The sequence below is a fragment of the Cygnus atratus genome, chromosome Z, assembly GCF_013377495.2.
Source record: "Cygnus atratus isolate AKBS03 ecotype Queensland, Australia chromosome Z, CAtr_DNAZoo_HiC_assembly, whole genome shotgun sequence".
Classification (NCBI taxonomy): domain Eukaryota; kingdom Metazoa; phylum Chordata; class Aves; order Anseriformes; family Anatidae; genus Cygnus; species Cygnus atratus.
In genome coordinates this window covers 30,895,263-30,967,351 of record NC_066396.1, presented here as the reverse complement: position 1 = coordinate 30,967,351, position 72,089 = coordinate 30,895,263, and the positions used below count along the sequence as shown (strand labels likewise).

General features: G+C 40.0%; 2 long non-coding RNA genes across 2 annotated transcripts; one reads left to right on the top strand and one right to left on the bottom strand.

The window, feature by feature from the left end:
- Positions 1-20,116: 20,116 nt before the first annotated feature.
- LOC118258721 (uncharacterized) lies at positions 20,117-55,652 on the bottom strand. The gene is made up of 5 exons (XR_004781876.2): positions 55,536-55,652; positions 44,309-44,402; positions 27,107-27,202; positions 20,839-20,964; positions 20,117-20,221 (listed from the first exon to the last, which is right to left on the bottom strand). It is a non-coding gene; the product is annotated as an uncharacterized LOC118258721 (long non-coding RNA).
- Positions 36,587-46,793, top strand: LOC118258722 (uncharacterized). Its single transcript, XR_004781877.2, has 4 exons — positions 36,587-36,769; positions 38,937-39,009; positions 43,676-43,760; positions 46,072-46,793. It is a non-coding gene; the product is annotated as an uncharacterized LOC118258722 (long non-coding RNA).
- Positions 55,653-72,089: the final 16,437 nt, after the last annotated feature.

Below are 72,089 nucleotides of genomic sequence, written 5' to 3'. Positions count from 1 at the left end.
TTTATAACATTTGTTTCTTTTTCACCAAGAAGGAATTAAAGTACTATATAATTATCAGAAACCAATGGTCTGAAGTCATAAAATCCCTTTCAGGGTTTTTATCCTGTACTTTTGTGTCTTGAGTCTTATGAATTATGCCTTTCTGCAAAAATAATGAAAGAACATTTAACTAGATTCCGTTAGTTTATCTTGTATGAGCTTTTTTAGTTAATTAAGAAGGCTTCATAACAGCAGAGGTTTCTGTACAAGCTGTACATCCCAGGATCCTGAGTAAATATTCAGACATTTAGTCCACTCTAAGTATCATGAAGTATCAGTGTACAGCAATAATTTGTTATATTAAGCACTATAAATTAGTTTACGTAGTTTAATAAAATGGGGGAAGGTGTTTTTAGCTTGCTTTTAGTTTGGCACTGCTCTAGTGTGTTATCAATAGGCAATAAATTACATTAATCTCCTTATGCTGACTCTGTTCTTCCTGTGGCAGTAACTGGTGAGTGATTTCCCTGTACTTATCTCAGTCTGTGAGCTTTTTTTTCATGAATGAGATCACATCTTAACCTTCTTTTCTCCAGACTGGACAACCCAAGTGTCCTCAGCCTCTCCTTATAGCACGTCTTCCATTCCTTTTACCAGCTTTTTTGCCCTCCTTAACAACCTTTTTATAGTGTGGAACCTGGAACTTCACAAAATATTCAAGGTAAGGTCACACCAATGCCAAATATAGTGAAAGAATCACCTCTTATGACAGGCTGGCTATGTTGTTTTTAATGCATCCTATAATGCAGTTCGCCCTCTTGGCTGCCAGGGAACACTGTTGGCTCATGTTGAGCCTGTTGTCAACCAGCATCCCCAAATCCCTCTCTGCTGAGCTGCTCTCCAGCCACTAGTGTCCCAGTCTTCACCTGTGTCCAACATTACTCCTTCCCAGGTGCAGAAACTGGCATTTTCCTTAGTTGAACTTTATGTTGTTGCTAATTGACCAGTGCTCCCATCTATCTAGATCTCTCTGCAAGGCCTCTCATCCATCCAGGGTGAAAAGAGCGTCTCCTGGTTTAGTATCATCAGCAAACTTGTTTGAGGATGCACTCTACTCCTGCATCTGGATCATTGATAAAAATGTCGAACAGTCCTGGCGCTAGAATTGAGCCCTGGGGAACTCTGCTGCTGACCATCTGCCAGCCAGATGTAGCCCCATTCATGGCAACACTTTGAGTGCTACCATCAGCACAGTTCATCACCCAGTGTCATGTGAATCTGTTCATCTCAGTGTTGGACAACTTGTCGAGAACAATGCCACGAGCTAGGATATAAAAGCCCATACTGAAATCTAGAAAGATTACATCCACTGCCTTCCCTTCATCCACCAAGTGGGCAGCTTTAATGTAGAAGAAGATTCAAATGACTAAGGTAGGACTTTTCCGTGGTGAACTCATGCTGACTATAACTGATAAAAGCTGTGTTCATTACATGCCTTTCAATATCCTCCAGAACAATCCTCTGTAATTTTTACAGGGACTGAGGTTAGAGTAATAGGTTCGTAGTTTCCTGGGTCTTCTTGGGGCCTTTTTTTGTAGGTGACTATAACACTGGCTAGCTTCTGTGCTGGTTTTACTCAGCTGAGCAGCTGAGCTCCACCACAACTGCTCTCTCACTTCTCCTCCTCAAAGAGAAAAGGGGAGATAATAAGATGAGAAGGGATCAAGGGTTGAGATAAGGACAGGGAAATCACTCAACAACTATTGTCATGGGCAAAACAGACTCAAGTGAAAAAAAAAAAACACAAAACTTCCCGCAAAACTTCCTCCCCCCAAGCAGCACAAGGGAAGAAGGAATGGGGACTGCGGTTAGTACCTAATGTTTCATCTCTGCCATTCCTTCATGGTCACTCTCTGCCCCTGCTCCAGCATGGGGTCCCTCCCACAGGATACAGTCCTTCCCGAACAGATCCTGTAGGGGCTGCCCACAGGCAGCAGCTCTTCAAGAACTGTGCCAACATGGGTCCGTTCCATGGGGTCTATCCGTCAGGGGCAAACACAGGTCCCGCACATGCAGCAGCTCCCAGTAGATCCCCTGCTCCTGCGCAGGCTCCTCTGCATAGGCTGCAGGCCTGACCCAGAGTCTGGTCCTGGGAGGTCTCCTCCACAAGCTGGAGCATGGAGATCTGCTCCATGTGGGACCCATGGGCTGCAGGGGGACAGCCTGCTCCACCAGGGGCCTCTCCACAGGCCGCAGAGGGACTTCTGCTGCGTGCCTGGAACACCTCATGCCCTCCTTCTGTGCTGACCTTGGGGTCTGCAGGGTTGGTTCTTACTCCTCACTCTCCCAGCTGCTGTTGTGCTGCAGGTTTTGTTTGTTTGTTTGTTTGTTTGTTTGTTTTCCCCTTTCTTAAATAGGCTCTCACAGAGGCACAAACAACATCGTTTATTTTCTCAGCTCTGGCCCGTGGCAGGACCTTTAGGAGTCATCTGAAACTGGCTCTTATCTGATATTGGGCAGCTTCGGGCTCTTCTCACAGAAGCCACCCCTGCAGCACCTCATGACCAAACCCTCACCACTTAAACTAAATACAGCTTCCAGTCAGCAGGGACTTCCCCAGCATCACATGACCTTTGGTAAACTGTTGAAAGGGTTCAAGCTGTAATATCTGCTAACTCCTTCAGCACTCTGGCATGAATCCTGTCTGACCACATAGACTTATGAATGTTGAACATATACAGCTGTTCCCTTAAAATTTCAGTGACTACGCATGAAAAGTAACTGCTCCCTCAGTCATGGTCCTCCAATTCCTAGGTCTGGGCAGTCTAAATCATAGAAACATAGATTCATATAATGGGTGGGGTTGGAAGGCCCTATCCAGCCTGGTCCTGAACACTTCCAGGGATGGGGCATCCACAACTTTTCTGGGCAACCTCTACAGGGCCTCTATGGGAGTGTGGCCATGGGGGTCAACAAGCCCCATGGTTGGTGATAACATCGGGCTCTTAATGATGAGGCCATGAGGAATGTAAAGAGTTTAGAAAGAACAAAGAAGGGTGATTCAGGAGACGCCTTGCTGTCTCAGACTGCTTGTTCTCCAGCAGTTAAGACACGGAAGTTGCTGGGTGTTTGCTGTTGCTGGGCAAAGTTGTTTGACCGATGAATAATTAGTGGAAAAGTACTGCTGTAGAGCAAATGGTATAAGAAGGGAGCTTGTCCTTGAGTAAGGGGTGTGGAAGTTATGTCATAAATAATGCAGTAGCAGTTACTGATCCTAAAAGAACCCTAATGTCCATGTAGTCATTATGCCACAGGCCTCACCACCCTCATAGTAATAATTTCCTCCTAGCATCTAATCTACATCTCCCCTCTTTTATTTCAAAATCATTCCCCCTTGTCCTATCACTATCTGCCTGTGTAAAAAGTTATCTATCTTTTCCATGTGCCCCCTTTAAGTATAGAAATGCTACACTGAGTTTTATGACTGGAGCCTTCTCTTTTCCATGCTGAACATCCCCAGCTCTCTCAGCCTTTTTTCATAGGAGAGGTGCTCCAGCCCCCTGATCACCTTTGTGTCCCTTCCCTGTACCCACTCGAACAGGTCCATGTCTTTCTTTTGCCGGTGGCCTTAGAGCTGGATGCAGCACTCCAAGTGGGGCCTCACAAGATTGTCCTGGGGGATATTGAAAGGCATGTAAAGAACACAGCCTTTATCATGTATGGTCAGCATGAGTTCATCAGGGAGAAGTCGCATTAGTCATTTGAATCTTCTTCTACATTAAAGTTGCCCACTTGGGGAATGAAGGGAAGGCAGTGGATGTAGACCAGTTGTTCTCTAGATACCCAGTACCCTGAGCTGGTGGAAGGGGATGGGGAGCAGGATGTGGCCCTCACTATCCACGAGGAAATGGTTGGCGACCTGCTACAACACTTAGATGTATGCAAGTCGATGGGGCTGGAAGGGATCCATCTGAGGATACTGAGAGAACTGGCAGAGGACCTGGCCAAGCTGCTTTTCATCATTTATCGGCAGTCCTGGCTATCAGGGGAGGTCCCAGTCGACTGGCGGCTACCAAACGTGACACCCATTTACAAGAAGGGCCGGAGGGTAGACCCAGGGAACTATAGGCCTGTTAGTTTGACCTCAGTGCCAGGGAAGCTCATGGAGCAGATAATCTTGAGTGTCAACACGTGGCACTAGCAGGGCAATCAGGAGATCAGGCCCCATCAGCATGGGTTTGTGAAAAGCAGGTCCTGCTTGACGAACCTGATCTCCTTCTGTGACAAAGTGACGTCCTTAGTGGATGAGGGAAAGACTGTGGATGTGGTCTACCTTGACTTCTGTGAGGCTTTTGACACCGTTTCCCACAGCATTCTCCTCAAGAAACTGGCTGCTCGTGGCTTGGACTGCTGTATGCTTCGTTGGATTAAAAACTGGCTGGATAGCCGGGCCCAAAGAGTTGTGGTGAATGGAGTCAAATCCAGTTGGAGGCCGGTCACTAGTGGAGTCCCCCAGGGCTCAGTACTAGGGCCAGTTCTCTTTAGTATCTTTATTGATGATCTGGATGAGGGGATCAAGTGCACCTTCCGTAAGTTTGCAGACGACACCAAGTTACATGCATGTGTCAATCTGCTCAAGAGTAGGAAGGCTCTGCAGGAGGATCTGGATAGGCTGGACCGATGGGCTGAGGTCAACTGGATGAAGTTGAACAAGGCCAAGTGCCGGGTCCTGCACCTGGGGCACAACAACCCCAAGCAGAACTACAGACTGGGAGATGAGTGGTTAGAAAGCTGCCTGGCGGAGAAGGACCTGTGAGTATTGGTTTACAGGTGGCTGAACATGAGGCAGCAGTGTGCTCAGGTGGCCAAGAAGGCCAACAGCACCCTGGCTTGTATAAGAAACAGTGTGGCCAGCAGGGCTAGGGAAGTGATTGTCCCCCTGTACTCGGCTCTGGTGAGGCCGCACCTCGAGTACCGTGTTCAGTTTTGGGCCCCTCACTACAAGAAGGACATCGAGGTGCTCGGGCGAGTCCAGAGAAGGGCAACGAAGCTGGTGAGGGGTCTGGAGAACAAGTCTTATGAGGAACGGCTGAGGGAGCTGGGATTGTTCAGTCTGGAGAAGAGGAGGCTCAGGGGTAACCTTATCGCACTCTATGGATACCTTAAAGGAGGCTGTAGCGAGGTGGGGGTTGGTCTATTCTCCCACGTACCTGGTGACAGGATGAGGGGGAATGGGCTAAAGTTGTGCCAGGGGAGGTTTAGGTTGGATATTAGGAAGAACTTCTTTACCGAAAGGGTTGTTAGGCATTGGAATGGGCTGCTCAGGGAAGTGGTCGAGTCACCATCCCTGGAGGTCTTTAAAAGACATTTAGATGTAGAGCTTAGTGATATGGTTTAGTGGAGGACTTGTTAGTGTTAGGTCAGAGGTTGGACTAGGTGATCTTGGACATCTCTTCCAACCTAGATGGTTCTGTGATTCTGTTATTCTGTGATTCTGTAATCTTTCTAGATTTCAGTACGGCCTTTGATATCCTCACTCATGGCATTCTTCCGGACAAATATGTGAGCTTCCTCGAAGAAAACTAACTCTGTTCCAGCCAAAAAAAAAAAAAAAAGACAGCTGCTCTGGCAGGCCGGTCTTCTGCCTAGCTTGCTTGACTTGCAGCACAGTGGGATTGCATGCTCTTGGGCTTTAGTTCTTGAAAAGCGACCAGCTATTATGGACCCCTAAACCTCCTAGAACAGATTCCCAGGGGATGCTACTAACTAGCTCCCTGAGAAGCTTCAGGTTTGCTCTCTTAAAATTCATGGTGGCAATTCTGCTGACCTTTTTTCTCCTTATATTAAAATTTTGAACTCAACTAATTCCTGATCTCTGTGACCAAGACAGTCACCTACCATCACCTCTTCAGCAAGGCTTTCCCTATTGTCAAATAAAAGATCCAGGAGGGCTCCTATCCTAGTTGGCTCACAGTACCCATGACAGGAAGTCATCTTCAACATGCTTTAGGCCTTTCACAGCCTTACAGCAGCACACAATTCCCAATTTAGTCTGGGAAGTTGAAGTCTCCCATAAGGATGAGGGCAACTGATCCTGCAATTTCCCCCAGTTGCCTATAGAATAGCTCATACATGCCATCATCCTAGGTGGGCAGTCAATAGTACACACCCACAACAACATCTGCATTGCTTATTCCTCTTCCAGAGGCTCTCTAACATATCATCCCTAATTGCAAGGACTGTACAGTCTAATTTCTCCCTTATGTACAGCTGTCCATCCCTCCTGAACTGCAGATATCCCCCCATCCCAGCACTCCAGTCATGGGACTCATCCCACTGAGTCTCACTAATACCAATGATATCATAGTCTGGGGAAGAGCCAAAGCTTACAGTTTGTCCCAATTTTTTGTCATACTGCGTGCGTTGGTATACTTACATTTCAGACGTGCTCCTGAACCTGCAGTGCTCCCTGGAGTGACATAGATCCTCCAATTAGCCTTCCTACTCTCAGGCATTGCTGCACCATCCCTTGGCATAACTTCAGTGCTCCAAATAGTATCCTCCTCCCTGACTGATCTTAGTTTAAAGCCCTCTCAATCAGTCTTGCCAGGACAAGAAACATTTCTTCCATCAAGACAGGTGGGTCTTGTCAGGCTCCAGCAGACCTCTTGTCTTGCATAACCTTCCATGGTTTTAAAATGCAAAATTCTGGCTGGGACACCAGTCTTGGAGCCAGGCATTGATGTCCTGGGCTCACCTGTTTCTGCCCCTGTCTCTTCCCGCTACTGGATTTGAATTGAGGAAAACACTATCCGTGATTCTGAGTCCTTTATTTGTCTCCCCAGTGCCCTGAAACCTCTTTTGGTAGACCTCAGACCTCCTGCAACAATGCCGTTGCTATCCACTTGAAAGAAAAGTAGTGGGCAATAGTCCAAAGGTTGTATTATGCTTGAAAGTTTCCTGTTAACATCCATGATCCTACCGCTGGGGAGGCAGCAAACATCCCTGTCAAGAGGTTCTGCTCTGCAGATGGGAGCCATTCCCTTGAGAAGGTGACTACAACCCACCTCCATTTCTTCATTCTGCTGGTCTTGATGCTGTGCTTGCTATGAGGCCTTGGTTGATCTGACCTTGGAGGGATAACTTGCAAGGAAGCCTATTCACTCCTTTCACATCCCTCATGTACCACACCCAGAACCTTGTACCTATTCAGTAGTGGAAGTTGAGCAGGCTGACAGGGACTTCTCTTGAGGCTCCATGCAGTAACTCACTTCCACTCCTTGGTGTCCCTCTAATTTCTGTGTTTATCCTGATGCAGATCAGAGGCCAGGCCTGTCTCAGTAGTGGCCATGCCAGGTTGGTATGTGCATTCCGGGGAAGGCAGAGCATTGTTCCATTGATCTATCAACTTTTTGGACTCCCAGATGTTTTTCAGTCCCCCCACCTCTTCCTGAAGCTAGGCCATCAGGCAGAACAGTTCATCTACCTGGCAACATCTTGCACAGGTATGTTTGCTCTCGCCCTCCACCTTAGGGAACAGTGCCAGGCCCACTGCAGAGCTTGAGAGCTGGGTGGTTACACAAACTGCATGGAGCTCCTTCTGGGTGGTTGCATTAGTTCTACAGGGTGCTGGACGAATGGAAGACAAGTGCAAGGCTTTCTGTCTAGCAGTCAAAATGTCTGTGCCTCCTTGCTGCCACACACCTGACAGAATATTTTTTAATGTGTTGCAGTTGGTTGGGGAGGCAATCAGAAAAGCAGCCCACACCTGACGGTGAGCAGAGTAGGCAGGCAAAGTGCTGACAGAGTAGCAGAGTGAGCAACGCTTCTCAAGGGCCCTTCTGCATGAACTGCTGTGCAAACTGGAGAGATACAGAAGTTGAAAGATATTGTTGATATCTTATATCCCATCATATACCTTTCTAATTCTTGTAAGACTTTCACAGGGGGTGATTGGTACTGCCTTGACTACAACCACAAAGTTTGTTTCACCTGTGTCTGTACTGGACTACATTCAGATATCAAAATCATCTGTTACAAACAAATATTTCTAAATAAGTTTTCAAATGCCTCTGGCTTTATTTCTGGTGATATAAGATGAAAATAGGCATGCTATGAGGAAAACTATGCATACATTATTTTTATCTAATTTTAGTTTAAATAAGATGGAGATTTTATGGATTTGGGTCAATAGAGATCATATTAAAAATGTTCACTGCTTCATTCTAATTAGTTTAAAGGAGGACTGCTATATTTTTCCTTCAATTTACTTTAGTATCATTAGTATATAAGTGCAGTACATTACCATGGAATAAAACAAACTCCTTCCTGAAAACACACAAATGTAGGAAATGCCCCTGAGGTTTTGTTCTGGTCTAAAGTTTTCTCCAAGGATTAATACCTGAAAACTGAGGCAATGACTTTTCTGAAAGTATTCCTCATATTAGGTAAGATGTGGCCAAATCTTTTGCCAGCAGAGATTTTGGATTTTTTTGCACATTAAAAAAAAAAAAAAAAACTGTTCCTGTGGGGAGACATGTTTGAATGCTTGAACCTCGTCAGACACTAAAGAGAATTTTATCTATTTTGCATTGGGAATTTTTGCAATAAAAGTTGGAAGAAAATATATCAAGATCAACTAAAAAGATCAATCCTATGCTCTGCATGTGCTTATGTCTGTGAAATTAATAGGGACAATTCTCCTAGTATCTGCTCTTAATATTTGTTCACAGACAGAGTTACACCTGCCTCTTGACTGGTCCATTTCAACTACAATGAGTTTGTGTTAGTGGGAAAAAGAGAAAAGAGACATCTGGAGAGCATGAGCAATGTGACTGACCCACATACAGTAGCAGAGACAGAAAAGGAGAGTGATTGCTTGGTCAAGTAATTTTCTTTATTCAGAAAGACAGAGGGATGATCTGAAAGCTACCTTCACAGACAGTTGGGGATAAAATCTAAAGAAAGCAGAACTCTGTCCCAGCACATCTTTACATGCCTTAGTGTTCACAATTTAGATTGTGGTCTGCACTTCAGTGGATACCATAATGAACCTAATGGTTTGGATGTCCTTTCTTCATTCCAGTTTACTGAAGAACCAGGTTTATGTCTACGTGACCAAGCTGTTTTGACAGTTACACTGGAACCTGGTTGCTGAATTCTTTTTAACAATGGGCAGAACAGAGGCCTCAAAAATCTTAAGCATTAAGAGTTTAAGAGGTCTCAGAAGTCTTAAGCATTTCATAATCATATACAGAAAGTAAGAGAGATATGAGTTTTTTTTTCCTTGGTGTCTTTAGAATAGCTGCACCATCAATCCTAAGTGTATTAGCCACCAGGAAAATTACAAAAGAGAATTTATGAATGATTTAGCTTGATGGGGAGTTTCCAGATGTGTAGACAGAAGAAAATCTGTGCATGTAAAACTATGCACAAACCCACAGAAAATAAGATTTCGGTAGACCTGCTCCTGAGAGAGGTTTTAGGATCTCGGATGCTCAACTGACTGTGCTGGCTGGCCATGGAATCAAGACATCCACATTTAAATTTACCCTTGCTAGGGACAGGCAACTAAAATTTAAGTGTAAAAGTCCTTTACAGGCTTCATCTCCTAATTATATTTCTGCAGGGTTTATAGAAGCATGTCTTGTATTTCAGTTACAGTACAAGCGTTTTCTTATTTTACCAGATATGGAAATCTTGCTGACAAATATTTTCTTAGATTTATATAGTTTAATTAAAAAAACTCCCTGAAAATAAAACTCAGCCCAGATTTGCCACTAAATCTCTTTATTTGGCGTCTGTAGTAAGCAACTGAATGTAGATGATGATGATGATGATGATGATGATGATGATGATGATGATGATAATTCTCTACAAAGAAAAATAACCCTAAACAACACCCCAAAATTCTAGCACTACTATTATTTGGCAAGATTTATATTAACAAGAAAGAGAGCAATCTTTAAGAATACGTGATTTGTCAGCGGGGTTCATACTATGCTTTTCATATTGTTTTTTTGCATGAAGAATTTACCAAAGTGCATTTACATTTGTACTTAGTATGGACAGTACCTGCACTTTGAAAATATAATTTGATTTAAATGACACTAATTATAACAAATTAATTTTATTTTTAAGTTATTAAAAATCCAGTTTGGTGGTCTCCAAAAGGTCCATTCAAAAATAGAGTCTATAAAATCAAAACATGTCCTGTGTGTGAACTTCAGCTAGCTGCCAACAGCTTTGCACCAGGTTAGCCTATGGGTTAGTTGCCTTTCACAAAAGGAGTGCCTGGAATAGATCAAACTTGAAACTAAAATCTTTTTTTTTTTTCTTTGCTTTGCTTTTGTTAAAAGCAGGGCTATTTCTGTATTCAGGCCAAATTTAATCAGGAGAAGTAACACTCTGGCTCCTTCACTGCTTGTTTTCCTTTTACTGGCTAACAGTTTCTTTAGTCTTTGTACAGGTTTTATGTCTGTTGGTGCTAGGAACCATTCCTGGAGGAGTCTTTCATTTGTGTATGTTGTTCAGCTGGCTTAGGATACTTTTTGGTGTGCCTAGCACAATGTAAGCATAAAAATATTCTCATTTGATTTACATAAATAATAACAATTATAACAACGTAGGGTGTCAAAAGAATAATTTTATTAAAAGGGTGTTATTAAAAATAGACTAAAGCCTTCTTTGACCTGGAAAAACAAGGTTTAGAAATTGAAGTAATGTGTTTTGTTAAATCAGGAGTTATAACCAGAAAAAATAGACATGAAGAGCTTAAATGATGGGAAGCTTTGTGTCTCTCTGTTGATAGCTATATTCACTGCCTAAGTTTTCCATCCTTCTTTCAGTTTGAGAGGTGTTATTTTTTTCTAAGCTGGAGCCCATAAGTTTGGGGAGTTCTTCCTGCAAAGTGTGAGGTGGTGAATGCTTAGAATCTTTAGAGAGGTGGCATCAGCCTGCTTGTAGTTCCAGAGGTGATTGAAACAAAGATGTATATACAACCTCCAGAAAGTTACCCCAAGGTTATCTACAGTCTTTTGGAAAGATGACCATAGTATAAGCAAGCATATCTGAACTAACTGTAACATAGTACAAGCAAGCATATCTGAACTAACTGTAATCTTTTAGCAGTGAAGATTCTATTCAAGGTGTAAAAATCTAGCAGGACAGCTACGTACATGTACAGCATGTATACTGTGTGAGTACGCATAGATATTTATATAGTTATACCTCAGTCATTAGTTTTAATGTTATTATTTATTAATTATATTTCAGTTAATTTTTAATTTAGGTTTAAATTAATCTGGAAATAACTAAATATTTAATAAATTAATAAATAAGCTTCATGTTATCTGGTGTGATTCTCACATTTCTCAGAATATAAAATCTTAAATCATCTCTAAGCTCGCTATAAGCAGTGCCTTCGGAATTATATTCCAGTGCTGAAAACAAGAATTAGTTTCCCCCAGGGCAGTCTTGGATCTAGGGTCTCACTTACTTCTCAAGTCTGGTGTTGGTACCTAAGGATGTAGAGAAGAGCAGAGGGTTAAGGAAGTGCTGAGGAGTGTGTGGCCGTGGTAGTTTCACCCCAATGGGCAGCTAAATCCATCACAACTGCCTTCTCACTCCACTTCATCAAATGAAAACAGGGGAAGGATATCAGGATATTTAGGCTAGATATCAGAAAAAGGTTCTTCACCAACAGGGTTGTCGTGCACTGGAACTGGCTCCCCAGGGACATAGTCACAGCACCAAGCCTGCCGGAGTTTAAGAAGCACTTAGACTGTGCTCTCAGTCATATGGTCTGAATTTTTGGGTAGACCTGTGTAGTGCCAGAAGCTGGACTCAATGATCCTTGTGGGTCCCTTCCAACTTGGGATATTCGTTGGTTCTAAAGAATATCATGGAAAAGTGTTCAAAGGTTGAGATAAGGACAGGGAGATCACTCACTGGTTACCATCACAGGCAGAACAAGCTCAGCATAGGGAGATTAATAAAATTTACTGCCTATTACTACCAGGTTAAAGCAGTGAGAAACTAGAAGCAAATTAAAAACACTTTCCCTCCCATCCACTCTATTCTACCTCCTCCCCCTGAGCAGCACAGGGGAATGGGGAATGTGTGTTGTGGTCAGTCTATAACACTTCATCGTCTGCCACTCCATCTTCACTTTCTGCCCCTGCTTCAACATGGGGTACCTCCCACGGGTTGATGTCCTTCCCAAACTGATCTTACTTGGGCTTCCAACAGACAGCAGCTCTTCAAGAACTGCTCCAATATGGGTCTGCACCATAGGGCCCCTCCTTCAGGCATAGATTGCTCCCACCAGATCACCTGCTCCAGCATGGGCTCCTCTCCACTGGCTGGAGGTCCAGCCTAGAGTCTGCTTCTCTGAGGGCTCTGCATGGGCTGCAACTTCCTTCAGTCAGTCCTCCTTCATGGGCTGCAGCATAGATGACTGTTCTGACATGGTACCTCATAAGCTGCAGGGCTGCAGGGGGACAGCCTGCTCCACCATGGTCCTCTCCTTGGGCTGCAGGGGAATTTCTGCTCCAGTGCCTGGACCACCTTCTCCCTCTCCTTCTTCACTGACTTTGGTGTCTGTGGGACTGTATCTATCACTCCTCTCTCCCAGCTGCTGTTGTGCCACAGTTTTGTGTGTTTGTTTGTTTGTTTGTTTGTTTTCCCTCTCTTAAGTCTGCTTTCACGGAGGCACATCCAGTGTCACTTTTTGACTCAGCTTTCACCAGCTGTGCTGGCTAGAGCTGGCTCTCATCTGACTTGGGGCAGCTTCTGGACTCTTCTTACAGAGGCCACCACTACAGAATCCCTACTATCAATACCTTGTCACATAAATCCAATACAGTGCTATGGATCACTGAGAAAATGACTACAGTGATAAGAACTTTCAAGTTTCCACTTTAACAGCAAATTAGTCTATGACATCATTTTCAAAAGAGGTTGGTTCATATTTCAGGGTGTAATAGACCCAGCCTCCTGTGCTAAGGAATTGCAAGAAAGCTGTGTTTCTTAACAGAAGATTCAGGGGGGATGGGTATTTTATATTAAATATAAGCATTTAACAAACCCTTTTGGGTGCAGATCTGGTGATTAAGTGTTTCCCAAAAGCATCATCCTCCCTTAATTCCCACTACAGTGCAAAGCAGATGCTGATGCTCAGAACATTACAGGATCAGGGCTTTGCAAGTCTGACTTTCACTGGGTATGAAATTGGAATAATAACACATAATTAACTGTCTTGTAAGGGCATTATGAATATCAGTTAGTTAATGTTTGTACAACACTTCTAATATGTAATGTGTCGTAAGATTATTATTATTGTATTAACATCTTCTCTGTAGGTTCTTGTATCTTAATTTTCTGTACTATAGTAAGATTCTTTGTGCATGATTGACCATGTGTGTGTATGTGCACTCTGTGAATGAAAATGCTGCACAAAAAGCAGTTATTTTTTTTATTTTTTTTTAATATTTTTTTGATGCTCATGTCAATGTTACCACTGGCATATTCAGCTGTTAGGAACTAGCCAGATGATACTAAATGGAGCTTCAAAGAATGATGGTAGCCCTGGAGATTTTGCAGCTAATCACAGATGATTAATGGGAGTTGGGAAAGTTACTTTTGAAAAAAGATACTACCATTCCTTTTTGATTGCTAATTGTTCCTGAAAGACAAGTAGCAAGAGTACAGTGCAGCAGGACAACACATTTTTAAGCATTAAAATAAAACTAATCATCTAGTTAGTGTGCAAGCAGCTAAATACAACAGGGTCAGCTATGTTAATTCAAGAGTCAGTTTGGGAGCTTAGCAAAGCCTCTTAGTGCCAAGGGGCTTATATCAGAGTTAAAGGTGAATTGAACAGGTTTGTATGTATCCATGTATGTCTCAAATGGGGTGCATAGCCACTGCCATTGTTACAAAACTGAGAACTACAATGGCTTGTTCCAGTAACTATAAAACCAAAACTTACTTGACTTATTTTTAAAGACAGGATGAAAGTCCAGCCCTGTGAAGAAGTGGTATTTTCTGATTAGCTTGCAGCTTAACTACGGAAGTGTGAGTGTCATTCATCTTTTCTCCATTCATAGTATTTTAAGAACACATTGTTCAATAAGGAAAAACAAACAAACAAAAGATCATAGAAAATAAACAAGTATTTAAACAATGGCTAAAGAAAAAAAAAAGTCTCCATACTTATCTCTTCAGTGCAATTTCTTGAGGCCTTATAGTCAGTCTTTTCCAAGCTGACTAGTACATCTGGCTTCACTCTTCCTCAGTTCATTGGATATGCCAAGCCACCTTCTATAGGCTATTTTTTTTCCATGTAGGAATCTTTAGACCATGAAATCCTTTATTCTGTTTTGTGGATGACTTAACTTACTACATGAGTACTCCCTGGGCTGCCAAGTTCCTTACAGAAGCAAAGAGATGCAGTAGCTGCCTCAGAGGGCTTATAATCCTATATTTATCACAATATAAGCAAGGGTCATATGTATAAAGACAGAGAAAAGAAATAACAAAAGGAAAAAGCTACATTATAAAGAATGTATTCTCAGTTCTGGTGTAGTGGGAAACACCAAGTTGTTTTTATTGTTATATACAATAAATATCAATCATATTTTTGTATCCAGACTGCAATTCATAGCAAAATCATTTTATTCAGCTGTGTGAAGAATGCCTACCTATTTTTATGAAAGCAAAACGGTATTTACAAATACTCCCGATATTTTTATTGAAGAATTAAAATTTGAGGAGGGATCTGAAACAGGAGGATGTTAGCTTAGTAGGAAGTATTTTGTGAGGTCTCTGTCTGCACATGCGCTTCTGAAAATATGGAAATGGGAATGAATTGGGGGAACAAGGAGGCCTTGGTAAAAAGCACCTCTGCTGTTTAGAGAACTCATTAAGGGAGAAGACAGAAGAGAAAGAATAGAAACCCTTTAAGTGATGTTGATTTAGTTACTGCAAAAGCAGAATCTTGGTAACATGCTTCTGCATCAAAATCAGAAGCACTCAGCCTATCTGAACTGCTAGTGCAGACATATGAGAGCTTACAAATGGATGATTTTTATACTTCACACAACAGTAGTATATCCATCTATCACACCATCACAAAGCCATGGAGCCCAGATGAGACAGGTGGGGCTACAGTCTGAAAGTGGCTGAGACCATTATCTACTCCTTTTCAGTCACTTCATTTTGTGAAGAGTAAACACCAAGCCTGTGAACTACCACAGAACTGACAACAGGGAAAGCATTTTCGACAGTCCTTTGCTCCCAATCCCAGATCAATCACTCTGACTCTTAACTGAGCAAAAGGGCATCAAAATAAGATTTAACTGTGACGAAGATTTAGAGGGAAAGAGAAGATGGCTTAAGCAATTGAGCCTAATAGAAATATAACCAAAGCCAATGCACATGGGCAAATATTTCTACCTTATTATTTGTCAATGTTCCTCCTTCTCAAACCATGGCAAATGGGGTTGCCGTGAGGCCCTCTGGTAACTGAAAGAAGGTATGTGTAGTGGAATGTATCAAATGTGATTTAGCAGTGTGTTGTGGTTTAGCCCGGCTGGCAGCCGAACACCACACAGCCGTTCGCTCACCCTCCCCCCTCCCTCTCCGGGATGGGGGAGAGAAACGGGAAAGTGAAGCCTGTGAGTTGAGATAAGGACAGTTTATTAAGACAGGGAAAATAATAACAATAATAATAATAATAATAATAATAATAATAATAGTAATAATGTGTACAAAGTGATGCACAATGCAATTGCTCACCACCCGTTGACCGATGCCCAGCCTATCCCCGAGCAGCCGGCCCCCCCACCCCGGCTAGCCACCCCTATATATTGTTCAGCATGACGTCAGATGGTATGGAATACCCCTTTGGCCAGTTTGGGTCAGCTGTCCTGGGTCTGTCCCCTCCCAGCTCCTGCTGCACCCCCAGCCTGCTCGCTAGCAGGACAGAGCGAGAAGCTGAAAAGTCCTTGGCTTGGTGTAAGCATTGCTCTACAACAATTAAAACATCAGCATGTTATCAGTGCTCTTCTCATCCTAATCCAAAACATAGCACCCTGCCAGCTACTAGGAGGAAAATTAACTCTGTCCTACCTGAAACCAGGACACAGTGGAATAGAGCATTGCAGCTGATCTGACATTCTAAAGATGTTAGAGCTGTTTCTTCACTAAGAAAATATGAAGAAGACACTTCTAAGAGAAAAAAAAAAAGGGGGGGTAATTCAGATCTATGTAAATCAGAAGCAATTGTTGTTACACTGTCATAAATATATCTTCACAGAATCACACAGGATCACAGAATCATCTAGGTTGGAAGAGATGTCCAAGATCACCTAGTCCAACCTCTGACCTAACACTAACAAGTCCTCCACTAAACCATATCACTAAGCTCTACATCTAAATGTCTTTTAAAGACCTCCAGGGATGGTGATTCGACCACTTCCCTGAGCAGCCCATTCCAATGCCTAACAACCCTTTCGGTAAAGAAGTTCTTCCTAATATCCAACCTAAACCTCCCCTGGCACAACTTTAGCCCATTCCCCCTCATCCTGTCACCAGGTACGTGGGAGAATAGACCAACCCCCACCTCGCTACAGCCTCCTTTAAGGTATCCATAGAGTGCGATAAGGTTGCCCCTGAGCCTCCTCTTCTCCAGGCTGAACAATCCCAGCTCCCTCAGCCGCTCCTCATAAGACTTGTTCTCCCCGCACCAGCTTTTTTGCTCTTCTCTGGACTCACTTGAGCACCTCGATGTCCTTCTTGTAGCGAGGGGCCCAAAACTGAACACAGTACTCGAGGTGCAGCCTCACCAGAGCTGAGTACAGGAGAACAATCACTTCCCTAGTCCTGCTGGCCACCCTGTTTCTTATACAAACCAGGATGCTGTTGGCCTTCTTGGCCACCTGAGCACACTGCTGCCTCATATTCAGCCCACTATCAAACAATACTCCCAGGTCCTTCTCTGCCAAGCAGCTTTCCAGCCACTCATCTCCCAGCCTGTAGTGCTGCTTGGGGTTGTTGTGCCCCAGGTGCAGGACCCGGCACTTGGCCTTGTTCAACTTCATCCAGTTGGCCTCAGCCCATCGGTCCAGCCTATCCAGATCCTCCTGCAGAGCCTTCCTACCCTCGAGCAGATCGACACATGCATGTAACTTGGTGTCGTCTGCAAACTTACGGAAGGTGCACTTGATCCCCTCATCCAGATCATCAGTAAAGATACTAAAGAGAACTGGCCCTAGTACTGAGCCCTGGGGGACTCCACTAGTGACCGGCCTCCAACTGGATTTGACTCCATTCACCACAACTCTTTGGGCCCGGCTATCCAGCCAGTTTTTAACCCAGCGAAGCATACAGCAGTCCAAGCCATGTGCAGCCAGTTTCTTGAGGAGAATGCTGTGGGAAACGGTGTCAAAAGCCTTACAGAAGTCAAGGTAGACCACATCCACAGCCTTTCCCTCAACCACTAAGAGTGTCACTTTGTCACAGAAGGAGATCAGGTTCGTCAAGCAGGACCTGCTTTTCATAAACCCATGCTGACTGGGCCTGATCACCTGGTTGCCCTGCAATCTTGATGGTCAGTTCATGGAAATAAAAAAGCATGTTATAGTTTCTCCATTCCTGTTGTTCCTTTCTGCTATGTAAATGATGCAGTGTACTGAGGAAAGTGTCCTGTCTCAGTCCATAAACATGCATCTCTCCTCCACCTGTCAGCATCCTTGAATACCTAGGTTGTACTCTCATGAACTTGGTTTGCCACTGTTTATGAGGAGGTATCCACAAGAGATGCATGAACTAGAGATGTCCACTCCTAGTTTGACTTCATCAGAATGTTAACAAAAGGAGGTGATTTTGACTAAAAACAAAACAAAACAAACAAACAAAACCACCCATTTATCAATCTAAGTTAATATAGCACACTGAGATGAAGTCAGAATATTCATTACCCTTAATTTCTGGGCTTCTACCAAAATTACATAAAAACTGTTAAAGCTAACAAATCTGAAAATTTGTTACATGATCTCACAGTATAACAGATTTTGCCATTGCAACTCTTTGATTAAAGATTTTTTTCATGAAATATTTCAAAGCTTAAAGGAAATTTCATGGATGTGTATCCCTGTACAGTTAAGAGGGAACAAGTGGAAATCTGTTGGATATGTTAGTAGATGGTTACCTCAGCTATGGTTTTTTATTTGTTTGTTTGTTTTGTTCTTTATTTAATTAATTATTGAAACTACACAAATATAAAAGTGAACGGAAAATGCATGGAATTTGATTCAACTAAGTCAAATCCCATCTTGAAGAAAGGTGCTAGAATGCAGTAGAAAGATACATTAGAAATATAGGTATCCAGTCACTGTGCATTTTAGTGCTGCATTTCCTTGGATAATTGAAACAAATTCTAGGTTTGTTTTCATTTTGTTTACTATATATTTATATAATTAATTTCTTTGTGTTTACAGAATTGAATACTTCTCATACAGATGTGTTGTAATCTCCTTTATACGGTCTTTTCTCTGTAAGTGTTTGAATGAGTTGTTCTGTGGTAGAACACTGATCAGAAGTGACAAAGTTTATTATTCCAGCAAACTATCAGGGATCGCACAATTAGTGGTGAAAAGAATGCAAGTATTTCATTTAAACTAAAATAGATACAGTTTTGTTATGACAAAAAGCACTTCTACCTTTATGTGTATTAAATGAACTTTCAGTAACTAATTCCATTTTAAGGTTACAGAGGACTCAGTGAGATATAAAATCAACATAGAGAGATGAAAGATTCAGCATATCAAGACAGTCATTTCCATTATATTACTGTGCTTCTTGAGCTTCTTAATCCTTTGCTTCAGCATTGTAACTGACATAAAGATGTGGAACAACAGAAAATTAGATTCCCTGAGAGTTTAAATAACAGTTATCACTGAAAACTTTTAAGTAGCTGCTTCTGTAAGGGCGTTGTATTGCATGAAAAGGAAATATAATGCAAACATGTAACTGCAATTTGCCGCTTGTACATGACCCAGTGTAACTCAGGAGTGCAGGCTGGTATCTATTCATAGAATCATAGAATATCCCGAGTGGGAAGGGACCCATAAGGATCATCAAGTCCAACTCCTGGCACTGCACAGGTCTGCCCAAAAGTTCAGACCATGTGACTAAGTGCACAGCCCAATCTCTTCTTAAATTCAGACAGGCTTAGTGCGGTGACTACTTCACTGGGGAGCCTGTTCCAGTGTGCAACCACCCTCTCGGTGAAGAACCTCTTCCTGATGTCCTGCCTAAACTTCCCCTGCCTCAGCTTAACACCGTTCCCTCGGGTCCTGTCACTGGTGATAACGGAGAATAGGTCACCTGCCTCTCCACTCCCCCTCGCGAGGAAGTTGTAGACTGCAATAAGGTCCCCCCTCAGCCTCCTCTTCTCCAGGCTGAACAGGCCAAGTGACCTCAGCCGCTCCTCATAGGGAAGCCTTCTAGGCCCTTCACCATCTTCGTCGCTCTCCTCTGGGTGATATTGTTATCATTCTTTCCTATTCATGTAGTAACATAGTCTTGACCATCTAGTTATCTGAATAAACTTAGAAGGGTTTATAATTAAAGTTATGATTTTCTTGGCAATAATCCATAGACAAAATTGCACTGTTACCCAGCACTTTGTACCACACAGTGTAAAATCTTGTTTGCAGTCCTCTCATTCTTGCCCAGTAGTATGTCTTCTCACCTTCTCTTGAGGCAAAAGTAATAGCTTAGACCACAAGGGAAGGTCCATGTCTTCATCAGAGGACAAAAATATCCTTCCTCATCAACCTGTATCTCCTTATATCTGAGGCAACCTCCTCTACCTTGAAAACAGGCAGTCTACAAAGTCACAGTAACCTCTTCCTCTCCTCCTATCCAAGCATTAAAAATACACTCATCACACAACAACTAAACCATCCCTTCATTCCTCTGCCTTTTATCAACAAACATACAGGAAAAAAAAAAATCAATCCTTCTTAAATCAAACACTTTTAAGGCTGAAACAAAATATAATAAGTATTGTCCATTCTTACACTTGTTACCATCACACTGTACTACCAAAATATTTACAAATAATTTAACTGTAGTCCATGTGTAAATCATGGCAGTAATTAATTTAATATCACTTACTGGCCATGGCCATGCTTCAATGAATGCACGAAGGTGCAGAAAACTTCAACGGTGACAGCTGTTGAAAATAAAGTTTTATTATTTTTTTAAGTTACAAGCATTATTTTCAATGCAAGCACCATCTTTAGTCAAATTAGAGTAAATTAGCCATCTAAACCCATGTGGAGGCATGCAATTAATTGCCCCATGTTCATGAGTCCCAAACAGTTTAAAAACAAACAAAAAACAAGCAAATAAACAAACAGCATAAGGAAATGAAAGCTATTCAAAATTTCTGAAAGTAATAATAATAATAATAATTGTAGATTTAGACACTTTACTGCAGACACCAAAATAGATCTTTCCACTGCCTTTGGATTGGACCTCAAAAGTAATATTTAGGTGCAAAAGTACAAGAATTTAAAAGATGCTTGAGGATTCACATACAAGCAAATAGCAGAAGGATTTGTGAGTGGCATTCCTTTTCCTCCCACTTTGGCTTTCTAAATGAAATTTACACTTATATTTATGCTTGCAAAATTCCAATTTGATCTTGGCCATCTGGCTACATATTTTATTTCCTGTTTGCCTGTGTCTGACTGTCAGAAGGATGTATTTGCTGAAGAAAAATAAGCTTTATGTGTTCCAGCAGCACTGAAGGACATGATTTCAAACAGAAGTTATCTAGTCACTTACATGCTATTTTCCAACAGAACAGCATTATGGTTGTTGATGTTCTTATGTTTTTATGATAAGAAAAGTATGCTACTTTTGAGTGCCATTAACAAAGCATGTGAATTAAGTACTCCTCAGTCTCAGGACCTAATTAAAAGAAAAAGAAAAACAAAAACAAGTAAACAAATAAACGAATAAACAAAAAACATGTTTCAAGGGACTGTAACCTTTTTCTTTTTTTTTCCCTTTTTAATTTTTTTTTCTTTCTGCTAAGCTTCCCCCTTTATTCTCTTTTTCACAATTCTGGATTCAAGATTTTTGAGTAAGACACAAGAGAGAAGCTACAGAAACAGTGTAGCTGTTTCACTTTTTACTCTACTGAGGTTAGATCTCTCAAGAGCTTTCTTGCTTGTTAGTTTGGTAACCCAGGAAGCTATTTCAATCACAGCCTCAAAAGCAAACCTGATAGACTTGATAGCATGAATTTCATATGGATAATCTGTGTTATGGTGGAACATAATGAGTGTTTGACAGTTGAAATATCAGAGGGATGTTCCTCATGAGAAAAGCCTTCATAATTGGCCTCAGGTATTTTTGATATGGGCGTTATACACTGCAGAAAATATCGTTAATTAATTTTGTTTCACACACTTCAGAGTTAAATGGCCCTTACATTCATACACTGTGTTTTTTTCACTATTAAGCTGGAAAGATGTAATGTTAACAGGTATGCTTAACAATGATATAATTTAAATTAACTGGAATTGCCTAAGCTATCATTATGTAGAAGTTTAATAAATATACTATTGAGAAGACAATTCTAAGAATCCTCCATTTATACTTTGGCCTAACTTGTGTTAAACCACTACTTGAACATAGTATATCTTAATATACATAAACAGCCAGTAGATGTTGGTTACAAATATAACTTTGCATAAGAGGTGAAACTTTACATTTAAGCTGTACAGGTAAGATATTCAGAGATATTTATGTCCACGGGTGCGACGGAAAAGAAGAACCAGAATAGATTGCTGCCTGCTATTCCATGTCTCTGAGAGTAAGTTTGCTAATGGGAGCCTGCTTGTCTAGTGTCCTTCATCACATAACCTCATAGACTAAGAGCAAAGTTACAAAGCCAACCAAATATAGAGTTACATGCAGTTTGTCTTGCACAAGGACACAGGAAGGTAAGGGGGGCTGGAAGGTTGCTCAAACATGGAAAACTGCTTTCTGCTTTCAGCCTTCAGAACTGCTCATTCTCTCACACTCATAGAATCATAGAATCACAGAATGGTTTCGGTGGAGGAGACCCTTAAAGATCACCCAGTTCCAACCCCCCTGCCATGGGCAGGGACACCTCCCATTAGACCAGGCTGCTCAAAGCTACATCCAACCTGGCCTTAAACACTTCCAGGGATGGGGCATCCACAACTTCTCTGGGCAGCATGTTCCAGTTCCTCACCACCCTCATAGTAAAGATTTTCTTTTAAATCTTTAATCTAAATCTCCACTCTTTTAGTTTTAAGCCATTTGCCCTTGTCCTGTCACTATACTCCATGATAAAGAGTCCCTCTCCAGCTTTCTTGTAGGTCCCCTTTTGGTACTGAAAGGCCACTATAAGGTTATTCTCTATCCTGAGTTTCTCCTTCCATGTATTTTTCCTCCTGAATGTGCGTCTAGACAACCTTCCACCCTCTCTCATGTGCTGCTCCCTCTCTTCGTGTTGCTGCTTAAAACAGCCATCTTCCTTCAGTTTCCACTCGTAATAGAAAATATTCATTTTCTTTGCCTTCCTAATTTCTGTTCTTGATGGTTTTGCAGTCTAAATAAGCCTTTCTCAAATAGGGTTAAACTAACTTACATCCCACATGAGGTCTCAGTAACGGTAAGCATTATTTCATTAAAGCATTCCTATCTGCAGAGGGAATACCTCATCTGCCATATATACACATTATCTACACTGATTTCTCAATGATCAGCTGTTTCATTCTGGTTTCTGCCCTGTTTTTCCAGCTAATGAATCTATTTCCTTCCTTTGGAGCAGAAGCAGACTAAGGTCTAAATACATGGTTTTATTCATTACACTGCTGCATTTAGTTCCACTTCTGTTGCTTCAGTTCTCAGGAGCATTCAATTTTTTTCATAAGATATTCTGCTATTCCTCTTTATTTAAATGCCTGCTCACTTTGTGCCACAAAGTCTGCTAGCACACTACTCCTGGATTTACCCTGCTGAAATATAAATGATTGTATTTTTTGAAGTGTAAGAAGAATCAAGGAATTACAATATATTTAGGGAAAAGTGTCAGGAATGTAATGAGTACGCATGGAAATCTCAAATGCAGAGCCAAAGCCTCACTGTAGCAGACAGTTCTCTTTTTCACTTACAGCCTGCCTTGGGATTATATCCAAATGAAACAAGAGTATTTTTATTTATTTTTCCGTTCTGTTTATTGACTTTTTCAACAGAAGTTATTGCTAGTATTGACAAAAAAATCAGCCCCCTAGATTCCAGCTGTTTACCTTACAATGCCAATGTAACACACAGAGAATAGCAAACAGACAGAGACAGGGTGGAGGGTTACAGATTAAACAATAATTTTACTTTCTCTTTTTTTTTTTTCTTTTTAATTTGCTGTTTGACAATGGGATTTTCTTTAATTATTTCTTTTCCTAGCCTCCTGGTTTATTTCTCTGAAATTTATGCCATCGGTATATGCACACTCATTGCATTTTAAAGATTTTATTTTTCAGGTCTTACCCAAGTTAACTTTTATTTATATGATTTGATAATGCTGCAACCTTTACTCCCTTTATGGAGCTCTCACATAAAATGACTGCACAGACAAGCTCATGACATGGTAAATATAGTGTAGAAATAAAAAAATTATTTTAAATCTGGAATCTGAGCTAGGCTGCACTTTTGATTATAATGGCACAATCTGTTTTTATGTGGGGCAGAAGACCTCCTGCCTTGGTATGAAATTCAGTTTTTTAAACCACATATTATTTTTTCCCTTAATATACTGTGGACAAGTGAGAATATTTTAAAAAGTCTGACAAGACAGCTAGAATTATTATACCATCTTAATTCAAATGATAATTATATAATGGGTACTGCTTAGGACTTGGTGCAAAGTCTAGGTGATCTACCTATTACTTCTAATAGATAAGATCTTAATGAGTGAGTGATCCTATTAAATTTGTAGTCACAACTACACCTTGTAAAGAACTGTTTTTTTCACAGTTTTTTAGTGTGTGAACAGTGATTAAGACACAAGCATTGCATATGACAGTCAGCTTTTTTTTTCTCCCTTTGGTTTCCCTTTCAGAACTCTGTAGTTTTCTGTCATTATTGTCTATTACACTGGGAATGATGAAATGAGCCAAAAGGAGGACACTATCGTTTCTTTTTGTGCCTGAGCATGAGGAAGAGTACCTGAGAAAAAGCGCTTTTAGGTAGCCCCCTCAAAAAAAGAAGGTAAAATCAAATGAGTGTGAGAACAGCCTTAAAAAAAAGTAAATCCCTGAAGTCCATTTCACCTGAATAGAGAAATCCTGTGGATTTCCATACTACATAGAAAGATGAGGATTTCAACAAGATTTGAAGGAAAATTCCACTAATAAAATTCAAAGCTGAATATGTACATTAATCTACCCATGGTGAGCATAAGAAGCCACTGTATGCTTCACCTTTTTCCAAAAAATCCAGTTTATGCTCATGAGGTAAACCTTTCATTCAGTCAACAGATTTCAGATTCAAATGACTGAACTGTGCATTTCTTTGAGAGGTTATCTTCAAGAATGCCCACTAACTGCAGGAAAGATATAGTGAGACCAGAACTCCTTATCTGCTGCTTCTTCATCAGGTTCCTTTGTCAGCAAGGCCTGTTTCTCCAGACACAGATGTGTGGAAATTTCTCACTATGGAAGAAATGAAGAGGAAAAGCATTCCCTGAACAATTAGAGAATGTAAGGAAACAGTTACAATCTTGGTTGTACTCTGTAATTCATAGCATTTGGAATCAAGTATGGTTGGATTGTTAAACTTCATTTTACCCAGAAGATGACTTTTTCTCTCTCTCTCTCTCTCTCTCTCTCTCTCTCTCTCTCTCTCCCTCTCTCTCTCTCTCTCTCTTTCTCTTTTCTTTTTTTTTTTTTTTAACAGTATTAAAGCTACCATATTTTTAATAATATTGTTTAATATGTTTATTAATGACATGGACAGTGGGATCGAGTGCACTCTCTGCAAGTTTGCTGATAGCTCCAAAATGAGTGGTGCAGCTGAGATGATAGAAAGAGGGAAGGCCACCCAGAATGACCTGGACAAGCTTGAGAAATAGGCCAACAAGAACCTCATTAGTTTCAGCAAGCCCAAATGCAAGGTGCTGCACTTGGGTCAAGGCAATCCTAAGCATCAGTACCAGACTTGTGGATGAATGGATTGAGAACAGCCTTGTGGAGAAGAACTTGGGTTTAGTGGTAGATGGAAAATTGGACATGAGCCAAAGGTGTATGCCTGCAGCCCAGAGAGCCAACTGTGTCCTGGGCTATACTGCATTCAGCTCTTGGGGACCCCAGCACAAGACAGATATGGACCTGTTAGAGAATGTCCAGAAGAGAGCCACAAAAATTGTCAGAGAGCTGAAGCACCTCTCCTATGAAGAAACGCTGAGATAGTCAGGGTTGTTTAACCTACAGAAGAGGATGCTCCAGGGAGACCTATTTAAGCTCTTGGATACTTAACAGGGATACATAAGAAAGATAAAGAGAGATTTTTTACAAAGGCATACATAGAACAAGGGCTAATTGTTTTAAATGGAAAAAGATTTAGATTAGATATAAGGAAGAAATTCTTCAATGTGACAGTAGTGATGCACTGGAACAGGTTGCCCAGAGAAGCCCCGGATGACTCTTTCCTGGAAGAGTTCAAGGATAGGTTGGATGGAGCTTTGGACAGCAAGACATAGTGTGAGATATCCTTGCCCAGGATAGCAGGGTTGGAGTAGATGTTCTTTAAAAGTATCTTCCAACCCAAACCATTCTATGACTCTAAGCTTTTTCTGTAAATCTCCATGGCCTGACACCTATTGTTTTGCCATTGTAATTATTTTTATATCTACGTCAAAGAAAATAAGTACAATTATATTACTCATTTGCAGTAAAGTGTTGCTTACATCAAACAATGTTTTCCTAAGCTAGTGTACGAGCCTTGTTAGCAAACTTAGTAATCCTAATAGGAGCCAGGTAAAATTCCTGAATAGAAGTTGCCCATATATCTGTTCTTTGCTAGTTTTCAGGTATGCTGAGAAATTTTGTGTTTTGTTTTGTTTTTTCCTTTGTTTTTGTATTTCTAAGCATCTCTTAGACAAATGTTTTTGCTTTTATATGTATTCTGTATATATGTACTCTATCAAGGTTCAATTAACAAATTTCATATTTTCCTATTGAGCAAAATCTAAATTAAATCTAAGATGAGTAATGCACACAGATACATACACTTTTTGTTTGGGACTGGCAAGTGGTTAAATGATCATTGGAGAGTTTCTCTGTTTTGTAAGATAATGAACAATGACATAGATGTATAAATAATGAGTCTGAGGACCAACAGTCTATCTTAGTGAAGAAGGATTATCAAAAAGTAAAACAGAATGAAGATAATGTTCTCTTCTTCAAGCTTTAAAGTTTCGGAGAGAGCTGAGAAGCTTTTAACCTATCAAGCTGTCAGTTCAAGGACCCATTTCCTATTACAACAATTGCTGCTGATGATTGCCCATTGCAGAATCGGCACTGCTGGTTATGGAGTATTGAATTACTTTCTCTGCTTCAACCCAGGGGCTGATTTTCATGCATATTTTAAGTTTTACCATTTTTCCAGATTCAGCATTATTATGCTAGGCAGGCAGCTAGAGATAAGCTAGAGAACATTTTTCATTTCCTCCCTTTAGGTCAAGCATGCTGGAGAGAGAGACTTTTTAGCCTTAGTGTATGGGATCATAAAATATTGATTCACTACTGGTTTAAACGCACATTTAAAAGAGCAGGAAAGGTGTTATTTCGTGTAAACTTGTGCCATGAAATATGACATGGCCATGATTTACCCCTTTGCTCAAATGGTGAAATGAGGAAATGAGGATCTCATGAGAATCAATTCCTGCACATGTAAATAAATAAATAAATAAAATGTTACTTATATTGCTGACTGGAAATGGAAAAAAAATGGAAACTTTCTGCCCCTTTGACTCTTCCCTTGTTTTCCACTTTGTTTTTATCCATTCCTTGAGACTTACCTGCATTCTTAAGAGAGCATGTGAAATCTCATGTTTCCGTGTAAAGTTGAGTGACAACCAGTTTTGCTTCTGTCTGTTAGTAAACATTTCTTGAATCTGTTAAGAAAATGTAATTTCTTTCTTAGGAGATTTACCCATTATATCTTTTATACATTTTTGTTATTTTTTTTTTAATTCTCAATCAGAAAAAGTCATTATATTGAAGTCTTCCACAAAAAAAAAAAAAAAAAATTGACCATAAAAGGTTTTGAAATTATGGAAGCACTTTGCCTCAACCACGTCAAACTATTTTATTTCAGTTAATCATCTCCATTACAGAGCAATAAATAAATTGCAATAAATATTATGTATGACAAAAGATAACATTAATTTTATGTCATGGGTAAAGGAAGGCAGATCGTTCTTAGAAAGATGTGATGCTTCACTGAAGCCAAAGGAAATTGGCTGAGTCAATTATCTACATTTTTAGAATAAGTTTATGGTTTTGACTGACTTTGCTCATTCATGTTGACAAAAACATTACAAAAATAAATTGAGATACTTAGCAAGATCAAGAGAGAAAGGATCTCCAGGTTTAAAAAAGAAATGAGAAAAAGGTAAACAAGCCTTTGTAGAATGAGACTGAAAGTTTTAACATCATTTCAAATCAATGAAATGTTTGATACTTTCTGTTATTCTTTCCAACATGCAACAACAATTTTGAAACTCAATGATCTTATGCCAAGTTAAAAATACTAATGAAATTAAATGAAATAGTAGTATTAAACCAAAATCATTTGTTTTAGTCTTGCAGAGGGGTTTTTATGTTTTAATCCTGATGAAGTAAACACAAAAATCTGAACAGTACACATATATTTTTCTTTAAAAATTGGAATTAACATATTTCTGAAAAATATTTTACTTTTTAAAAATTTGATATTTTTCAGAAAGATATTTCCTTCACATTTTTTCACCAAGCACCAAAGATTTTACAAAGCATACCATACGAAGTGTGACAGAGATCCCCATGTATGTTTAAATGATATTTAAAAGGTAGTACAGACATAAATTGATAATATTTTCTGTTATACTTAATTTCTTTAGGAAATTGTAATGTAATCATATGGTATCTTTATAGTTAGTCTGTTCTTTGTCAAATACTCCCTAATAACTTCCAGAACTGATTTTGTTTTCACCTGCCCTTTGTTGCACAGACACTAACAAGTAGAGTTTCTCCATGAAAAGAAAAGTATTAATTTACTGAGCTATTTTGCACAGAATAAGGTTCATATGAGTAAATGAATCTCTCAAACATGGTGTTTGATCACTGTCTGGATTGTGGCAGGAGTCTCTTACAACAAGGGTCCTTGCAACAACAGATTCAGTTGGGTAGTAGAACACTCTCTGTCTACTGTTTCATCAGATCATTACAACTGAGCTCACCTCTAATATTACCTGGCCATGTCAGCACATAAAAAAAAATAAATCTATCAATTATTCAAAATTACTTACAAAGAATCTTTCAATTCAAGCCTCTATAGGAAAAGTTTCTAATAATTATTTTAAATTGTTTGTGTGATTTGGTTAATTCCGCAGCACAATGCTGATGTCCACATCCCACAGCTGGGATAACCACAGTCACTTGTCGTGGTTAACACAAATCAAGAATACAAACAGTACTGATCATCAGGTCTATTGTCAGCAATGGGTGTTTGGGGAGATGTCCAGGACTATTCTGAATTAACATTCCTGGAGCTGTGCTGTACCAACAATTATAATACTTTGTTATGAAAGTAGTTAGGGGTTCAGTCAATCAACGGGTCTTAGGCTGGTCCATTGTCACAAATCAGTTCTTTGTCTTACTTATGCAGAAACTAGCAGTGCAGTTATGATTCAGTTTACCACATTGTGCACAGAGTCCTGGCATCTAGCTATGGGACAGATTTGCATTTTATTCTTATAACACCATAATTGCTTAAAATTAATAACTCTTGCCCCAGGCAAGAGGACACTGCTTGTGTTTCATGGAAGGAGGTTAGGTAGAGGTGAAAAATGTTATTAGTGTCCTTACTGAGGGAAAGACTGAGTTTACTAATTTTATGGGAAATAGGAGAATTTAACCAGACAAGACACACCAATCTTTGTGTTTCTCTGAGTTCAGATAGGTTTTCTGATTGCAGTAGGAGATAGGGGACAGAAGTTAGCAGTTATGTGGTACCTTAACTCCTTCAAAGTCAAGCTAAACGTTTTTTTCAGAGTAGCAGCTAACTTTGGTACCTTTGATTTTCAATTTGTGAAAATATGGGGGATGTAAAGGAGAGGTAAAAGACAAAGCACATGGTGACTATTTCTGTTGAAACATTTTGCCTGCATTGTTCAACAGGCGTACAAAACCCTGAGGTAGAAGTACAAACATATAATTATATTCTCTCTTTGTCTGGTCTCTGAAAGAAAGAGTGATGTTTTCGAGGAACACAAATAAAGTATCACTTGGCAGTGATTAACAGTCACAAAGCATAACAGAGAATAGGACAGTGGTTAACCTGATTACCTGATTATGTACAAAAACATGCTTTTACACACTGTCATAAACTAGAAGATCTGTACTTTGTGATTTAAGAAAAGGTCTACTTTTAACGATCAGTATCAGTTTTCTATCAATATACACAACCCTTTAGTATGTTTTTCTCTCTTTTTCTTTTTTTTTCAGTGAAAAAAGAAGTCCCTTGATTTTCCGTGTTATACACTCACACACAATTTAATTTAGTTTTTAAAGGATGCTGCTACTTGCAGGTTTGAGGCAAAAGCCAATTGACCTGTTATTCCTCTATGAATTGACTAATAAAGATAGGGACACAGTACACAATAAACATGTATAAACATGAAGAACAGTAGGAAACTTATTGCAAAAAGTCAGTTGGAAAATACATGGAAGACCTTGCATGGAGAGCCAAGTACCAAGGAGAAACATTTCCTGCACTATGTTATGAGAGAGAACTGACAGTCTTTGTTTAGTAGAGTGAATATCAGTGGTGCCAGAAGCTGGAGTGAAAACAAAATCAGCTACTATGTGAACAAGCTTAATCTATGACAGGTGAGGTGAGCGTGAAAATTTAGCATGCCTGAAAAAAAAGGTCTGAGCTTAAGAACTTCATGACCTGCCTCTAGTACCATCCAAGAGGTGCGTGCTCAGTGCAAATATCAACTCAGCCCTGCCCTTCACAGGGTTCTACTGGCCTCCGGAGTAAAGAAACACTGAAAATTGTATCACACGGGTTGTGAAATGGAAAAGAACACAACAACACATAGACTGCTTCTCTGAAGTCATCCTATTTGTCTCCAGATTAATAAATTATAGTATTTTGCCTTGTTTGCCTTCAATCTGACTATAATTAAGCCTGCTGGCTTGTGACTATGATTAAAATAATACAGTATACTTGGAAAGCTCTGTGCAGCTATTTGCAGACCACTGGGAATACCAGGTATTCACCAGTCTGAATGCTGAAGAGTAACCTGTGCAGTTCACAAAAACAATTACATCAATAGCACTTCTTGTCCCTTTTGTTCCCTAGAGAAGTGTGGAAGCTGGGTCTGGTGAAAAGCCATCTTCTGCAACTGAGAGTGAGAGAGAGGAGACTGTTGCCATGGTGTGCAACTGCTTTTTCGTAAATGTTTCAGTAAGGTCATGCCCTGCTTGATTAATTCCAAGAGTTCACATTCATCTCCTGCCACACAGACAGCTTACAGCAGATGTTCACTGAAACCATTTCATGCTGACTTATAACCCTTCTCTTTTTTCAGTGCCTAATATATCAAAGTGGTTGTATTCTGGACACAGAAATAACTGACATAACTACTGAAAAGCAGCCTCCAGTATGCTCACCTCTGTGCTTGTATCCCAGTAGCCTTGGTCCACAAGCAAAAGGTAGGAAATTTTGCCCAACCAGAATAACCACGGCCTGTGCCTGGTGAAGATGTAACAGTGTACATGGACCTACTACGTTGTTTTTTTTGTTTTGTTTTGTTTTGTTTTGTTTTTCTGTGTAGTTTCATATAATGGAAAGCAGCATGTACACAAACAAGAATGGTTCTGCTTCTGTGAAGTCTTGTATATACAGTCCAAAGACAGGGAATGTCACTGACCCAAAGGGCAATGGACAGCAGGAATTGTTGTACATCCTACATACTGCTCACCTCTTCCTCTCTCACACCAGCCTCAGGCTGTCAATTAAAAGAGGAAGGGAAGGACCAGGAGGAGGTGGATTATGTTTTGGTACACCATAGGCTATGAAGTAATGAGGGGAAGAAATATTTTCAGGGCAAGAATATCTGCCACAGGACAGAAGACACTAGAAATGGTCATAAGTGGCAATCTATGAGAAAAGGGATTTTGTTTTTAGATATCTCAAAACTTGTGAAATTTTATCCTTCTGCTTAAATTATGCAGATTATTGTCTTTGTAAGAAATATTATTTGTAAAATTTTTATCCATATTTTCACTGAAATTCAAGGACAAGTTATTGAGATATGAATCTGCTTAAATTAAACTAAACCAATGCTCACCCAGTTCCCACTGAAGTGACGAAATCATTTTAATGTGACTGCACCTAGTAATTATGGCAGGTTAGCAGGAATTCTCTTAGGAATTCTGGCTTGACTTAGAGTGTTGTGAGAAGGAGTAATGTCAGATGGAAAAATAAAATGATCACTTCAGTTTGTGTTTACTCAGATAATTTCTCCAAATTTGTTACGATTTTCTACTATAAAACCAGATTTCTGAAAATCGTGGTATTTTAATTATAGCACGTTTTGTCCCTCATTTGAATTATCTTTCCCTGTATTTTGATACCCTTTTATTCTCTTTTTTACAGTTGTGCACCCCCAATTCAATGTTCAAATGCAGTTTGCAATTTACCAGTAGAGAAGGTTTAAGGGGCCTACCATGTACTCTTGTTGCATCCTCAGGTGAGTGAAGGGCTGCTCCACATATGCTGTTGAAACTGAGGGGACAACTGGACCTGTGGGGCACACCTCCTGTCTCAGGAGCCCACAGCATTTCTGTTCCCTTCTGTGTCACCAGTCAAAAAGGGAAAAGAAGAAGGGAGTAGTGATACAACTCCCAGTACTACTGTGCCTCTCTGCAGCGGCCCACAGTACAATACAAAAGGTTGGAGGAGGCCTCTCAGAGCCTTGCAGCTGTCTGACACAGTTGTTTCCTAACATCATGATCTCAAGCTATACTGAAGTCAGAACATGCCATGTAACTGTTGCCTACTTCTCAAGAGACATCTCAGAGACAGCCGAGGCACTGAAGTCAGTGCTCTCCCACACCACAGCTTCTCTGCACACAAAGGAGGATTTGCTTTGGACGGATGGCACAGCTAAGTGTGTTACTGCTCAGTATCTTCCTATGTGGGAAGAAAAGGAAGTTGAGGAGAGGCAAAATGAGAAATGAATTTTTCCTCTGTTGTCAAAAAAAGCTGGAGGCACGGCACAGTTGTCTCAATGGTGTTTGGTCGGCTGATAACTCTTGAGTAGTTCTGCTGCTGCTGCATGGTGCTGGCACCTCAGTGAGGATGGCTTTTGTGCAGTGGGGAAATGGCGGTGCAACAAGTGACTCTGAAGATAAGCCTTGACTGGATAACACTGAGAAATGGGGAAGTTAAAAACAATCTTTTGTTTACTGATGAACTTGCCAGGGCTGACCAAGGTATCAGCCCCAGGCTTCCAGTTTTAGATTAGTACTATAGCCCTGAGACTGTCCTTTCCCTTCCTGGAGTGGCTGGTAGTCCATTAGGCTTCCTTTTTTGTGTCATTTCTTCTCATCCCATCATGTTGTTTGGAAAGAGTGATTCCAGAAAGTGACTCCATGCATTTTATAGGGCAAGATGGAGGTCACAGTGGCCTCCTGTGGAAATAAGTCCCAAAGATTTACCCTGACTACACTGAAATCTCTGTCCCTTGCTCTGTGTTCATCACTGACAGTGTTATTGCCCTCAGGAACATAATTCTTGAGGCAGGTCATGAATGTCTGTTACCTGAAGGTCATAAACTCTTTAAATAAGTAATCATTCTTTCGGAATCTTTCTGTAATTCAGAGTAATTTGAAGCAAGAGAATCAGCCCACTCCATCACATGCTGAGCTTGTTTTTGTCAGCTTGTGCTCCTAATCACTTACCAATTACTTATGCAAATTAGAGGAGCAGATGCTGAAGGTTGCTTTCAAGGCTGCCTCGCAGGGGCCCCATAAAGCCGACAGTTGTGGATGTCCATGTTTTTTTGATTTTTTGTTTTGAGTGGGTACATTAGAGCTTTATTAAAATATTCTTCATTTCATCTAAGCATCTTCCAAACAGTAATGCATTAGTACTTCTGTGCAGGGTTTTCTTCAGCTCTCAAAGGTTAGCAGTTGATGGTTACAGTGTGGATAATCACAAATGAAACGTGTTCTCATAGGAAAATAAAGGCAGAGAAAAGTTGGCATATTATAGGTGCAAAAGGCCTTTTAATTTCAAATGTAGTTTTGCTTTGCTTTTCTATTACATTAAAATTTATACCTAACAATTCTTGCATGTTTTGTACTATTTCGTACTATTTTAAGAGCATATGTTCATCCCCATGCTTCCATTTTGTGCACGTCTTTTCTGTGTGCAATCATATCTTAACTGTTATTTATCATACAAACACAGTGTGAAGTGATGTGGATAACTGTTGAGAGGTAGAGAGAAGGGTTTATCAAAGTACAATTCTTTAAGTGTGCTTCTTAACTTGTATAATTATGTTTAATTAAATCACATAGAATGTAAGTTCCATTTTGATGTGCTGTGGTGACCAGCGACAAGTGAAATTCCCTGCAGGAAAGGGTCTTTGCAGATTCTCTGAGATCCTACAGGGAAATCAATGACATTTCAATCTGAATTAGACATAGAGCCTGCAGAGACGAATCTAAGCAAGCCTGCAGAAATATGCTGATTCTTTTAAGAAATAAGATATTTTCCTGCTTTACTATCTTGGCACTGTGAAGATTTTCTAAAGCAAATATGCAAACTAATTGTTTGATATATAAGGTATTTGTATATTTTTATTTTAAAAAGGTAAGTTTAAATTTTTATCAGGTTAAGTGTAAGCAATAGAAAGATTAATTTTTTATATCTAATTTTTTGAAGATTAAAAGCAATCCCTCCCTGCTAACCAGAATGCATATTTAAATGTTCCTTTAATTATCTAAACACTAGGACTTCCACATTGTATAACATCACATGATCATATCCAAAATATTATTAATAGGTTATTGTGTTAGAAAACGCAGGGAAAGAACTCTCTGTAAATTTCCTGAGTGCTTAATTCTCTTTCTCTGCTATATATGTGATATATGTGACATTTTGCCCTTCTAGGGAAGAAAAAAAAAAAAAAAAGAAAAAAAAAGATCTTTATGCTCCTACTAAGCAAATTCTCTCAAGTGGAAATTGTTGGGAATTTTCTGATTTAAAATAATTTTTTGAAGGATGGTAAACTGTCTCGTGGAAACTGAAATGCTTTTAGAACAATATAATATATTTTCACAAACTTTCTGGTTTCCCTCTCCCTTTCCCTTCTCTTTAGGTGATCTGCTAGGAGCTATGCTTTCAGGTTTCTTTCCTTAGTGTTGTCTATAAGTCAGAAAACCCAGACATCCATGTTCCCGAGCTCTGGACAGCTATACCAAGTGTTCATGGAAGTGCTGTGTACTGTTTTCTAACATCTGTGGCTCTGGAACAGTCCTGCCTTGTACGTCCTGGTATTTCTGACACCCCCTAGGAAGAGCTTTGCACCAGCATGTATACAGTTGGACACTGAGGACACTAGAGATTTTCCCCTGCCTCCACGGTGTTTTTTTGTTTGTTTGTTTGTTTTTGTTTTTGTTTTTTTTTCTAGGCTCCCAGGCTGCCATCATGAAGTTTGCAATCTGTAGCTCTGTGAGCTCCAGATCCCAGATTTGCATGCTCATAGCTTTGACATCATTCCCAGCATTTGTGAACATCTGTTTTCTTGTAAAGTTTCTTTTCTATTAAGAATCACTACTCACTTTTTTTGTTGTTTTGTTTTGTTTTATTTTATTTTGAGATATTTTATGAGGCAGAAATCCTAATTTTCTATCAGACCACCTGTGAATTTGAGACTATAATATAGTCATGCCTCGCCTCAGGGAGGTACATTTAAAAACTAGTTACAGTTAAAATATAGTTGTTAATTGTGCCTTATCCACTTGTTAGTTTGGATTTGGCTTTAAGTTTCATTGCATAAGGCAGGTGCTCTTAATGATTGATGCAAAGCCTGTGAGTGGGATGTGAAGATCTGTGGAGACAATGAAAAGAGCAAGATTTGATACCCTCAGTATTTCTTCAATGGTTAGTGGAAGAAAGGTACATCAGAAGAGGCATGTTATAGAACAGTAACAATGGAGAAACCCAGAAATATCCTACTGCAAGTTACTGAACAGAATGGTCAACAATGTGTTGGAAATCTTTATTCTCTTTTGTATTACTGCAGTTCAGGAAGTCTTTTGGTATTAAACTAATAAACTAGTTTACCATTTTCTAGAGGATAAGTAGCTGCTTTTTTAAGGGCATTTCTAGATGAATAGAGGCATGTTGATGCAGCTCACTCCCTTTCAAAAAACAGAATTGTTCTTGACTATTCTCATTTTTCAGTCTTTGTAGTTACACTGGTTATAAGACAAGAAAGATGATCTCCGAAGTTAAATGGAATTTGTGTTCTAAGATTGCTACCTATTGGGAGACAAAACAGAATTGATGAGTAAGGTCTCCTCACACAATTCATCAGATCATAACACTGAAGTCATTGGAAATTGCTAGCATATTGTTTATGTCTTTCCACCAATGACTTGCTACTCATCCTTGACGTTGCTTGCAACACTCATCATAAGCTGTATTTTCAAAACAGCAAAACTGAACTACAAATGAATGTACTTTCAAAAATAAATAAATAAATAAATCTTCAGTATAAATCTATTTTTTTGTCATTTAAATAGGTTTTGATGGGTTAATTAGTATTTTGTAAATACAAAGACTTCGTTTGTACATGCAGTAACTGATACACACCAATTTGTATAAACACTGTTTTGGAAACTGACCTTGCGCAGATGACTGTAGAAGTCCTTGCTTTTTTGAAATACCATTGATTAGCTTGTTTAAGAGTCCTGGAATAAGCTTATTCAAAATTTAGCAATAAAAAAAAATGTAAATAGAGAGAGAGAGAAAAGACAGAATCTGTGATTCTCTCAGCCATAACAATCTGTTAAGGAAACTGTCTCTTAATATACTGTATTCCTGCAATTGGTAGTCAAGAGGACAAGAGAAAATGGTATCAGGTTGCACTAGGGGAGGTTTAGTTTGGATATTTGGAAAACATTCTTCACTGAAAGGATTGTGAGGCATCGGAACAGAATGTCTGGGGAAGTAGTTGATTCACTATCCCTGGAGGTATTCAAAAGATATGTGCATGCGGTGCTCCGAGACATGGTTTAGTGGTAGACTTGACAGTGCTAGGTTGACTTGATGGTCTTGGAGGTCTTTTCTGACCAGAGTGATTCTGTGATTCTATTCTATGATTTTTTATTGTCCTTGATAGTCAAGGAAAGCCTGGATATGATTTGGAGATGCTTCAGCTGTGGAACAAAGTAAGGTAAGTTTCAATGTTTGCCGATACTAACTTCTTTCGGGAAATTTGTGCAAATAATTCTGTGTCTGGGAAGCGCCATCTTCTTCAGACTATGGCTGGAAGGCTAGTGTTTGTCAGTGGTTCAGTCCCAGCATTTAATGGGGAAAAGGCTGTCCAGCTTCACTTCTAGTTGAAAAAACACAGGATTAGGTTTTGGTAGGTCTTTTGAGCTCTGTGGAAGAGACTGAGATAGAGGACAAATATTTCCTTCTTCTGTTCTAATTTGCCATGTCCTCTGCCAGTCAGAAATGTCATTCATGTTTAAAAGACTCTGTAGCAATACTTTGCATTTTTGAATCAGTCAGTAAAATAGCAGTGGTACCCTTCATACATGCTTGTTTTCCACCCATCTCTTTATCAGCTCCCATCCATAGCTAGTCTGGGAGACAACAATGAAATGAACCATCTTGGTGGCTAGCATGGGAGATGGGCAAGTTTCATCTGTCAAGCAGAATGAGGTCTGAATCTTGACTCCAGTGCTAACTTACTTTTCCTTAATAATGTCACTCAGCATCTGCTAATCTCAGTTTTCTGAGTTGTGGTCTGGGATGCCAGTAGTGTTTTAACTGAAAGTGCTAGGTTGGTTTGTATAAATTCTTGTAGAGAGTGATGCTCCAATTTGATCTCAATATGTTTGTTTCTCTTATCTGTGGTTTCAGAGGATGTCTAAAAGTTATATAAAATTTTCATCTACATCTCCCTTCCTTTCCCCCTCTGCTTCTCCATATCCTTCTTCTTTTCATCTCTTACTCTCCTTTTCCCATTTCTCTGTAAGAGGAACAATCCACCATATTTTGAGTGAATTTCTAGTTTCTATTGCATTCTAGGGCATCTAGTTCCTTAGTGCATACTATTGAAAATAATACTTGAGGAGTTATGTCAGTGAGGACTCTATTCATTTGCAAACAAATTTCTATGTTCTCCTCTCATGAGCAAAAATTAGTGATCTAATATGTACTGATAATTTTCTGATGTCTCCATGAAATCATAAAGGATAGCTTCAGGTTCATAGATTTCAGAGTGAATATTTCTAAAAATAGCAAATGAACCTCTCTAAAAAAGATTTAAGGATTTAAGGATGTCGCTTTTTGGAGGCTAGTTAAATACAGCAAGCTTGAAGTTTCTAGGACATTGAGGTTTTGACATGATATGCAAGCTAGAAGTAGTACTAGTTGGTAAATTCCTCTTTTTTATTTTATTTTTTTTTCCTCTATTTATCTCTAATTACAAACTTTGAAAACATTACTTGGATAATCACTTGTATCAGATAAAAGATATAAAAGATACTGGAATGGCAATGGAACGCTAGGTCAGAATTTTACTTTAGATAGAAACCAAAATTAAACTTTGATTCTCCACCAATCTTTATATAATGAAAGTGTATGAGAAATGAGAACATCTGTTTTTTGTTTGTTTGTTTGTTTGTTTGTTTGTTTTTTCCTCATGTTTTTATTGAGGAATAGTTTTGTGTTTTTTTAAAACCTTCCAAGGAATCTGTACTGGAATTGTCTTCATAACAAGTTTCAGAGGTAAGCTAAGTTTAACTCTGAGTAATTATAACATTACCACTTGGCACAATAGCAAATACAGCATTTTTGAACTATCACTGACACAAAGAAAAACTTATGTTTTCTTCCATAGGAAAGACACTGGTCTTAGAAGACCTTTCATCTTTGTTCATAGATCATATATCAATATGTTGGCATTATTAAAGATTTAATTTATTTAATTAGACTTTAGTGGATCTTTCAAGACACAGACAGCTCTTTTAGGGGAACATACATGGGTACATTCTCTCAATACAGCCAATGACTTTCTTTATCTTGCCTTTACTTCGTGGTCCTAAAACTGTTTTGGCCAGAATGGGATACTTCTGTTTCACTATATTGACTGCAATAAGGCCGCATGTGAAAGTATCTTCTCGTACAAAGAGGTTCACATGCTGTCCCTTTATACAATTCTTATTTTAACTTAAAAGTATTCCGGTATAATTTTTCCATATGCAGGTATTCACACATGGCTTCACTTCATTTCATTCACACAAGCGAAATCATATCAACTTGAATAAGATTTACACAACTAAATCTAAATCAAGATGTTCTTTGTATTTGTTTTCTGTTTCTTGATTCAGAGTCAGACTGCTGTGAACTAGCACATAGGAAACCTCATAAAACATGAACAACCACAATAGAAGAAACAATAAGGTCAGTTGTATAGATGTTTGGTATTCCTTTTATGAAAATCATAATAATGTATTTTAATTTGATGCAAAGTCTTTTGTCTGAAAATGCATACATACATTTATACATACTGGTATTCCAGCAAAATCCTAATATCTGAATGTATAAGATGGCCACTACTTTTTTATAAATTGTTTCAGTAAACAAAAATAATGCATAAATACAAAGAAAATCCAACCTGTTTCAATTATTGGCCAGTAATTTATTTATTTATTTTATATGTGTATGTTTTTTCCACATTACAGCTTCTCAATAGGCTTGATGAACTCACCATAATGCTTAGAGAAATCAAGCCCAATTCAGAATGGGGATAAAACCCAGCATTTTAATTGCTTTGTCCTCAGTGAAATACCTAGAATAATACTGCCAATAATATCGTTTGTTTGCTTGCTTGTTTTAATTTTCATTTTAGGTATTATTATTATTATTTCAATCCATAGCCTTAACAATCTTTCCTTAGCAAAAGCAGAAGAATAACACCTCCATGGGAAAATAAATGTTTCAAAAGTGTTTTGCAAAGCAGATGCTCTTGCAAGACTCCCTCCACCTACCCTGAAACCCACCCACTTTTTTATGCCTATATGCACTTTTTTTTTCCTTGTTCATCCTCATTCTCTTTTGTCATCAAACTTCTGCCTTGTTAGTGTCAGTAACTGTCAGTTTCTGTGCCAATGTTTTTTGTCAGGGACAAGGTTTCCTAACAACACATTACACTCTTTCAGGACAGAAGAGCATGGAATGCAAACAATATAGTGTTCTGTATCTTTTTTGAGCATTGAAGTCATAGATAAATGTTTACATATTCTGCATAGAAGAAATATGTAAACAATATGGTATGATTAACATATTTAGACAAATCAAGGATTGGAATTCATTCAGTGTCAATACATGGTTTGCTGTTGCATTGGTAACAGTGCCCAGAGTTACCTTCTGTACTGCTTGAAGATCACCATTACACAAGCAAAATCTCAGTCCCGAGGAACATTCAAACTAACATGAAACAGAGACCATAAGTGATCACTGAACACAACAGACATGAAGGAGGAGGTGTGGCAAGAGCAAATGTGAATAGTTCTGTGTATTGTCTATGCAATATGAATCGTTCTCTTTTTCTTAAATAAATATTATCTCTGTCAGACTACAGCTCACCTAGTAAGATTAGTGCCTGATTCTTTGCAGACCATGCAACTGTAATGGATGTTTGGTTGTATAGGGATTCATAGCAGGATGTAATATAGTACAGCTTGCCATCAGAACTAATACTAAGTAAAAGAGGAGGAAACTATTAATGTGCAGAAGAATAAAGAGCGTTCTGGTACTACCAAATACTCATTCACTCTAGACCACTACAGAGTTGAAACTAGAGAAAAAAAAAAAAAAGAAAAAAAAAAGAAAAAAAAAAGATTAAACAAAGATAACAGTTGTGAAGGGCATTGAAGGTGGGCATAAGAAATTTGCATTTGATGTTATGGAAAATGAGGAGATAATAAAGACATTCAGATAGCAATAATATAGAGTGACAAGCAAAGAGGATGCTCTTAGGTGATGCATTTTGAAAGGACTGAAAAGTTCTCAACTTGCATAATGACATGTAGTGTTGAGCACTTTGAAGGTCAAAGCAGCATTTTTATCTGTGAACCATTTGGTGCCCGTGAATTATCCCCAAACCAACAAATTTACCAGGGTTAAAATAAATTTCCTCAAGGTCAGCACATCCTACAAAGAGAATAACATGCAGATTTCTTTGGCTAACATGATACCAAATTAGCACAATATACAACCTATAAGAGACTGTATATTTAATGCACCAGAGGGAAAAACAGATTTACTACTTACATGATTAAATTAAGTTAAAACTGTTTTAAAGGAGTAAATAAATGATTTATTACTTGTGTCTGATATTTATCAAAAGACCAGAGAGATAGTGACATTAGATTTTCCTGCAATGACCATCAATGATTTTGGCATCTATCATGTTCAGAGCTCAACTTTTTTTGATGGTTGCATGTGATAGCTGCATTTCTTTGCAGTGCAGCCCTGTAGAAGTGCTCTCTCTAAAGAGCAGAGAATCAGCTGTGAAGAGTTCAATACCCATGCAATAAGTATATACACAGAGTTTACTTCATATTCCCTTCAGACTCCCAGGTCTCATGTATCTAATGTCCACCAAAAGCTTGAGCACGTTGTATGTGCTCCTAGAGCCCAACTTATAGTTTAGCTCTCTGATAGGAAACCTGTTCATGCACGTTGTGACTGCTCAGTGATGTGAACCAGAACACACAGGGAGATCCAGAGATCTGAGTCACAAGTGCACCCATGATCTGAACTATAATAATGTATGTGTTGCACTTGGTGAAATGGCACAGAGACTCACTGATGTGGATCTGTTCCTCACTGCCTGATGGAAACTGCTTTCTCCCCTGTAGCTCATACAGCTTGCAAAATCTGCAGAGCATTGAAGTCCCACTATCAAACAGCTTCTGGGCATAAGCTGTAAGCAGATCTCCTTGTCCCTTTGGAATATGTTATTATAAATGCTAATTTCTCCATTCCTGCACATGCCTGATGAAATGATTAAGTGAACTTTCTCAGCATTAGCCAGGAAACACTAATTTTGCAAATTGTTCAGACTCTCTGGAGATAAGTTGAAGTATGAGAGACAGCATTATGTTACCAGAGCTGGAAACCTGAGTGAAAGACATTAAGGGGCAAATACTTCTTGTCAAACATAGTGGTGGATAAATGAAGGGAATAATGAGAAGAGAATTTCAGTTCTATAAAGTTATATAAATGAAATTCCATTCATAACATAACACTTACGTGAATAAAAATTAAATCCAGTGATAAGTGATGAATATTAGTTTCCCTTCATCCAGATAGTCTCTATCACTGAGTAGTAAAGAGGTGATGCACTGTAAAAGAGGAGACTAGAGGAAGAATACTCTCTAAAGAGAAGTGATAGGGAAAATGACATGCTTCCCTTAACAAGATTGCTGATTCATGAGTAAAGGGAGAATCATACATTTAGACAGTCTCAATTTTTCATTGCTTTATAGGAAAAAGTTGTAGAAATATCTCTCAGTGGTCTCCTCTCCCTTTCTATACTTCAGGTTCTCTGTCACTCTTCCTTTACATGAAGTTGGTATGTTCAGTCTCGAAGTCCTAGTAACGACTACAGTGCTGTTCAAATAAATGTCTATGGACCGCTATTCGTTTGAAGAGTTACTGGGAGAACTGAATTGAAAGTCAACGTGGGAGATTTCATGGGAAAGTGTAGAATTTTTTGAAGTGTGGGTCAGTGGAAACCATACTTATTCTGGTGCCAGAATCTAGCATTAGAGCTATCAGATGTGTGGCCAGTTGTTTTTTGCTCCTCATAGGATTCGAAACCTTCTTGTATCAACCAAAGATTACGTCTAACTTAAAATTTGTGCAAACTCCAATTCTGAGATTACATTACTCATGCTTTATATTTACCATATACATTTTCATTTAAAAGCTTAATATAGTTTATTTGAATGAAATTATGGAAGTAAACTTTTTGTTCTTTTTTCCCTGACAGCCTTTAATCTTCCCGTGCCACAATACCTTATGATTGCTTTCCCGCATAGCTTGTGGTCAGAACTGAAAATTCAAATAAAAAACAGGATTGGCAGAAAGAAAAGAAGAAAAAAAAAAAAAAGGAGATTGTACTTAATTCTTTCACTTGTCCTTCTGTTCTCTCCACCTTCCATTTCATTTTCTCTTCAATATTCATTCATCCTTTCTCTGCTGTTCTTTCAGCCCTGTTAATAATCTTTTTCATTTATTTTTTCTCTCCTTTACACAGTGCTGCTTTTTATCTCCTTGGTATTGACTAATCCCATCATAGTAATAAAGCTCGTCTTGGCTGATGAATTTAAACTTTAGCACATCTGACTGATGTTTACTCTCAAATAAAGTTATGTCTCCCTCTTGTCCTTGTCACCATACCCTCTGATTTTTCCTCTTAAATGAGGCTTAGCTTGCTATGATTCTGCCCTTTCTTCGCAAATGTAAATTGATAGTTTAAGAATACTCGCAGCCTTAGAGTTTGAAAAAAGTTTCAATTTAGCTTTTATTAGGTGCTGGGCAGCCTAGTGCCAGACTGTGTACACAGTTAAACAACAAGAGTTCTCCCAGGGGAGTATATTGTTGCAAGCTTTGACATCTATATGCAAATTAGACTTTCCGTATTTGCTATCAGTTACAACAGAAATTTTCCAACCAGGCAAGAGTTTGTTTTCTTTTCCTTTAGCTATCTAAAATACCAACAAACCCTGAAGAAAACAGTCTGCTCTCACTGGCTGTGAACATTAGAAAGACTATGTTGGTTTTAGGGACTTTTTGAAAAGGCAGGGTACCTTAAAGTATTGTTATACGACAACTGCATAATATTCCAGAAAAAAAAGAAAAAAAAAGGGGGGGAGGGGGGGAGAGGAACGCTTAACTCCCCTCAACAGAAGTGAAAGAAAGTGCTATCAAGAAACTTTCATCATTTGACATGGGGAGAAGGAATCCTGAAGAAAACAAAGAATATTTTCATAAAATGTCTTAGGCATTGGATTCTAAAAATCATCAATTTTAAAATTGAAGTATTTTTTCTGTTGAGGTTATATTCCTGGAACTGAGCCCCATGGAAGGAAACCTGACCAAAGAAACTCTTAATGGACCAGTGGCTCTTGGAGGCTGAGCAGGTGAGCTGTGTTTTAGAGCCTAGAGGGTGAAGAACAGCCCTTTGAAAGACGTGCCCTCCTCAGTTGCCCCAGAAGAAGTCAGTGTAGTTTCTGACTTCTGGGAGGATAAACATGTTTTGATTTCCATGTTACACCTGAACTGTAGAAAGTGGCATCTGATAACTCCCATGAAAGCTATCAACAATACCCACATTGCAAATGGAAGGCATCAATCTGGTAAACAGAATATGGAGCTCGCTGTTTTCTCATCTCTATCTAATTTATGCAATAGTCACTTCTGGTTGTGAAATACAATTTCTTTTTTCATGTGGGGCACTGCTACACACACACACACACACACAAAAGATAAATAGATACCAATTATGAGCAGTAAGTCACTAAGTTTGAGAAGCAAATGGTTCTTGCATTTGAATTGAAAAAGAAATGGAAGCTTTAAATACCTGATACCTTGCAACTACATTGATGTTTGTTTATTTGTTTGTTTTGTTTTGTGTGCCATGTTAACATTTTTGCTTAAATTGAAAAGGGGCAATTTTTATCCTACCTACCTGCTTCTTCCCTTCATGACCCTGCAGTTGTTGCATTTCTGGTGGTGTCTGTTTCACAGCATATTCTGAGCAGAGCAGTGTCTTGATATTAGCTCTGAAAAAGGAAAGATAAGAAAAGTAGGTGAACAGGGGGTGTTACCCTTTGAAGGATATGAGAGGTGAAGAGGTCACCTGTGGGCTGGTCCAAGAAGTTAATGAAAATATGGCCACCTCACCAAAACTGTCAATGAGCACCTGGAGCATGTGGAACTCCTCCTGGGGATGGATGAGAAGATGACAGGGAGCTTATGGGTCATTTAAGGGAGGGCAAAGACAGGTGACATTTTAGTATGGGTTCTGTTACAGACCACCTTATCAGGAAGACTAAAGAGATGAGGCCCTCTACAGACAGATAGAAGCAGCCCCATGTTCACAAGCCCTAGTCCTCACGGGAGACTTCAACCACCCTAATATCTGTTGGAGGGACAGCACAACAGGACACAGGCAATCCAGGAGGTTCCTGGAATGATAACTTCCTTCTCCAAGTGATAGAGAACTGCCACTGAGACTCATTTTTAACCAGACCTTTCTTTTCAGGCTTGACTGTGCATTCTTGACTGTCGGTCATCCCCTTATGCTGTCAGAATGTAGCTAATCATGTGTAGTGTTACGTTTCAAGACAGTTTTAGGTATCTTCCTGAATCCCCAACTGTACTTGTAGAGGGTTTCATTCTGTTCAACTTTGTACTGCAACATTCACTTAGAAACTTCCAAATTCATTGGAGGAAACTGTTTCATGAAAGACAAGGGTATTTAAGATCCGTTTCACTAAACATTGTGGTCACATTATTGAGCATGAGATTTAGCATACTCCTGTGAATGTTAACTGAAATAGCTTACTTAAAGTACAATGCTATTTTATTCTGTGCAAATCATGTCATTTCCCTATGCAAGTATCCCATATAATTCAGAGGTTTGTATTCTCTGGCTAAGTGGAAAACCCACTTGAAGTCAACATGGTGTAATGATTTGGCAGATGTATGTGCACTTTATATACTTCAGTTTGTTTTTATGAACTAAACATAATACTATGTCACATGAATAGCCTTCATTCTGTACTGTGTATTGGGAGGAGAAGGTGAAGTAACATTCACAGCTATGACTGTGAACAGATTGTTGGCTAAGGACTCTTAGAGTCTGGAATATTTTCCTCCAGATTAGAAGAAAAGGGAATAACTGTATTTTACATGGAAAAGGAATAACTAGAATTTAGACGTAGAGGGAGGAATTAATCTGTAGAAGCAGACTTTGAGCATCGGAACAAGGTGAACAGTTCAGGGAGTTCACAAAGACAAAAGGCAGCTGATGAACAAGGAAAAAGCATTCTTTTCTGATAGAGACGTTCCTTTCAGCTGTTGAAACAGTATATGAAGAATCCCCACATCATAATTTGTGTAAAAATCTTGATACATGACAGACACAAAGAATAACAGGGTGCAATGATCTTGAGGGAAAAAATGATATGAGGACCTACCAACGTTTTTTTTTGAACCATATATTTTGTGTCTAAGTCTGTGTGTTACATACTTCAGCTGGTGGGAACTTAAGAGGCAATGGGCACAGAAGACCGGGTAAGTGCCTAAGCACTTATACAGTCTTCCTAGATCTCCTAAGTGCTCTAATAGCAGATCAGAATTGTATCATGGAGCACCTTAGTCTAGAAAGTGTGCTCAAGAAGTCGAAGATAAAATGTTCTGCAGAATTTTTTTTTCTTTTGCCCAAAGGTACAGAAGAGTGAAACATAAACATGGAGGCTGCAAAAGTACATCTCAAAGACCTTAATCAGAGTTGGAAGGAACTCTCTGAAGTAGGCAGACCACCATGATGCTCTGGTCTCATCTAGATGTTTGCAAAATACAAATGATTGACAATGTGAGAGACTCCTGGAGCAGCTGGAGACCACCAGAAAGTCATGGATTACACAGCTTCTACTCTATTTGTTCAAACCATAGCATCTACAAAATGGGTGACCATACAATAGGTAGGTACAATGAGTGAATGTAAAGCTTCATTTGGAGAATGCTCTCACTATTAGGCGGTTTAAATTTAAATATAAACTCAAAACTTAATATTAGAAACGAAAGGAAGCACCCCTTTGGCAAAGCTGGGAGATACTTCTATTTTTGTTTTCAGAGAAAGCAGGACCGCTCTTTTTCTTTGCTCTAGCTACCACCATTTTATTTACTACTTTTTCTCATCTTTGTGAGATTATGTTGATTTGACACTCTTGCAATAACAGGAATCAAGCATTTGCACAGCTGGAGAACCTCTCCTCTACATCACCTTTAGGCTGATTCTAGCTGGCAAAAATAAAAACAGAGAAGCTTTCTGTGCATATGTTCAAGGCAGAACTATCTTTTCCTTGAGCCTTACAGATAGGTAGCTGCATCATGGCAGGAGGTAATCTGGCAGAAAAGCAAATGCATGCTGTCTTCTACTGAGGTAGGTTGCTGGCTGAGTGCACACAAGTGAACACTGAGAGAGAGACAGGAGTCTTTCTATGGTTTTTTTCTCCTTTAAGACAGTTGGGTCTGATTCAAATGTTCTGCAGCACTTCTGGGGATGTCAATCCACAGCATGGGGGTGGGGAAGGGGCACCCCAGGAAATCAAAGCAAACTCAATTATCTATCTGCTGACAATGACAAAAACATTTAATTCCTCAGCTCTTCACAGAATATGTGTGTGGGGGAGTGGGGGGTGGAAATAAAAGCGTGAACATTTTTAATGAGTGCAATTATTGAATCATCAGTCACACAGTCCATCTGCTTCAGAGTGTTCCAGTGACTAGAGAAAGACTAAAATACTGCTTTGCCTTTTTGCATTCATATAATCATATAAATACTCTTTAAGGAAAAACTAATGATATTCATATATCATTCTCATTCCTTTCAATAACTTGAAGCTTGTTCCTCTTTCACTAATTTAACTTTATTAATCACTAATTTTGAGTCTGACACCAGGCTGGTGGAAATGTCTTGGTAGATGCAAGGGTAACAGCTAACCCCCATGACAGTAAGTACAGAATCATGTAACACTCAAACTGAGAGATAAACTAATGCAAAATTTATCTCAAAGGTCCATTTAGCCTAGGGTTGAGAGAGCAAAAGAAACTTCACACTGCAGTGGAAAAAAAAAAAAAAAAAAGGAGGGGCAAGGGGACTGGATTTAAAATTCCTTTCCCCTAGTGCTATCAATTTGCTTGGTGCACAGATCTGAGTGTGACAGCATGTCAGGGAAGAGTCAAAACTTATTCAATGGAGTTTGAAAATTTTTTCAAATAGTCAGAACAGATAGAGGAGGGAAGGTTCAGATAAATGCCTGAACCTGAAGAATTGTGACAGAACTATAAATCTGTTTTGGCTGTGGTATCCTAAAATCCATCCCAGAAAGGCAGGGAAGGTAGAGATTGGATCTCAAACCAGTAACAGGCTTTGCTATATGCTAACTTATTATATTGGGATTTGTGCTACAAGCATGTGGCTGAATAAAAAGGATTATTTTGTAAAAGGGAAGTTTCTGGAATTGCAAATAAATTAAACATTTTGTAGAAATGTCATTTGTCTAGCTTTTTTCAGGCTTCCTCTGCAATACCCAGCTGACAATTACCCCGATACAGTAATATGCACAGCTATGAGACATATTATCTGAGAAATTGCTGACTTTGCTACAGGCACCAGCAACTGAAGATTCTAGGGTCCAAACTCTAAAAAATCTGACTTCCCATTGACGGTTGCAAACAATATAGAGTATTTTTACTGTAGATAGAACAACTAAACAAAATAATAATTTACCTTCTTCTTGAATCTGAAAATACATTTTTTTTTTAATAACAAAATAGTCTGAAAATGATGCTTAGTCTTGGAGTTTAAAATTGAAAGCAACTGATGTCAAATAATGGCCCCAGATAAATTAGAAATATTGATTTATGTATTGTGGCGACTGCAACATTAATACTGGTACTTGAGCTATATCCAGGAGGATTGCATGAGTGGTGACGAAATCTCTTTATCCATTGTCTGGAATAAAAAGGCAAGATACTGCTTTTATTGTTATGTTATGATACTCTATGAAATAATTATTTATTACATTTTCAGATAATAAATTTTATCAAAGTAAAAAATATCAAAATACCAAACAGCTAGCTGTAATGTTATCATGGCATCCAGGCTGTGCTTAATCAATATGCTAATTTATTTTTTCCTTTTCTTCAAGTTAATATCTACTGAGAGCTAGAGCAACAATTTTTGCTATTGGATAAAGAAACATTAAATAAACAGTTAAACCTAAATTGAAAACTTATTCTCTTTGTAGGAATGAATTAAATATTGGATTTGATTTTCAGTTTTAAATGTGGGGATGCATTGAAACACATCTCTGTAAAGAAATATGGCCCTATTTTCACAGATCCATGCTTTAGTAATTTAAAAGTAATCAGTAATCTCTTGCATCTCCGAGAAAGTAATCGGTGACTTGTAAGAGGTTATTGTTAGAATCCACTGACTGGTGCTAGATACATTTGTTTTTCTCTCTCCCGCTAGTTTTGACAGCTCTGCTTAATGACTGACAGTAAATGGGGCTTGTGCAGTGTCAGGTGTTCTGGAAAGGGCTCTGGCAGGGAAGATTTGGCTTATCACATTGTAAACTAAGGTCCTGATCCAGCAGACATTCAGAGCAGTAAGTAACATTGCACCAAGGACTTATCCCTTTCATCTCAATGAGAGTATTTACTTTTAAGTATTTCTAGTTTCTCATGTGCAGCCCCCACTCCTGTATTTTCCTGGGATCCACATAGACACACAACACGTCCTTAGTAATCAAAGGGAGATAGCATTTAATGTCTGTGTATTACTAAATCCATCCTTGGAGAAATAATTATTGTTTGATATTTGCACACTGCCTACAGATTAGCTAAGTGCCTCATGAAAGGAATATACAGATTTTAGCTTCAGTAAGCTTGAATTCTAGAACCAAGACACAACAAAAGAAGGGAAGGAAAGAATAGATAAGAAATGGGACAGCAATGAGTATATTTTTTGGCAAGAGAGAAAAGAAATTCAAAGCTGGGTTTAACTGTTATACTTTTTGTAGTCTTCAGGGTAGACTACAGGACGAGACTCCAGGATTAATTTGGCTGAAATGAAAGTGGTGTCTTGGAATATTGGTTTGGGGACATAGTTCAAGGAATTTTTTAAAAAGAGGGGAAAAAAAAAAGAGGAATATTGTAAGAGGGGATGATTTGGATATCCATGTGATTTAAAAGAGAGTGGAGTATAACTGAAGAAAAAAATGGCAGAAAGGTTGGTTGTTGTAACATATAACAGCATGGCCAAAAACTTTGAACTTAAGCTCACCAGAAGTAATCTCTAACTAAGATAAGAGAAGAACTTCTCATTCTGACAGCTAAAACAGACTGTTTTAAAGTGGAAAGCCTGAATCTGATGAAGAGAGCAAAATGTGTTTGAAGAAAATAATGAGAAGGAGGTTGCAGTTGTCAGTGCAAACCAAGCAAACACCTAGAGAGACAGGCACCTACAACCCAGTGCAGCAGGAGACTATTGCTGTGATTTAGGACAAGGAGGGAGAACAGGATCAGAAGTGATTCCTAGGCTGCAAGACTGCATAGCAGATAGTGACACTGCTGGCACCAACATGGAGATGGATGGGCATTTTCAGAAGAAAACATGAGGAGTTGAGTTTCAGCAATTCTGATTTTGAGATTTCAGCAAGCCATTAAAAATGACAGGTCCATTGAGTCAAGAAGAACCAAGGGGCTGCATCATATTCAGGAAAGGAAAAACAAAAATGAGAGTTACTGGACTGAAGCACAGGAATGATGAAATCTGCTGAGCATCTGAAGTGAGATTACTTTTTATAATGAAGGGAGAGTCTTATTGCTCGTCCTTTGTTATAGGCATGACTAAAAGAATCAACATGTGTTTACAAATAGCAGCTGAATTTCATACTATGACTTTTAGATGGGAATTCTCTGTGGGAATTTTAGTGGGAATTCTCTGAAGCAGTGTTAACTGCTACCTGATCTGTGTACATGTAGCTATTTTAACAATTTTTTATGTGACTGTCTTCGGCAAAATATTGTTTCACATTTTACAAAAAAGTACTTACTGGAGAACCTGGCCCAAAGAGCTGGAAGAGCAGACATAATGGGTATCCAAGGCAAGCAATCCACCTTCAAGTTGTACAGAAGGCCAATATAACACAGATGAAATTCTGGCCATATTGAATGCAGTGGCAGACTTTCTATTGATGAACACAGTATGCAAAAGATATTAGCAATCACAGGACTCACAGCTAATCTCCTGCCTCACCGTGATCACAGGCATAAGTCTGTAGGCTGTCTGGCAAATGCAAGCTGCAATAACCTGACGTTAGCTCAGTCTCTTTAATATGACTTCCAGAATTTCTGTTCAACAGAACACGTTTGGTTCTGACAGGATAGCAGCTCCCACTGACTGCTGGATTCAGGGTAGTGGATTATTTTCTTGTCAAAACAAGTTTTCGTTAAAAAAAAATCATAATAACACACACACATAAAAATTCTCTTGTTTTCCAAAGTTAACTGCTAGGAACCGCCTATGGTAAAATATGTTAGAGTACAGTGGCAATCAACTCAGAGGGCTTACTGCTACCGTAAACTTTAATGACAGCAATATTTTCCACAGATGTTAGCTTCAGAAACCCATTTTGGATAACCATCAATGCAAAACTATCAAAAGAACATTTCTAAAACATCCAAGGATCAGACACATTTTTGTACGTTTTAATTTCTGATTTAACCTAAGAAATGTCCCTTTTCTATTTGTTTGTTTGTTTAAGAATAAATTAGTAATATATAATCCATATGTCATACCTGAAATACCAGTGAATTGGACGGCATATTAATATTAATGGAAAAGAGGGGAGAGAGAAAGGAGAGATAGGGAGAAAAGTTGAAAAAAAATAAAGTAATGGGTTCTTTTTACTGTAAGGAAAGGAGTAGAGAACATTAACAAAGAATGTAATTTAATACCTAATCAATTTACTGATTGGATTTTCCATGAGATTAACTTTGAGTCCAGAATGAATTTCACTGATCTTGGAAACTGCTATAATGACAAGCAAGCAGTGGTATGAGGCTCTAGTGGTATAAAAATAATAATGTCAAAGACTTCAAACGGCTACAGTAGTTAATTAAATGTGTTCAAATAACATTATGATTGGACATAAACCCGTGAAAGCAGGAAAATTTTGAGGCAAGCCTGCCAGAGCACTGGCCAACCATTTTCTTGTGTTAATATAATGCTGAACATATGGGCTCTTCTTTGAGGGCCTCAAAACACTACACGGGGACAAATTCTGCACATATGATTCCTTTGAACTTCCATATCTTTTTCATATGTGTATCTAAGACCACAAATATACATGCGTGGACATTGAAGCCTTAAAAAATAAATAAATAAATAATCAACACTGTGGGCTACAACTGAACTGTGCTTGGCTAGGGAATGCAGCAGGCAAAAGTGGCTCTTAGGGTATATCTGCACTTTGATCTGGGGCTACAAAGCACACCACAGAAACAGAGCCAAGTACATGCAGCTGTGCTCTGGCCACTCCTTCTCTGCCCACAGAGCTCCTTTTTCCAGGCTTTTGGCTGCTTTGAGTGATGCCTGATGGTAGTGACACAGGGAGCACAGGACCTGGCTATAACTCCACAGTCATCTTGATGGATTTGTTATGGCTCTATACATGTACATAATGTTTTAAAAGACTCTAGGGTTTGTTCTTTCTTCTCTCCCCTCCTTATTTAATCCTCTAGCTTGTTGTACTTCCACTAAGGGAAGTGCTGCAAGTTACAATTGGGAGAATCAGAAGCTGTTATTTTTATGGGGCAGAGGGAGAAAAGTTCCTGAGAGGTGACTTTTTAATATCATTTTCAAAGACAGTTAAACCCCAGAGATTGCCATGGCACTTCATACAAGTTGCACTTGCTTTACCACCCCATTGTTAAATCTGGAGGCCACTACACTTTGGGAGACCTATGAAAGCCACAGAGAGAGTGAAATCTCTCTGTCCCACCTCAGCACTTCTGAACCTCCATACACTTTATTAGTTAAACTGCCCAGCAAACAAAAACTTCACAAGCATGGGAAAATAGCTGGATAAGAGTTACAAACTGGAGGTCTATTTTGTTTAGCCTTTGCTGCAAATTCTGATGTCAATATCCCTTGTTATCCGTATTTGCTCTTAAAAACTGAGAGCATAAGAATTGCATCTACTTACAGCCTAATGAATCAGTCTCTAAAAGTAAAGGGAGGTGAGGCCAAGTTAACCTCAAGACTGTTACTCCTGCTAAAGTCAATGAATGTGGGGTGAGGTTTAGTCACAGTATTGAGAAGTGAGAACGCCCTTTTAATCCCTGAAGCTTACCTGAGGGGAAGTGTCCCTTGAGTTATCTGCTGGCCAATAAAAACAAGCTGAAATAGTTTTCATAAGAAATCACTACAGGAGACCTAAAACTAATGGGGCAAGGAGTGAGGAGACAAGTTATCTTGCACTTAAATTTAGAACTAGAGAGACAGAAGGAGGACAAGGTAGCCTGAAGAGTGTGCAGCTCTTTCCTGGTGTGGCCTAAGACACCATGGGAGACTTTCATCAAGTCATTAAACACCAATTGAAGCATTAGCTGATTCTGCACACTTTGTTAAAAAAGCAGAAATTACAAATGAGACAACTTTTCAGTCTCTTGCAGTACGGTAGGAAGACAAGGAAAATGTCAAAGAAGATAGCTGCTGAATTTGTGAATAGGAAAAAGGAAGAGATGTTTTCAGGATGTCTGAGTCTCTCAAAAATGCAAAGTCTCAGAGTTGTAAAGTGATTCAGTGATACATCTCTCTATCTAAAGTAAAAAAAAAAAAAAAAACTATACTTTAGAGCTGTTCTATTAAAAGAACATATCAAGGACAAGATAAAATAGAGGAAATACATTTGAAAGCAGAAAAATGTGTTCATAACTCATAGGTGGGTCATTACAATTTTATTATCTTATTGATGCATTGTTTGTAAGGTTAATACGCATATTATCTTGGACCCTCAAGCTTTTAGCAAGCTCTTAATATTGACTTTAATGTCATATAAAACGTATGCAAGTGATTTCAGAAATAATTCTGTCCAGTGTCACAGTATTTGTCTAGTAAGTGAAGAGCAGGCTGCATCAAAAGATGTTAGCCAGTTAAAGCTGACTTCTCCAGTGTTCTCCATAACTTTAGAATATAAGTCATATTATTCTATTAATAACTATCAAGGAGATGCACTCAAACCTACTGCATTTAAACTGGATGGCAAATACCAAACATTTGGCCCAACCTCCAAATGTTTTGCATAGTAGTAAGACTGCAAGTTACACTACAAGCATCACTTGTTTCTAATATTATGCCAGTCAAAATTAAAAACAAGTTTTTGGTACCAGAGACAAAGAAAGTTTCCTTAGCAATGTAATTCTAAATAATCAATATTTATTGCAAGTTATTCTGCATTTTTGAATTTGAGATATGAAGATATCTTTTCATCTATTTGGATATGAAAATATTTCAGAATTAATGAGGGTAATCTTTTTTATTTCAATTGATTAATTAATTTGCTGTCACCTCCTAAAATTATGCGCACATTAAATAAACTTGGCACTGGAAATTTCTGCATTTTCTCCAATATATATATATACATATATTTGTAACGTTGCATGTTTTCTACATTTTTTAAAGAACTCATTTTTTATCTTAAACTCTGTCTACTGAAATCCTGTCTTTTAAAAGCTTTGATACCAGTCTGAGTAGAATTGGAATAAGCAATCTATTTTTAAATTCCCACAAAGCTGCCACATTTTCCAGAAGAGAGATTTTCATTTTTTTCAGCAGAATCTTTTAACATGTTCCCAAACACAGCTTTTCAAAGGCTATTTTTTTCCCTCAAATATATACAAAGTAAACTCGTTGAATTTTATTTGGAAAAACATATCTGTATCTAAGTGCAATTTATCCCAAGTGTTTTTCCTAAATCCTGTATTCTAAAGTTTTGCCCAAATTATTGTTTTTGTCACCTGTCTCATTTTTTATCCTAATGAAAGTATTACAAAATTTCCAATAGGCAATAGCTATTTCTCCTTCTAGAATCTAATCCTTAAAAGTGATAAGTATTTCATTTCTCTTAACAAACTCAAACTACAGAAAAGTCTCACATCCAGCCTAGATGTGGTTTCAAATACTCTGTTGACATTATAACTTCAGTCTTTGAAGAGGCTGACCTGTTTAGTACAGTTAGTGCAATACTTTGATACGTTCAACTCACAGTGTTTTAGGCATGTTGCTTGAAACCATGCTGTTTATACCCTCCAAGTTGTTTGACGTGTTTTGTTGAGTCTGTCTCAGGAAATTTAGCACCTTTTTGGATTATGCCCTGTAATGTTACAATTTATCACAGGTTGTGGGAGTCTGGAGAGGTCCCTGCTGTCTGGAACATAGCCACCATTGTAGCCATCTACAAAAAAGGCATGAGAGAAAACCCAGAAAACTACAGATCTATTAATCTAACCTCAATCTCGGAAAAATGTATGGAGATGATGGTCCTGGAGGTTATTGAAAATCAGTTAAAGAACAAAGCTATTATCAACTATAGTCAGCATAGGTTCATCAAGGGAAAGTCTTACCTTAGTAACTTGATCTCCATGAGAAGGTCACCCACTTGGTGGATGAAGGGAAGGCAGTGGATGTATTTTTTCTGGCTTTTAGTAAGGCCTTTGATACTGTTCCTCACAGCATCCCTCCAGACAATTGGCCAACACTGAGATGAACAGATTCACATGACACTGGGTGATAAACTGTGTTGATGGTAGCGCTCAAAGGGTTGCCGTGAATGGGGATACATCTGGCTGGCGGACAGTCAGCAGCAGAGTTCCCCAGGGCTCAATTCTATGGCCAGGACTGTTCAACATTTTTATCAATGATCTGGATGCAGGAGTACAGTGCATCCTCAAACAAGTTTGCTGATGATACCACACTGGGAGGAGTTTAGTGTTGAATCCCTGGATAGACAAGAGGCCTTACAGAGAGATCTAGACAGATTGGAGCACTGTGCAATCAGCAATGGCATGAAATACAACAAAAACAAACAAACAAACAAAAAAGCCAGGCACTGTACCTGGGATGGAGTGATGCCAGTCACAAGTACAGACTGAGACACTGTTGTGGTTTAGCCCGGCTGGCAGCCAAACACCACACAGCCGTTTGCTCACCCTCCCCCCTCCCTCTCCGGGATGGGGGAGAGAAACGAGAAAGTGAAGCCTGTGAGTTGAGATAAAGACAGTTTATTAAGACAGGAAAAATAATAACAATAATAATAATAATAATAATAGTATTAATAGTAATAATGTGTACGAAATAAGTGATGCACAATGCAATTGCTCACCACCCGGTGACCGATGCCCAGCCTATCCCTGAGCAGCCGGCCCCCCACCCCGGCTAGCCACCCCTATATATTGTTCAGCATGACGTCAGATGGTATGGAATACCCCTTTGGCCAGTTTGGGTCAGCTGTCCTGGGTCTGTCCCCTCCCAGCTCCTGCTGCATCACTAGCCTGCTCGCTAGCAGGACAGAGCGAGAAGCTGAAAAGTCCTTGGCTTAGTGTAAGCACTGCTCTACAACAATTAAAACATCAGCATGTTATCAGCACTCTTCTCTTCCTAATCCAAAACATAGCACCCTGCCAGCTACTAGGAGGAAAATTAACTCCGTCCTACCTGAAACCAGGACAGATATCCACCCCTTATTCCATACCATTTATGTCATGCTCAGGTTACACTCTTTCCAATACCTTCTAATTAATCACCATTTTCATCTATGATATATAGCAACCATGGTAGTGATGACATACAGTGTTATATGATAATTAACATACTACAATTCAACTCATGGGCTGTTCTCACCCAGTATTAGGTCCCCTTGAGGTACACACCGGACCTCCCCATTCTTTTGCATTATCCACCAAGTGCATCCAGGTCCCTGAGCAAAAGCAATCCCACGAATGGGTTTGCCTTTTCCTGAGGCAGGAGTAGCCCAGACTGTCTTACCCAGCATGTTTCTTACGTGCACTACAGGAACTTTATCCCCTTCTACAGTGCGTAACAGGTTTGATTGGGCAGGTCCAGCTCGGTTGGCAGATCCTCTAGTATTGACTAACCAGGTGGCCTTTGCCAAATGTGTTTCCCAATTTTTGAATGTCCCAGCACCCATTGCTTTCAGTGTAGTCTTTAACAGTCCATTGTATCGTTCAACTTTCCCGGAGGCTGGTGCATGATAGGGGATGTGATACACCCACTCAATGCCATGTTCTTTGATCCAAGTGTCTATAAGGTTGTTTCGGAAATGAGTCCCATTGTCTGACTCAATTCTCTCTGGGGTGCCATGTCGCCATAGGACTTGCTTTTCAAGGCCCAGGATAGTGTTCCGGGCGGTGGCATGGGGCACAGGATATGTTTCCAGCCATCCGGTGGTTGCTTCCACCATTGTAAGTATGTGGCGCTTGCCGTTGCGGGTTTGGGGGAGTGTGATGTAATCAATCTGCCAGGCCTCTCCATATTTGTATTTCAGCCATCGTCCTCCATACCAGAGAGGCTTTGACCGTTTGGCTTGTTTAATTGCAGCACATGTTTCACAATCATGAATAACCTGTGCTATAGTGTCCATGGTCAGGTCCACCCCTCGGTCACGAGCCCATCTGTATGTTGCATCTCTACCTTGATGGCCTGAGGTGTCATGGGCCCATCGGGCTATAAATAATTCACCTTTATGTTGCCAGTTCAGGTCCACCTGAGCCACTTCAATCTTAGCAGCCTGATCCACCTGCTGGTTGTTTTGATGTTCTTCAGTAGCCCGATTCTTGGGCACATGAGCATCTACATGGCATACCTTTACAACCAGGTTCTCTACGCGGGCAGCAATATCTTGCCACAATGCAGCAGCCCAGATGGGTTTGCCCCTGCGTTCCCAGTTGTTCTGCTTCCATTGCTGTAACCACCCCCACAGGGCATTTGCTACCATCCATGAATCAGTATAGAGATAGAGAACTGGCCACTTTTCTCGTTCAGCAATATCTAAGGCCAGCTGAACGGCTTTCACTTCTGCAAACTGACTCGATTCACCTTCTCCCTCAGCAGCTTCTGCAACTCGTCGTGTAGGACTCCATACAGCAGCTTTCCATCTCCGATGCTTTCCCACAATACGACAAGACCCATCAGTGAACAGGGCATATTTCTTCTCATTTTCTGGTAGCTTGTTGTACAGTGGGGCTTCTTCAGCATGGACCACCTCCTCCTCTGATGATATCCCAAAGTACTTGCCTTCTGGCCAGTCCATAATCACTTCCAAGATTCCTGGGTGCTGGGGTTTCCTATTTGAGCCCGCTGAGTAATCAGTGCAACCCACTTGCTCCATGTAGCATCAGTTGCATGATGTGTAGAGGGGACCCTTCCTTTGAACATCCAACCCAGTACCGGCAGTCGGGGTGCCAGGAGGAGCTGCGCTTCAGTACCGACCACTTCCGAAGCAGATCGAACTCCCTCATATGCTGCCAATATCTCCTTTTCGGTTGGAGTATAGCGGGCCTCAGATCCCCTGTATCCCCGACTCCAAAACCCCAGGGGTCGACCTTGAGTTTCCCCAGGTTCTTTCTGCCAGAGGCTCCAGGTGGGACCATTCTCCCCGGCTGCGGTGTAGAGCACATTCTTTACATCTGGTCCTGTTCGGACTGGCCCAAGGGCTACTGCATGAACTATTTCCTGCTTAATTTGTTCAAAGGCTTGTCGTTGCTCAGGGCCCCATTCAAAAGCATTCTTCTTACGGGTTACTTGGTAGAGCAGGTTTACAATCAGACTGTAATTTGGAATATGCATTCTCCAAAACCCCACGACACCTAGGAAAGTTTGTGTTTCCTTTTTGCTAGTTGGTGGAGATATAGCTGTTATTTTGTTGATCACATCCATTGGGATTTGACGACGTCCATCTTGCCATTTTATTCCTAAAAACTGGATCTCTCGTGCAGGTCCTTTAACTTTATTTTGTTTTATGGCAAAACCAGCCTTCAGAAGGATTTGGACTATTTTCTTCCCTTTCTCGAAAACTTCCTCTGCAGTGTCACCCCACACAATGATGTCATCGATGTACTGCAGGTGTTCAGGAGCCTCCCCCTGCTCCAGCGCAGACTGGACCAGTCCATGGCAAATGGTAGGGCTGTTTCCACCCCTGGGGCAGCCGATTCCAAGTATATTGGACTCCCCTCCAAGTGAAAGCAAACTGTGGCCTGCACTCTGCTGCTAGAGGGATGGAGAAAAATGCATTAGCAATATCAATTGTGGCATACCACTTGGCTGCCTTTGATTCCAGTTCGTACTGGAGTTCTAGCATGTCCGGCACTGCAGCACTCAGTGGTGGCGTGACTTCGTTCAGGCCACGATAGTCCACTGTTAGCCTCCACTCACCATTAGACTTTCGCACTGGCCATATGGGACTATTAAAAGGTGAATGGGTCTTGCTGATCACTCCTTGGCTCTCCAGTTGACGAATTAGCTCGTGGATGGGAATCAGGGAGTCTCGGTTGGTGCGATATTGCCGCCGGTGCACAGTTGTGGTAGCGATTGGCACTTGCTGTTCTTCAACCCTCAGCAATCCCACAACAGAAGGGTCCTCTGAGAGACCGGGCAAGGTAGACAACTGTTTAATGTCCTCTGTCTCTAAGGCAGCTATGCCAAAAGCCCAGCGGAACCCTTTTGGGTCCTTGAAATAGCCTCTTCTAAGATAGTCTATGCCAAGGATGCACGGAGCATCCGGGCCAGTCACAATACGGTGCTTTTGCCACTCATTTCCAGTTAGACTCACTTCAGCCTCCAATACAGTTAACTGCTGGGATCCCCCTGTCACGCCATAAATACAGATGGGCTCTGGCCCTTTACAGCTTGATGGCATTAGAGTACATTGTGCACCGGTGTCTACTAGAGCCTTATACTTCTGTGCGTCAGACGTGCCAGGCCATCGAATCCACACAGTCCAATAAACTCAGTTGTCCCTTTCCTCCCCCTGGCTGGAGGCAGGGCCCCTCTAGTCCTGGTCAGAATCTTCATTTCTGTGTTTAAAGGACTGCCTGCTGGAAGTTGGAGCAGCAAACTTTTCAGAGAACCCCTTTCTCCCGATTGTTTTCTTTTGCAACTCACGTGTCCGTGCCTCTAGGGTCTCAGTAGATTTTCCATCCCATTTTCTCACGTCCTCTCCATGGTCACGTAGGTAAAACCACAGGGTGGCGCGGGGTGTGTACCCACCATATTGTCTTCTTTGCACGGATGAACGTTTACCCCTAATAGCCGAGACACTGGTTTGTACAGGTGGGGAAGAAAATACACTCTCTTTAAGTTGGTGGACCTCTTCAAAAAGTTTCTCCAAAGTATTCTCTTTTAGTTGGTGGCCACTGGTTCGTTCAGGTGGGGGGGAAGATAAATTCTCTTTAAGTTGGTGGAACTCTTCAGAGAGTTTCTCCACAGCCGAAACGCAGGCCTGTAGGGAAGAGGAGAGATTTCCTTCGTACTCCCGGAGTTGTTTAGCCATTTCACCCACTGTGGGGTCTTCACCGTCTTTCCAGGTTATTATTGTCAATGAGCTGGCCCATGATGATGGTGCACTCCGTACAAACTTCCGCCACATGGGTCGTGTACACTGGACTTCATCTGGATCTGTGGGTATTTGTGCGTCGTCTAGGTCCTTATAAATCACTTCCCGTATGGCTAATTCCCTCAGGTACTGAATTCCCTTCTCCATGGTGGTCCACTTGACTGGTAGACATACAAGTTCTTCCTTGTAGGGATACCTTCCCTTCACAGCTAACAGGAGACGCCTCCAGAGGCTGTGAGATCGTGCTCCATCTCCAATTGCTTTGTCAACGCTTGCATCTCTAGCAAGGGATCCCAACCGCCTGGCTTCCCTGCCCTCTAATTCCACACCATTGGCTCCAGTGTCCCAGCACCGGAGCAGCCAGGTGACAAGCTGTTCACTTATACAGCGACCAAAATCTTTTCGCACATCTCGTAGCTTACGCTGGTATAGGGTTCAGGTAGTTACTGTTGATTTTTCGACATCCTCATCCTCATCTTCATCCTCCTGCACATTTGATGGCCCAGCCCCGTCTTCTCCACACCCAGACTTAGCAGAAGACTGTCTGCGTTCTAAACGACCTGAGTTTCTATACCGTTTTTTCACCTTGTCTACAGGGGCAACTTGCACTGCTACAGCTCACTTCTCTGACCCAGCTACAGGGTCTGCCACAGGGGCTGGAATACCCTCTGCAGGGGCAACTTGCACTGCTACAGTTCGTTTCTCCGACCCAACCACACGGTCTGCCACAGGGGTTGGAATACCCTCTGCAGGGACAATTTGCACTGCTACAGTTTGTTTCTCTGACCCAGCCACAGGAGTGGGAGCGGCTGCAGGAGCTGGAGCAGCTGCAGGGGCTGGAACGGCTGCAGGAGCTGGAACTGGAATGGCTGCGGGAGCTGGAGCTGGAACGGCTGCAGGAGCTGGAACTGGAACGGCTGCGGGAGCTGGAGCTGGAACGCCTGCGAGAGCTGGAGCTGGGACGGCTGTGGGAGCTGGAACTGGAACGGCTGCGGGAGCTGGAGCTGGAAGCGGCTGCGGGAGCTGGAGCTGGAACGGCTGCAGGAGCTGGAGCTGGAATGGCTGCGGAAGCTGGAGCTGGAACGGCTGCAGGAGCCGGGACTGGAATGGCCGCAGGGTCTGTCACTAGGTTGATAGTAGCATCAATTGCAGCTCGATAGGCACAAGCCAGACCCCAGCACGCCACAGTGATTTGTGTCACTTTGGAACTGCCAGAGTCATGACACCTTTTTTTCAAGCATTCTACCAGTTTTTTAGGATTTTGCAGTTGTTCAGGGGTGAATGTCCAAAACACTGGAGGTGCCCACTGCTCTAGAAACCTGCCCATATCCTCCCACACTCCCTGCCACTCGCAAATATCCCGCCTCAAGACAGATCTCCGGATGAGATTCCTAAGTAGTTGTTTAACCTTAAACAAAACCTGAAGCGCATTCAGGAGACATAACAACAAGAACATGCTGGTCTGAGTAACCCAAGGATATTCAACATCTTGGAGAGCTACCGTAACTAGCTCGGGGGATAAGAGGGTGGTGAAGGAGGAAGGGAGAGTGAACAGGTACGAAAAAATATCTTCCCCTGTCCCCTCCACAGATTGACTCCCTGATGAAAAAAGGCAATAGGTGTAATTGCTAATAGTTTCTGAGATATGGTTTCCGAAGTATAGACTCGACGACAGTGCTGAGTACAAATACCAGGTTAGAGTCATGACCAGAAATCTCATCATTTCATAAGCCATCGTTACACTACACAGTACCATAACAATCTTAAACCAGGGCCCGGAAAGGATAAACAGCACGACAGGGAGCACATACAGAAAGTAACGTGCTATAAAACTCAATTTGGGAAACAGGCACAGCAGACTTGAGATTAAGGCAGTCAATATTGTGACTAGCAACTATTAAGCAGGTTGAATACTTATACCAATTTTAGTTTAACGCACTCTGGTCAAATCTGTCGATATCTCAACCCTTCGGGCCCCACGTTGGGCGCCAGATGGACTGTTGTGGTTTAGCCCGGCTGGCAGCCAACCACACAGCCGTTCGCTCACCCTCCCCCCTCCCTCTCCGGGATGGGGGAGAGAAACGGGAAAGTGAAGCCTGTGAGTTGAGATAAAGACAGTTTATTAAGACAGGAAAAATAATAACAATAATAACAATAATAATAGTATTAATAGTAATAATGTGTACGAAATAAGTGATGCACAATGCAACTGCTCACCACCCGTTGACCGATGCCCAGCCTATCCCTGAGCAGCCAGCCCCACCTCCACCCCGACTAGCCACCCCTATATATTGTTCAGCATGACGTCAGATGGTATGGAATACCCCTTTGGCCAGTTTGGGTCAGCTGTCCTGGGTCTGTCCCCTCCCAGCTCCTGCTGCACCCCCAGCCTGCTCGCTAGCAGGACAGAGCGAGAAGCTGAAAAGTCCTTGGCTTGGTGTAAGCATTGCTCTACAACAATTAAAACATCAGCATGTTATCAGTGCTCTTCTCTTCCTAATCCAAAACATAGCACCCTGCCAGCTACTAGGAGGAAAATTAACTCTGTCCTAACTGAAACCAGGACAGACACATGGCTTGAGAGCAGCTCAGCAGATAGGGATCTGGGGGTGTCGGTCAACAGTAGGCTCAACATGAGCCAGCAGTGTGCCTTGGGACTCGGAAGTGCTTACCACATTCTGGGGTACATTAATGTGGTGACATTGAAGGATGGCTAAACTCCACCACAGTCACTCTCTCACTCCCCCTCCTCAAAGGTCTCAGGGGTTGAGATAGGGGCAAGGAGATCACTCACCAATTACCACCATGAGCAAAACAGACTCAGTGTAAGGAGATTAATATTATTTTTAACCTATTGCTGACAGTCTATAGCATTGAGAAACTAAAAGCAAACTAAAATACCTTTTTCCCATCTATTTTCTTTTATCTCCTCCCTCCAAGTGAAGCAGGGGAACAGAGAATGGGGGTTGCAGTCAGTCCATAATGCTTCATTTCTGCCTCTCTTTCACGGTCACTGTCTTCTCCTGCTCCAGTATGGGATCCCTCCAACAGGATGCCATCCATCCCAAACTGATCCAGCGTGGACTTCCCACAAACTGCAGTTCTTCAAGAACTGCTCTAATACAGGCCTGTAAAATGGTGTCCATCCTATGGGTCGCCCATAGGCAGCAGTTCTCACCAGATCACTGCTCCACCACTGGCTCTTCTCCACAAGCTGCAGTTTCAGCCCAGAGTCTGCTCCTCTGAGAATTCTCCAGGGACTACAGCCTCCTCCCGGCCACTTCCTCTGCCTGCTCTGCCTCCCTGCCTGCTTCATTGTGGGTTCCCCCACTGGCTACAGCACGGGGACAGCCTACTCCACCAGGGGCCTCTCCACAGGCCGCAGGGGAACTGCTCTGGCACCTGCAGCACTTCCTGTCCTCCTTCTGCACTGACCTTGGGGTCTTCAGGGTTGTTTTTCTCTACATTTTCCAACTCCTCTTTTTCACAGTTCCTGCATAACATTTTAGCCTTTCTTAAATACGTTATCACAGAGCCACAATCAGAGGTGCTCATTGGTTGAGCTTTAGCCAGCCGTGGATCCTTTCTGGATCCAGCTGGAACTGGCTCTTAGATGAGGTAGGTTAGCAGTCTCCCTGCTATCAAACCCTTAGCCACATAAACCTCATATAATTAAGAACAGCATAGGCAGCTGGTCAAAAGATATGATTCTTCTACCATATTTAACATTAGTGAAGCCTCACCTTGAATATTGTGTTCAGTTCTGGGTTCTACGATAGAAAAAGGATATTAAGATATTTGAACACATCCAGAGGAGGGCAACAAAGCTGATAAAAGGGGCGGAGGGCATGTCTTATGAGGAGAGGCTGAGGAAATTAGGATTCTCTACTCTGGAGAAAAGTAGGCTAAGAGGTGATCTCAATGTTCTCTACAACTTCCAGAGAGAAGTTGGAGATGGAAGGGGAAATGGAGAGGCGTATGCTGGTCTCTTCTCTTTGGTAAGGACATGAGGGAACAGGACAAAGCTGCACCAGGGGAGATTCAGTCTGGACATTTGGAAAAAATCGTGTACTCTGTGGGTGGTAAAACACTGGAACAAGCTTCCTAGCAAGGTGGTTAATGTCCCATACCTGTCAGTGTTCAAAAGGCATTTGGATAGTGCCCTCAATAATATAACTTTTGGTTAGCCCTGATGTGGTCAGACAGCTGGACAAGATGATCTTTGACAGTCTGTTCCCACTGAATTATTATATTTCTAGGCAATACTTCCAGACAGAAAGCATTTCTTTTCTTAGTCTTTGCATGTTTGTCTTCATCTTACCATTAACATGATTGCTTTTTCTTGCTGAACTCATCCTTCTTTTCAGAATTTTATCTGGATAAGAAAAGAAACATGACGATAGGTTGCACAATAAAAAGTACATATTAAAAACAAACAAACAAAAAATCCCACCCATAAATCAAATCTCAAACAAGCACAACAACTTTCAAAGATATGCTTGAAGATGCATACAATATGAATCAAATATAATTGTTATAGTCATACATGGCCTTGCTGGATGAAGGATGAATGGTAGGTCCCCAGCTACAATGAGAGCTGGATTCAGAATTATTCATGCAGGACAGTACAAAAGGCTGCCATGTAAACACCAGTGCCAGCTAGTGATTATCATCACTAGTAAGGAAAATAATAAATGCGTTTTAATTCTGTAAATGTCTGCTGTACAGAATGTATGTTATTCATTGTTATTCGTGGTGCAGTCTTAGTAAGGTCTTAGCATGTCTTAGTAACCTTGGAGTACATAAGAATTAATAGCATGAAACCCATTGATTTACAGCCATGCAGAATCAGTAGATTCTTGAAATCAACACATTCCAAGCTCGTTAGCTGGTGTCTTACTTGGCAATGCTGTTTCCAAGTTGCTTTTGTGAATTCAGACAGAGAACTTCTGAATTTCTGAAGTTGGAAAATGGGAGAACTGGGAACAATGAGCTGTGCAATTTTTGCATGGTGATGCAAGCTGCAGAGAATTCGACTTGGGACAAATCTACCAAAATCCTGCCTGGAATGACACCAGATAGCATCTATTAACTTCCCCAATTATTAAAATTCCATCTGCACCAACTAGTGCTGTTTGCTTCCTTTGTGCAGTGCTATTTCCGTACATACACATGAGAATGTGCATGGCTCATAGCCTGGAAGATTACTCATACTTTTACTGATAAACACCGGTAAACACTGGATGTATGTAGGTACTTCCTTTTGTGTCTGTGTATATGAAATGATAAAGGAAATCTTTGTCCTCTTTTCTGAGATAAGCTTTTCTAGGCAGCTCTGATCGTGTTAAAAAGCCTTCCAAAGCTCATCTTTGCTCTGTTGTTAATGCTAACAGCTCTTCATCTGAGAACAGAAGTAGAGCCTTTGCCTTTTTTTTTTTTTTTTTTAATTTTATCTTCCCTAGGAGAAAGCTTATTCATGATGCCCTGAGGCAACATAAATTTGTGATTCATATTTATAAATGGCAAAAGTGGCCACCTCAAATTCAGCATCATTTTGCTGTGGAGAACAATCAGGTTTATGATTTTTTGCCAATATTTGCTTACTTGAAGGTGTGATTAGGCAAAGGCAAGAGCCTTCTTAGTATTTGAGACTCTGTCAGGTAAAAACAATACTTTGAAGCTTACAGCACATTAATAAAGGAAAAGCTTATAGAGATTAATGTGCTTTGAAAAAGAGCATCTAAAGTGCCAACATGAAAAGTCCATGCTTGAAAGGTGCTTTGTTGGTGTACAAATTAAAGTACAAACTGTTCTCGATAAATCCAGTGGCTGATCACAGCCTTCAGGGCTATGTGCCTGCTTTTTCTGCATATATATATATACATATGCACTTACATTTATGTACTATGTGCTCTAGCAGAACCACTGGCTCTGACATGCTCCTACACAAAGGGATAACACAGGTATGCCTGTCAGCATATATGCCTTCAGCATCAGCATGACTGGACAATGACAGTTCTTCTTCTTGAACCCACTCTTTTTTTCCATAGTCAAACTCTGCCGAGTGAAAAGCAGTTCCCTGCAGGCTGACAGCCAACCCTGGGATGTGAAAACAGCAGTGGGAGAGCAACCTGCCGCCATTTTTGTTTACCAGGCTTCCAGACCTCACAAACGTTGGCAGCAAAAAAGTGACATGGCAAGGAAACTCAGCCATGCTCCCAACAGCCAGGACATGTTTTCCTGGAGCAGCAGAGGCAAGGAGTATATCCACATAGGCAACCCCACTCCTGCTCCTGGAGGTGCACAGCAGCCAGGTGTACAGCTTGTGGCCTCAGCATGGGCTGTCTTACTGGACAATCTCGTGTCTTGAAGAAGGCTTGTCTAGCATTTTGTTTGGCTTTGTGTTCCTTTTATGAAAGTGAGCAAAGTTCATTAAACCCACTAACCCAGCCTGGAGGAGCCAACAGGGTGCCTGCTCATGTGCATACAGAGGTATTCCAGTTAGCATCCTTACATCATCAAGCTAAAACAGTGTTTCAACTCCTGTTCTGACCTGGGGTCTTGTGGGGCTTTTCCTCAAGACTTCCAATACCGTTTCTGAAGAAGAGGAGTACTTTGCACTGTTTTCTTCGTCTTTTGTATCATATCACCTATCCACCTGCTGGTAAATATTCCATGCAGGTTCTTCACAAGAAACCCTGAGGTTTCAAAATCAGGCTAGTGTCTCTTTGTCTCTCACCTCCAATAAGTCAAAGTAACTCTGGCTAAAATAAACTTTAATCTCACATTCCCCATTTTCCAGATTCTAAAAATCACACTTTCCATCAGACTCTTCTACCATTTATTGTTCATTTGTTTGTTTTGGCAGTTACTATTATTACTATTATAATTATTATTATTATTATTTGTGTTTTTATTCTGATGGGCCTGAAACAGGTATTACAGCGAGTCTGACATTTGCCATTTCTTTACCTGAGACTTCTAAAAAAATAACAATTCTATTCCTGAGTAATATTCAGCCTTTTTTTTTTTTCAGACTGAAGGAAACATTTGTCTTTCTTTACAAGTCCCCATCAATGTCCTGCCTGTGCTTCCCATCCCTATGAAAGTAGAAATGACTAGTAACATGTGAGACTAATTTTCTTCAGATTTCATAACAAACTAGTCAACTCTGCTCTCACAGAACATTCAGTTAAGTGATTAATAAGCAAATACAGTTTTATTATTATGCAGCAGTTTCTTGCTAAGGAAAATTACATCTAGTCAATTCTGTCTTCTTTTGGTTTCTTCTATATTTGACTTTAATAATGAGGAAATATAATCTAATTCATCCAGAGTCTGTAGATACAAGTTCTTCTTACCTTTTCCTTGATGAAATTATGAACCTGTTAACATTCCATATTTCTCTCCTTGATTTCCCCATTTTATCAGTGGAAAAAATGTATTTTACTACTTTTTAATATCTTGGGAATTTAATGATAACAAATGGTTTTAGACAGTGAAAAAAGTGGTATAAGTCTACAGTACAATTAAAGATGCAGAACACTGCTTCAAGAGTTGCTTAAGGAAACCAGATATTTTCCATCATATTTCATTGCAAATATATAATAGACACTGTACTAAAACAAAACAAAACAAAAAAAAGTATCGCTTACAAAATGTCTCTCCTGTTCAGCAGGTGACAGAATGACAGGAAATGCACCTATTCACTCCTTGTCTCTAAAACCTAGCACATAAGACTAAAAATTAAATGTTTCTACTTGCTACAAAATAACTTACTATTGATCAGACTTTAAGAAAACACACATACACACACACACAAAGCAGCTTTGACTTCAAAGATCCAATGGAAATATTGAAGATAAATTGTAATTCCTGTAAAATTAAAATAGTCTAGTGTTATTAATATGATGAAATTAATTAATTGATAATAAATATCCCACCGCCGTCAAACTTGAAAGCTTTTTTTACATATTCAGGATCACTGTTATAGCTATTTTTGGATATTTAAAACAGTTGTTTCAATGATTAAACAATATCTAACTTGTTTAATGTTTAATACCAACTAGATGTGAATAAAGAGACAAATAATAGTTAACAACAATAAAGTATAATTGCACACTTATTACCACTATAATTATAAATAATAAAGTAACAAGGTTTATCTTAGAGCTTTTACTATTAAATCAAAGAGAGACTCTTGTAATAATCAATATTTAATTAAGTTATAATTACTCACAATAACTGCCTCTTCCATGTGAGCTAAAAACCTCTTTGGCACATTTTAAGCATTACTCGAGTCTATGGTTAGGTCAGCTTTACTAATATTTAGTACCAAAATTTATCCTTAATAATGCTGAAGGCAACTGGGGCCCAAGAAAAGATTCATTTTTGAATTAGAAACGCCTGATACTATTCAAAATTAATAATTTTTGTCAAACATTTTTGTTGTTGTTGTTGTTTTTTCAAATTTTTCATTATTTTGCTATGTGGACGCTAACTTATACTACACCATGATGAAAGTTCTTTTTAACTTGCATCCATATATACATTATATTATTGTCTGAAATTCTATGTGTTAACTGAAATTATATATATATATTCTTTAAATAATAGAAAATATAAATCAAGGCTCTCACTTTTTGCATTTTTTATTGAGTTCGGTTAGTACTTACCTAAGTGCAAATCTCTGGGGTTGATTTTTCAGTTTCATAATAAATAATCTCACATTGATAGATAATGTCCCTGTCAAATAACAGACATGAGTTTTTCAGTCATAAACTGAAGAAGAAAGTAAATTTAAAAGATATGTTATTGGCATGGTAGCCAGAGGAATAGTTTAGAAGAGATTCTAAATAGCATAACTATGCCCTGTGAAGGCTATTTGCCTCAACTCTTGTGGGAGTTGTAACCTAACCAACAAATTAGATTTGCAGAAGCTTATAGCTTTCAGATTAAGTTTAAGTCTTTAGCTTTGCGTAAAGCGGGAATCTTGAACTCCAGTTTCTATGACCTTTTCATAACAAAACTAAGAGTTGTCAGCATGTTCTTGTTTCCTTAATCTTTCACCTTCTTCCTACCCAAAGCAAAATTCTAGTAGAAGGCTGTCTTACATTTCTACATATCAGCAATAGTTGACGTCATTGTTGCGGTTTTAACCCGGCCGGCAGCTAAACACCACACAGCCGTTTGCTCACTCTCCCCCCTCCCTCTCTGGGATGGGGGAGAGAAATGAGAAAACTGAAGCCTGTGGGTTGAGATAGAGACAGTTCATTAGGACATAAAATATAATAATAATAATAATAATAATAATAATATGTACAAAACAAGTGATGCACAATACAATTGCTCACCACCCGTTGACCGATGCCCAGCCTATCCCCAAGCAGCCAGCCCCCCCACCCCAGCTAGTCACCCCTATATATTGTTTAGCATGACGTCAGATGGTATGGAATACCCCTTTGGCCAGTTTGGGTCAGCTGTCCTGGGTCTGTCCCCTCCCAGCTCCTGCTGCATCCCCCAGCCTGCTCGCTAGCAGGACAGAGCAAGAAGCTGAAAAGTCTTTGGCTTAGTGTAAGCACTGCTCTACAACAATTAAAACATCAGCATGTTGTCAGCACTCTTCTCTTCCTAATCCAAAACATAGCACCCTGCCAGCTACTAGGAGGAAAATTAACTCTATCCCAGCTACAACCAGGACAGTCATTGAAGTTCTTGCTCCCCGAGATTTGCTCCTCAAGCAATAACATAACAACACAACAGAAACTCCAATGAAAGACTATACAATAAATTTATTTTCTTTGTTGGTGATGATGTTGTTTTTGCTTTTGCTTTTCAGCTTAGTGTTCACTAACATGTATTTGCAGTATCTTATCAAATTTGGGCGTCATCATGGCTTGAGCCCATCTGGGCAATAGAAAAGGGGAACATTTTTGTCTTTTCCACGAAACTTGAAGCACAAAAATATCTACAATGAAGCTGAGCAGATATTGCAGGCATAGGTGTATGAAGAAAGTAAGAAGGAAGAGGAAGAGGCCAAATGGCCTCAAAATGTTTGATGACATCAAACAGAAGTTGAAAACTGACAGATGAGCACACAGGCCTACATTTAGCAGGAACATCTATGCAGATGGAGTCAAAGATGATGGTATGTCAGAGCAAAACTTATTTTCAAAATGTTAGGGAAGATTCTGAATGAAGACATTTGTGATTGAATCTGAAACCAGGTAATTTAAGCCTGGCCTGTATTGCAATGAGCTTTCTTAGCCCAGTAGACTTAAACAAAAAATGTCCCTCGTAGAATGGAGTCAATGCATGGTAGGAAGAATAATTGAACTGACCTTCAAAGAGTAAAATAAGAAGTAGTAGTAATGGTTTACATGAGATAAGGATAAGACACGGCCAACGTAAAAACAAAGGTGAGAATGACATGTTTTTTTTCCCAGTATTGCAGAATACCACCCTGGACTAACTTATAGTTTAGAGGCAGGATTTAGGAAGATCATAAAAATAGAACTGCTGTCATTGAAAGGAGAAAAATTATTATGCTTTTTAATAGTGCCAGCAGTTAAGCTTCAGTAAACTGCAGGAAAATATTGGACCAGTTTCTGAAAGAAATTCTACTTCATAATGGGGTTGAGGGCAAACTAAATAAATTACAGATTAGAGCACTGATGTTTCAGTCAGGCACCTAATCATTAGAAAAGATTTCCTAGAATCCCTATGGTGAAATCCTCTCTGATTTTTTGACTAGTAGAGTCAAACTCTGGGCTTCCCCAGGCCCGTTTGTGGCTGCAGTTGTAATCAATTGTGGTTTGGGGATTATCATTATTTGTTTATTTTTAATGAAGAAAGAGCCAGATGCCTTTTCAGCACCTAATACAATGCAAAAAAATCCTTCTCCAGAGGTCCACCTATGTTTTATCGTGCTGGACAACCATAACATTGTCTGCAAAAGCAGAACCTAAATAAATCTTTCCTTAGATCATAACTAGCCCTTGAAGTGAGCACAATGGGACAATAGAGCTACCTATATGAGTACCATCTTAAAAAGCTTAATAACAAATGTTATTCCAAGAACATTTCCAAGAGTCTCCAAGGTTCACCCTATAGAATGTAAAAGCATGATAAACATGCACGTAGTTTAAATATGAGGGTTTTTGGAGACCTTCATTCAAAATCTACATAATGTGTATGAAGTCTTCATAACACAACAGTATGCATCTGTTCACACAATTCCTAAAGAGGTAGTGATAGAGAGCTAATGGGGAAGACTAATCAAGGAGAAAGAAAGAAAAAAAAAAAAAGACACAAAGTTACTGAAGAATAAAAAGTCATTATTTTCCAGCAGGGAAAATCCAATTAATTTCAAATGTATACTTTCACTCTAAAGTTACAAAATACTTAGAAAACAGAACCCTGAGGATTTAAAACTAAAAGAAACCTAATAATCTGTCTTGACACTGTTATCCTGTGCAACAGTGACAGAATCATCACACTTGGCAGTTACACATTAATGGAAGCACCTGAATGACATTCACAATACATGATTAGCTGAAAAACATGCTTCCTGCTGGGTCAGGAGAGTTTGTTTTGTTCTGTTTGACTGCAATGTTTAAAACCTGTGACTACTGAAACATAGCTACAGCCTGTTCAGAATTAGCAAACAAAGAATTTGGGAGAGGAAGGAGAAGGGGAATAAGGAGAAAGAGATGGGGCAAAGAGAGGAAAGAGAAAAAGGGGAAAGGGAACGAAGAGAAGGGATGGCTTCTGGAGGTTTTATTCTTGTAGGCAGTTCTATCTTAACAAAATGTGAACGCCTTTCCAGAGAGGTATAGCTAGTTGTTTTAATACAGGAGACTGGCATACTAGCTGTTTGGAAACATATAATGTAGGTGACAGATATGTGTGAAAAGACATAGTCCACCCCTCTCCTTGGTTGTGAGTTACACAGAGGTTTGTGTGAAAAGTTTAAAAATCACTTAACTGCACCTTCCATAAGACTGTCCAAGTTTATTATGTAAAAAGCATACAGAGGCA